Consider the following 72,089-nt stretch of genomic DNA (forward strand, 5'->3'; position numbering starts at 1 on the left):
CTAACTGCCACCATCTGACGGTTGTAATCATCATTTGCCTTCACTCGTTGCAAGTACTCTCGCACCTCGAGATTCCTATGCTCGACAAAGGCCTTATATGCCTACATAACTTAGGTTGTTTCTAAGTGAGCAATGCTGAAAATGAACTGAGAATGCTAGAGAGAAAAAGATAAAGGGGAAGTACTTACAGCATGCTGGCAGGCTAAGGGAGTCTGTGAACGCCCCGTACTCTCTAACTGGCTCGGGTTGGTAGACTGAAGCCGTGTGTACGAGATCGAAGGAGTTATCAAGCCATCGAAACACGGATATCGGCCATGTGACTTCCCCTGGATGGCCACCACCGCCGTGTCGTCGATCTGAGACTGGGCGACCTCAGGAACAGGAACATCCGGATGCAACTTCTGATAGTGCTGAGTGTAAGACTCCAGGTGCTCCTCGGTCTTGCCGTAGTACTGGCTCTCGCCCTCCTTGGGATGACTCCGCTCGCGGGCCAGCTTCCACGACTGAATGTCTGAGAGTGGCCTCTTCAACTTGTTCTCCTGCAACGTCAAACAGAAGTTAGCCATACATAAGAACATGACGGTAAAGAAGAACAAAAATGCATCATGCATATAGATATACCTTCATGGCCTTGAAGCCAAGTGGTTCCTGTTTCCTTGGCCGTGTGTCCCGTCTTTTCCACGGTTAGCCCGGGCCTTGATGCTCTTGGCAGCAAACTCTGCATCGTCGCCGAGCCACCTATGCACCAAACTCGCCCATCCGTCATGCCTTCCATAGCACCAACGAGGAACAACCTATGCAAATTTTGGAAGCATGACATGTGAGCACGAAACATATAGTTGACTGCTTGAAACAATGATAAGTTAGTAATAGTTACCATCATGAACTGCTCCCTGTTCAAGGTAAGGCGTTGCCTCTGCGCTTGAGTTTTGGTCATCTTTTGTTGTAGGTAGATGTGGTAGTACTGCGAGACGGCAACCCAGCGCACCTCGTACTGCAACTAACGAGCTTTGTTCTTCGCAGCCGCAAGCAAGACCACGCCGGCTCTGGCCTTGTGCTCGTCAAGAACTCTATAGAGTTGCTGCAATCATGCATAAACCAGAAGCAAACAAGGCATGAGTTGAGTGATTCAATGGTAAACTATGAACGAAACTGAAGACAAGTGATTCAGAAGAGAACTTACCCAAAATTTGGTGATCACGGCCTTAGCGGCCATCCCGTACTCCACGTTGCTGCAAGCCTCGTAGTGGGCCCAGCTCATGGCCAAAACCCGCAGCTGCGGGTCCCTGTCTGGCCGCGGGCAGAATACGCCAGGCCAAAACTCCTTCAACAGGACAGTGATAAGGCCGTTCGGTTTACGACCCTTTCCGCGAAGGATCCAGTTTCTGCAAAAGAATCAAATGATTGCCATGTGTACAATAAGAAAATGTTGTCATGTGTTGAAAATATGATTGAGAGGCACTTACTCTGTCCCCACAGGTTCAATGAGCCACTTGTGCTCCTCGATAGAAGGTGGTGTAGGTAGTCCGGCATTACCATGCAGCCACCCCTGCGGAGCACCCGGTGGCAAGTCACCCCACAACTCGGGATCAACCTCCCCTCCACCCTCCTCGCCCTCCTCCTCACCCTCCTCCTCGACCTCCTCCTCCTCGCCCTCCTCCTCCTCACCCTCCTCCTCCTCGCCATCAGGAACATACTCCTCCTCCTTAGACTCAGAAGGTGCCTCTGTATAGGAGGGCATCGAAGAAGACCCTCCTATTTCGGACACGTCCCGGAGTTTTTTGCCCCGGCTGCCTCTCCCCCACCTCCTCCTCCTCTAGGGGCTCTCCCCCCACCGCCTCCTCCTCTAGGGTCGCCTCCCCCGACCCCTCCACCTCCCTGTGAGGTGTCATCCTCGCGTAGTCGGGAGGGAACCTTGTGGGCTCGTCCACTCCGAGTAAGTCCTTTGAATTTACTGAGGAAACTGGCGCCGCTGGACTTTCCCATGATTAGCAAACCTGCATTGAGAAGAGGATAAACAATTAGTAAGGATATCAATTAAACAAGCATACAGGAAAAACATTAATACCAGAAGAGCACATTAAGCATACTATTGTAATGATCATTAAAAGAACTTACATTTTCTAGAACCCATATGAATCATCACTATTGTAATCTATTTGTGGACCGGTCTCATCATCACTATCACGCATATCTTCTTCGTTATCTGAAGGAGGTGGAGGCTCTTCCTCATCGTCAGCATCTTCATTTAACTTTTCAAGCATAATTATGTCTCTTTGTTTCACAACTGCCTCACCATCAATCCATGATGCGTCGTCGTTTGGGTCCAGGTCAACATAACCCAAGTCATCATCCTCGTTGTTTCGGACCAAGTCATCATGTTCCTCTTGATAGAACACTCCCTCGTATGTCATGGGGTTTATGTTGTAGTAATCATCATCGTTCGGGTCCGGTAGCTTACCATGCGGCGACACCTTGAACACAACTTCCCAACCCTTTAGGTACTCTTTCTGGCATGGGTAAGGCAGATACTTGTGTGGCCTGGGTAGCGGCGATAAAGAGATCAACTCCGGCATAGACGGTTGATGGTTTAAGTTCAACTAAACCAACAGAAGGCGTATAAGAAGTATCTGACATTACGGTTCTTATACCGCTTTGCCTAGTTCAACTATAATAAGAAAAGCGGTATAAGAACTAGGCAAAGTGAACATTACGAATTGACTAAAAGAATGGTGCAAAAGTATTACCTCATCCACTCATCCTCAACTTCCTTGATGTTGTGCAAGATATAGAACATGACATCCTCCCACTCATCTCGTGGCATGAGATAAGGTTTCGAGCATCCAACCCTACCACCTTGCCCGATGAATAGAGGCAACTTGGGTTTATACTTGGGTTCTTCTGTATTGTATCGAGACACCTTATTATGCAACGTGGGAACATGGTCCGGATAGTAGGCTGTCCTGAGGTCTGCCACCTCCTCTAGGATAACTGCCTCAGCTATGGAAGCTTCAATCTTAGCTTTGTTTCCACATTTCTGTCTCAGATGCTTGTTCTGTCTCTCAGGGCTGTACTGCCAACGATTCTGCACAGGGCCCCCCAACAATACCTCGTTTGGGAGGTGCAAAATGGGATGTGTCATCGGAGTAAAGAAGTCTGGCGGGAAGATCTTCTCTAGCTTGCATATCAACTCCGGTGCCTTCTTATGCATTTATTTTATCTTCTCAGGACATACTTATTTAGCACAAAGCGTGCGGAAGAAATGGCTTAACTCCGCAAGCACACGCCAGACACGCTCGGGAACATATTCCCGAACCATCACCGGCATAATCCGCTCAATCCATACATGATAGCCATGAATCTTGAGCCCGGTCACTTTGCCCGTTGAAAGATTGACCCCCTTACTTATATTCGACGCATAACCATCAGTGAACTTCACGACGTGTTTCAGCCACTTGATGCCTCCATCTTATGATCCTTTTTAAGTACGAAGTCAGCATCTGGCTTGAACCAAGATTTTCGACTGCCTGTGGGAGGCTGCATGTGTAGACGTGGTCTATCACAAATATTCTGTTGATCAAATCTAGCACTAAAATTATCCTTTGTCTTATCAGGAATGTTGGGGATCATGCGAAAAAGGGACTCTGCGACATTCTTTTCGGTGTGCATCACGTCTATGTTGTATGGAAGTTTGAGGTCCTTAAAATAGGGAAGCTACGTGAAGGGGGTAATGTGAGTCCAGTTGTGCGTCTCACCATATCCTTCAAATTTTTTCCCTTTACCTTTTCCTTTACCCTCGCCCTCGTCTTCGCCTGTGGCTTTGGCTTTGGCTTTGCCTTTGCCTTTCCCTTCACCGGCAGGCTTAAGAGCTTTCAGCTGAGCAAGCACATCCGCACCAGAAAATGTTGGAATCTCGTTTACTTCATGGACAACTTTGCCTTTTGTGAAGTTCTTCTTGTCTTCCCTATCAGGATGGTCTGGAGGGAGGAACTGTCGATGCAGATCAAATGCAACATACTTGCCACCCTTCTTCAGCCAAATGAAAATCAAGGCCTGCATGAACACTGGGCAAGGCATCTTTCCACTTGTACACCTGTTGGGTAACGTAGTAATTTCAAAAAAATTCCTACGCACACGCAAGATCATGGTGATGCATAGCAACGAGAGGGGAGAGTGTGATCTACGTACCCTTGTAGACCGACAGCGGAAGCGTTAGCACAACGCGGTTGATGTAGTCGTACGTCTTCACGGCCCGACCGATCAAGCACCGAAACTATGGCACCTCCGAGTTTTAGCACACGTTCAGCTCGATGACGATCCCCGGACTCCGATCCAGCAAAGTGTCGGGGAAGAGTTCCATCAGCACGACGGCGTGGTGACGATCTTGATGTACTACCGTCATAGGGCTTCGCCTAAGCACCGCTACAATATTATCGAGGATTATGGTGGAAGGGGGCACCGCACACGGCTAAGAATATGATCACGTGGATCAACTTGTGTGTCTAGGGGTGCCCCCTACCTCCGTATATAAAGGATCAAAGGGGGGGTGCGGCCGGCCATGAGGAGGGCGCGCCAGGAGGAGTCCTACTCCCTCCGGGAGTAGGATTCCCCCCTTTCCTAGTTGGAATAGGATTCGGGAAGGGGGAAAGAGGAGAGAGAGAAGGAAGGGGGGGTGCCGCCCCCCTCTCCTTGTCCTATTCGGACTAGGGGTGAGGGGCGCACGACCCAGCTCTGGCCACCTCTCCTCTCTTCCACTAAAGCCCACTAAGGCCCATATACCTCCCGGGGGGTTCCGGTAACCTCCGGTACTCCGGTAAAATCCCGATTTCACCTGGAACACTTCCGATATCCAAATATAGGCTTCCAATATATCAATCTTTATGTCTCAACCATTTCGAGACTCCTCGTCATGTCCATGATCACATCCGAGACTCCGAACAAACTTCGGTACATCAAAAAGCATAAACTCATAATATAACTGTCGTCGAAACCTTAAGCGTGTGGACCCTACGGGTTCAAGAACAATGTAGACATGACCGAGACACGTCTCCGGTCAATAACCAATAGCGGAACCTGGATGCTCATATTGGCTCCTACATATTCTACGAAGATCTTTATCGGTCAGACCGCATAACAACATACTTTGATCCATTTGTCATTGGTATGTTACTTGCCCGAGATTCGATCGTCGGTATCTCAATACCTAGTTCAATCTCATTACCGGCAAGTCTCTTTACTCATTTCGTAATACATCATCTCACAACTAACTCATTAGTTGCAATGCTTGCAAGGCTTATGTGATGTGCATTACCGAGAGGGCCCAGAGATACCTCTCCGACAATCGGAGTGACAAATCCTAATCTCGAAATACGCCAACCCAACATTTACCTTTGGAGACACCTGTAGAGCTCCTTTATAATCACCCAGTTACGTTGTGACGTTTGGTAGCACACAAAGTGTTCCTCTGGTAAACGGGAGTTGCATAATCTCATAGTCATAGGAACATGTATATGTCATGAAGAAAGCAATAGCAACATACTAAACGATCGGGTGCTAAGCTAATGGAATGGGTCATGTCAATCACATCATTCTCCTAATGATGTGATCCCATTAATCAAATGACAACACATGTCTATGGTTAGGAAACATAACCATTTTTGATTAATGAGCTAGTCAAGTAGAGACATACTAGTGATGTTTGGTTTGTCTATGTATTCACACAAGTATTATGTTTCCGGATAATACAATTCTAGCATGAATAATAAATATTTATCATGATATAAGGAAATAAAATAATAACATTATTATTGCCTCTAGGGAATATTTCCTTCAGTCTCCCACTTGCACTAGAGTCAATAATCTAGATTACACAGTAATGATTCTAACACCCATGGAGCTTTGGTGCTGATCATGTTTTGCTCGTGGAAGAGGCTTAGTCAACGGGTCTGCTATATTCAGATCTATATGTATCTTGAAACTCTCTATGTCTCCCACCTGGACTAGATCCCGGATGGAATTGAAGCGTCTCTTGATGTGCTTGGTTCTCTTGTGAAATCTGGATTCTTTTGCCAAGGCAATTGCACCAGTATTGTCACAAAAGATTTTCATTGGACCCGATGCACTAGGTATGACACCTAGATCGGATATGAACTCCTTCAGCCAGACTCCTTTGTTTGCTGCTTCTGAAGCAGCTATGTACTCCGCTTCACATGTAGATCCCGCCACAACGCTTTGTTTAGAATTGCACCAACTGACAGCTCCACCGTTTAATGTAAACACGTATCCGGTTTGCGATTTAGAATTGTCCGGATCAGTGTCAAAGCTTGCATCAACATAACCATTTATGATGAGCTCTTTGTCACCTCCATATATGAGAAACATATCCTTAGTCCTTTTCAGGTATTTCAGGATGTTCTTGACCGCTGTCCAGTGATCCACTCCTGGATTACTTTGGTACCTTCCTGCTAGACTTATAGCAAGACACACATCAGGTCTGGTACACAGCATTGCATACATGATAGATCCTATGGCTGAAGCATAGGGAACATCTTTTATTTTCTCTCTATCTTCTGCATTGGTCGGGGATTGAGTCTTACTCAATTTCACACCTTGTAACACAGGCAAGAATCTTTCTTTGCTTGATCCATTTTGAACTTTGTCAAGGTATGTGCTTTGTGAAAGTCCAATTAAGCGTCTTGATCTATCTCTATAGATCTTAATGCCCAATATGTAAGCAGCTTCACCGAGGTCTTTCATTGAAAAACTCTTATTCAAGTATCCTTTTATGCTATCCAGAAATTCTATATCATTTCCGATTAGCAATATGTCATCCACATATAATATCAGAAATGCTACAGAGCTCCCACTCACTTTCTTGTAAATACAGGCTTCTCCAAAAGTCTGTACAAAACCAAATGCTTTGATCACACTATCAAAACATTTATTCCAACTCCGAGAGGCTTGCACCAGTCCATAAATGGATCGCTGGAGCTTGCACACTTTGTTAGCTCCCTTTGGATCGACAAAACCTTCCGGCTGTATCATATACAACTCTTCTTGTAGAAATCCATTCAGGAATGCAGTTTTGACATCCATTTCCCAAATTTCATAATCATAAAATGCGGCAATTGCTAACATGATTCAGACAGACTTAAGCATCGCTACGGGTGAGAAGGTCTCATCGTAGTCAATCCCTTGAACTTGCCGAAAACCTTTTGCGACAAGTTGAGCTTTGTAGACAGTAACATTACCGTCAGCGTCAGTCTTCTTCTTGAAAATCCATTTATTCTCAATTGCTTGCTGATCATTGGGCAAGTCAACCAAAGTCCATACTTTGTTCTCATACATGGATCCCATCTCAGATTTCATGGCTTCAAGCCATTTTGTGGAATCTGGGCTCACCATCGCTTCTTCATAGTTCGTAGGTTCATCATGATCTAGTAGCATGACATCCAAAACAGGATTACCGTACCACTCTGGCGCGGATCTTACTCTGGTTGATCTACGAGGTTCAGTAGTATCTTGTTCTAAAGTTTCATGATCATTATCATTAGCTTCCTCAACTAATTGGTGTAGGTGTCAGAGAAACAGGTTTCTGTGATGTACTACTTTCCAATAAGGGAGCAGGTACTGTTACCTCGTCAAGTTCTACTTTCCTCCCACTCACTTCTTTCGAGAGAAACTCCTTCTCTAGAAAGTTTCCAAATTTAGCAACAAAAGTCTTGCCTTCGGATCTGTGATAGAAGGTGTATCCAATAGTTTCCTTTGGATATCCTATGAAGACACACTTCTCCGATTTGGGTTCAAGCTTATCAGGTTGAAGCTTTTTCACATAAGCATCGCAGCCCCAAACTTTCAGAAATGACAACTTTGGTTTCTTGCCAAACCATAGTTCATAAGGTGTTGTCTCAACGGATTTTGATGGTGCCCTATTTAACGTGAATGCGGCCGTCTCTAGAGCATATACCCAAAACGATAGCGGTAAATCAGTAAGAGACATCATAGATCACACCATATCTAGTAAAGTACGATTACGACGTTCGGACACACCATTACGCTGTGGTGTTCCGGGTGGTGTGAGTTGCGAAACTATTCCACATTGTTTCAAATGTACACCAAACTCGTAACTCAAATATTCTCCTCCACGATCAGATCGTAGGAATTTTATTTTCTTGTTACGATGATTTTCAACTTCACTCTGAAATTCTTTAAGCCTTTCAAACGTTTCAGACTTATGTTTCATTAAGTAGATATACCCATATCTGCTTAAGTCATCTGTGAAGGTGAGAAAATAATGATATCCGCCACGAGCCTCAACATTCATCGGACCACATACATCTGTATGTATGATTTCCAATAAATCTGTTGCTCTCTCCATAGTACCGGAGAACGGTGTTTTTGTCATCTTACCCATAAGGCACGGTTCGCAAGTACCAAGTGATTCATAATCAAGTGGTTCCAGAAGCCCATCAGTATGGAGTTTCTTCATGCGCTTTATACCGATATGACCTAAACGGCAGTGCCACAAATAAGTTGCACTATCATTATCAACTCTGCATCTTTTGGCTTCAACATTATGAATATGTGTGTCACTACTATCAAGATTTAATAAGAATAGACCACTCTTTAAGGGTGCATGATCATAAAAGATATTACTCATATAAATAGAACAACCATTATTCTCTGATTTAAATGAATAACCGTCTCGCATCAAACAAGATCCAGATATAATGTTCATGCTTAACGCTGGCACCAAATAACAATTATTTAGGTCTAATACTAATCCCGAAGGTAGATGTAGAGGTAGCGTGCCGACTGCGATCACATCGACTTTGGAACCATTTCCCATGCGCATCGTCACCTCGACCTTAGCCAATCTTCGCTTAATCAGTAGTCCCTGTTTCGAGTTGCAAATATTAGCAACAGAACCAGTATCAAATACCCAGGTGCTACTGCGGGCATTAGTAAGGTACACATCAATAACATGTATATCACATATACCTTTGTTCACCTTGCCATCCTTCTTATCCGCCAAATACTTGGGGCAGTTCCGCTTCCAGTGACCAGTCTGCTTGCAGTAGAAGCACTCAGTTTCAGGCTTAGGTCCAGGTTTGGGTTTCTTCTCTTGAGCAGCAACTTGCTTGCTGTTCTTTTTGAAGTTTCCCTTCTTCTTCCCTTTGCCCTTTTTCTTGAAACTAGTGGTCTTGTTGACCATCAACACTTGATGCTCCTTCTTGATTTCTACCTCCGCAGATTTCAGCATCGCGAAGAGCTCGGGAATAGTCTTATTCATCCCTTGCATATTATAGTTCATCACGAAGCTCTTGTAGCTTGGTGGCAGTGATTGGAGAATTCTGTCAATGAAGCAATCATCTAGAAGATTAACTCCCAATTGAATCAAGTGATTATTATACCTAGACATTTTGAGTATATGTTCACTGACAGAACTGTTCTCCTCCATCTTGCAGCTATAGAACTTATTGGAGACTTCATATCTCTCAATCCGGGCATTTGCTTGAAATATTAACTTCAACTCCTGGAACATCTCATATGCTCCATGACGTTCAAAACGTCGTTGAAGTCCCGATTCTAAGCCGTAAAGCATGGCACACTGAACTATCGAGTAGTCATCAGCTTTGCTCTGCCAGACGTTCATAACATCTGGTGTTGCTCCAGCAGCAGGCCTGGCACCCAGCGGTGCTTTCAGGACGTAATTCTTCTGTGCAGCAATGAGGATAATCCTCAAGTTATGGACCCAGTCCGTGTAATTGCTACCATCATCTTTCAACTTTGCTTTCTCAAGGAACGCATTAAAATTCAACGGAATAACAGCACGGGCCATCTATCTACAATTAAACATAAACAAGCAAGATACTATCAGGTACTAAGTTCATGATAAATTTAGGTTCAATTAATCATATTACTTAAGAACTCCCACTTAGATAGACATCCCTCTAATCCTCTAAGTGATTACGTGATCCAAATCAACTAAACCATGTCCGATCATCACGTGAGATGGAGTAGTTTCATTGGTGAACATCACTATGTTGATCATATCTACTATATGATTCACGCTCGACCTTTCGGTCTCCTGTTCCGAGGCCATATCTGTATATGCTTGGCTCGTCAAGTATAACCTGAGTATTCCGCATGTGCAACTGTTTTGCACCCGTTGTATTTGAACGTAGAGCCTATCACACCCGATCATCACGTGGTGTCTCAGCATGAAGAACTTTCACAACGGTGCATGCTCAGGGAGATCACTTCTTGATAATTAGTGAGAGATCATCTTATAATGCTACCATCAATCAAAGCAAGATAAGATGCATAAAAGATAAACATCACATGCAATCAATATAAGTGATATGATATGGCCATCATCATCTTGTGCTTGTGATCTCCATCTTCGAAGCACCGTCGTGATCACCACCGTCACCGGCACGACACCTTGATCTCCATCGTAGCATCGTTGTCGTCTCGCCAATCTTATGCTTCCACGACTATCGCTACCGCTTAGTGATAAAGTAAAGCATTACAGCGCGATTGCATTGCATACAATAAAGCGACAACCATATGGCTCCTGCCAGTTGCCGATAACTCGGTTACAAAACATGATCATCTCATACAATAAAATTTAGCATCATGTCTTGACCATATCACATCACAACATGCCCTGCAAAAACAAGTTAGACGTCCTCTACTTTGTTGTTGCAATTTTTACGTGGCTGCTACGGGCTTAAGCAAGAACCAATCTTACCTACGCATCAACCACAATGATAGTTTGTCAAGTTGGTGCTGTTTTAACCTTCGCAAGGACCGGGCGTAGCCACACTCGGTTCAACTAAAGTTGGAGAAACTGTCACCCACAAGCCACCTATGTGCAAAGCACGTCGGGAGAACCGGTCTCGCGTAAGCGTACGCGTAATGTCGTTCCGGGCCGCTTCGTCCAACAATACCGCCGAGCCAAACTATGACATGCTGGTAAGCAGTATGACTTATATCGCCCACAACTCACTTGTGTTTTACTCGTGCATATAACATCAACACATAAAACCTAGGCTCGGATGCCACTGTTGGGTAACGTAGTAATTTCAAAAAAATTCCTACGCACACGCAAGATCATGGTGACGCATAGCAACGAGAGGGGAGAGTGTGATCTACATACCCTTGTAGACCGACAGCGGAAGCGTTAGCACAACGCGGTTGATGTAGTCGTACGTCTTCACGGCCCGACCGATCAAGCACCGAAACTACGGCACCTCCGAGTTTTAGCACACATTCAGCTCGATGACGATCCCCGGACTCCGATCCAGCAAAGTGTCGGGGAAGAGTTCCGTCGACACGACGGCGTGGTGACGATCTTGATGTACTACCGTCACAGGGCTTCGCCTAAGCACCGCTACAATATTATCGAGGATTATGGTGGAAGGGGGCACCGCACACAGCTAAGAATATGATCATGTGGATCAACTTGTGTGTCTAGGGGTGCCCCCTACCCCCGTATATAAAGGATCAAAGGGGGGGGGGTGCGGCCGGCCATGAGGAGGGCACGCCAGGAGGAGTCCTATTCCCACCGGGAGTAGGATTCCCCCCTTTCCTAGTTAGAATAGGATTCGGGAAGGGGGAAAGAGGAGAGAGAGAAGGAAGGGGGGTGCCGCCCCCCTCTCCTTGTCCTATTCGGACTAGGGGGGAGGGGCGTGCGGCCCAGCCCTGGCCACCTCTCCTCTCTTCCACTAAAGCCCACTAAGGCCCATATACCTCCCGGGGGATTCCGGTAACCTCCCGGTACTCCGGTAAAATCCCGATTTCACCCGGAACACTTCCGATATCCAAATATAGGCTTCCAATATATCAATATTTATCTCTTGACCATTTCGAGACTCCTCGTCATGTCCGTGATCACATCCGGGACTCCGAACAGACTTCGGTACATCAAAAAGCATAAACTCATAATATAACTGTCATCGAAACCTTAAGCGTGCGGACCCTACGGGTTCGAGAACAATGTAGACATGACCGAGACACGTCTCCGGTCAATAACCAATAGCGGAACTTGGATGCTCATATTGGCTCCTACATATTCTACGAAGATCTTTATCGGTCAGACCGCATAACAACATACTTTGATCCGTTTGTCATTGGTATGTTACTTGCCCGAGATTCGATCGTCGGTATCTCAATACCTAGTTCAATCTCGTTACCGGCAAGTCTCTTTACTCATTTCGTAATACATCATCTCGCAACTAACTCATTAGTTGCAATGCTTGCAAGGCTTATGTGATGTGCATTACCGAGAGGGCCCAGAGATACCTCTCCGACAATCGGAGTGACAAATCCTAATCTCGAAATACGCCAACCCAACATTTACCTTTGGAGACACCTGTAGAGCTCCTTTATAATCACCCAGTTACGTTGTGACGTTTGGTAGCACACAAAGTGTTCCTCTGGTAAACGGGAGTTGCATAATCTCATAGTCATAGGAACATGTATATGTCATGAAGAAAGCAATAGCAACATACTAAACGATCGGGTGCTAAGCTAATGGAATGGGTCATGTCAATCACATCATTATCCTAATGATGTGATCCCATTAATCAAATGACAACACATGTCTATGGTTAGGAAACATAACCATCTTTGATTAATGAGCTAATCAAGTAGAGGCATACTAGTGACGTTTGGTTTGTCTATGTATTCACACAAGTATTATGTTTCCGGATAATACAATTCTAGCATGAATAATAAACATTTATCATGATATAAGGAAATAAAATAATAACATTATTATTGCCTCTAGGGCATATTTCCTTCAACACCATCCGCAGAACAGGGCATAACCGGGAAAGTCATGTATGCAATATTGTAGCCAAACTTTCATCAAGAAATTTTTCTGCAGATGTCGGTCGTATGTCAACCTCGGGAAGTACCAAGAATGGTGCAAATCATCCACCAACGGCTGCATAAACACACTCAAATTCTTCCCCGGATATTCAGGCCCCGGAATTATAAGCGACAGGAACATGGTCTTGCGTTGCATTATGGCGCCGGGAGGGAGATTGAGCGGAATAACAAATATGGGCCAACAGCTGTATGGATTAGACGACATAGCATATGGATTGAACCCATCACCTGTTATAGCAATTCTGACATTCCCAGCCTCGGCTACTTCCTCCGGGTACTCGATATCGAATGACTTCCATGCTTCACCTCCTGATGGATGTACAATTTTTTTTTTGGATTGTACCTTTTCCCTTCCTTGTGCCACTTCATCATTTTGGCAGACTCCTCGGTGATGAAAAGGCGCTGCAGTCTTTTTATAAAATCAAGATACCGAAGAACCTTCACAGGGATTTTTAGCTGCTGCCTCTGACCATGCTTATCGACCACCTCAATATACCGAGAGGAACCGCACTTCCTACAGCACTTGTCATCCGCATACTCATGCCTAAACAAAAGGCAATTCTTTAGACAAACATGTATTTTCTCATAGTCCATGGAGAGCGCCTTCATGATTTTCTTCGTAGCGTACATGGTTTTCGGCAGTTCATGGCCCTCGGGCAGGCTGTTAGCCCATACTCCCAGAAATGCTTCAAAGCAACCTCGGCTATAGCCGTACTCAGCCTTGACTGCCATCAGTTGCGAGATGGCATCCAGCACAGATAGCTTGGCACCCTCATAGAGAGGTTTCTTTGACGAGGCCAAGATTTCCAGGAAGGCCTTTGCGGTTTCCTCCGGTTCCTCCAGTTCATTCGCTGAATGTAACGGAGGTGTCGGCTGTGCAGCAAAGACATCATCTAGCATGTCTCTAACCCCATCGTCCTCATAACCAGCGACGCGTTGTTGTATCACATCCTCTCTACCATGGTCCCGCTGGGCAAAGTTTATCGGCATATTAAAGTTGGGCATAAATCCATGCATGCGAAGGTTCTTAGTCATCTCACTCTTATCTCTGCGGATACGTCCCTTACATCTGGCACACGGGCATTCTGGCACCATCCTCATTGGACTACGGAATATCTCTTTCAAAAACACATCAGTTTTCTCGACCCACTCTGTTGTTACTTGATTCCGACGGAAAAACCCACTATACATCCACTGATTATCTGCCATCTCTGCTTTATTGGAAGCCACACAACAAAATTAAGGATTCATTTAAATTACTCACATCAATATTTTATTTTTTACAAGGTTGACGAGAAACGACATTTAATCCACCTACATCTCTAATAGGTAAAGATGGGTCCTAATCTCACCCGAGAATGTGTAGATTGAGTACGTTGTCCATGCTCTACCCCATTCCGAGACAAAATTTCGGCAGCACCACCCCGCTGTTCTCCAAATACACGTCTCAGCAAAATGCCGAGAGAATGTGCATCCTGAGAACAACAGGGAGGCGCCGCCAAAATCCTGTCTCGGAACGGGGTAGAGCATGAACAACGTACCCAATCTACACATCCTCGGGCTATCCGTGGAAAGCGCTGGACAATCCAAAAGAGTTGCGGTGATAAATATGCAATTGAATGCATATTTATCGATGCAACCCTTTCGGACGGGAGACCTAGGTTACGTGACTTGATGTGAAAATTTAATCTAGTGACATGGAAAAAAAGTGGACGAGGTCATGGAATTGTTGCCCACCCTCCGATGTAGTCGATCAAAGGAGAGGGACGATCGTGGACCAACACCTCCAACATCGACAATCACTCCACGAAGATGGAACACCACAAATCCTGTTAATTACACCGAGTGAAAAAAAATTAGGTCATCACCTCACATTAAGCATTGATACTTTTAGCTATGAAAAAAAATCATGTTTCGTCAAGTGTCAAATTTTGTCCTTCAATTTTTTTAGAAAGATCATCATGATTAAATAACCACTCATCATATCATAATTTTGCAGCACATCTCACATAGCTACTTAACATTAAGCACTGACACTTAAAACTATGAAAAAAAATCATATTTTGTCAAGTGTCAAATTTTGTCTGGTTCAATTTTTTTGACAAGATCATCATGATAAAAATAATCACTCATCTTATACCAATTTTAGAGCACATCTCAAATGACAAGATCATCATGATAAAAATAATGCAACCTAACAATCTAACATCCTAAAATCCAACATTCACCTATATATCAACCTAACAACCTAATATCTAACATCTAGCCTAACAATCTAACATCCAACATTCGTCCATGCATTCATTCATCCATCCAACAGTAGAAAAAAATGCAAAAAATGAAAAAAATGTAGCTCACCGAGAGGGGCGTGGCAGGGGGCACGACGGTGGAGGGGATGGTGAGGCAGGAGCGGTCGGGGACGGGAGGGACGGGGCCGGACGGAGCCGCGGCCGGCTCCAGGAGCCCCGGCCGGTTGCAGGAGCACCGGCGGGTCGAGAGAGGCCGGGGCAGCGGCGGGGTCGGGGGAGGCCGGGGCGACGGCGGCGACGGCAAGTGTGGAGGCGGGGGCGGCGATGCGGGTGTGGAGGCGGGGAAGGGCGGCTGCAGGGGTGGGGTGTGCGGCGGCGGCAGGGGGCGTGGTGGAGTGGGAGGTGCGGCGGCAAGGGAGGGGTGTGCGGCGACGGTGGCAGGTCGGGGTGGGGGGTGCGGCGGCGGCGCAGGTCGGGGTCGGGGTGCGGCGGCGGCGCAGGTCGGGGTGTGGGGGAGAGAATGAGTGGATCGGGGTCGCCGAGCGAATGGATAAGGTGAACTATGCCGACGACTAAGCCGTCGGCATAGGTGAGGGCGCCACGTGGCACCTATGCCGACGGCTTAGCCGTAGGCATATTTTTTTTCTTTTTTATTATCCACGTCACTGATCCGCGTAGAAGCTTTCGTATGGCCGCAGCTATGCCGACGGCATATTTTTATTTTTACTTTTCTTATTTTATATAAATTTTTTAATATTTTCTTATACTTATATCTATCCTTTTTAATTTGATATAGATTTTTTATTTTTTATAGTTATATTTTTCCTTTTTTATTTTTTTATGTATTATAATTACGTATAGATTTTTTATTTCTTAACCGCTCGGCCCTCTCCTCTCCTGAAACCACACACAGGGGAGGGGAGGGGAGGCGCCGAACTCGAGCAGCTTCATTCGCCAAGGCCGTGGCCTGGCCGCGGGTATGGGAGCGCCATGGTCGCCGCCTCGCGTGCTTGATGTGGAGCTTAGTTCGTCAGGTGAGTGAAGGGGGAGGGGTCATCGACGGTGGGGGTGGGGGTGGGGGCGGGGGTAGCTTAGTTCGTCAGGTGGGTGAAGGGGGAGGGGGTCGTCGACAGAGGGATACCTGGGAGCAACATCCGGGCCAAACCCGCAGCTACATCCCCTCCGTGTAGACCAGACGCGTCCGTTTCCCCCCTCTAGGTACCGTGTCATCGCCGTCCGTGAGGGGGGGCCACACTCCGGAGACGCGTGCTGCCTCTTCAGACATGCCACCACACCACCCCGCATGTATGAGGGCCCGGTGCGACGCTCCGGTGGCATTGCTACCCCCCAGGGCCCCCGTCCCGCCTAACCCTGTAGCGTTTGACCACGGGATCTAGCCCTTTGACTTTGCACGGACGGGCTTTGACCAGCGGACCTCCCCACCCGGTTGTGTTAGGTCAGCCCATAGGAACACTTTGGAGCAACAACCGGGCCAGACCCACAGCAAGATCCCCTCCGTGTAGACCCGACGCGTCCGTTTCAATTCCCCCCTCCAGGTTCCGGCGGAGTTGCCGTCCGTGAGGGGGGCACACCCCGGACACGCGTGTCGGGCGTTTGCAACCGCCATAACACTTCCAGACTTGTGAGAGGCCGCCTACACAAGATTTGGCGGCCTGCTAGCCCCGGAGGCCGCCGGCCACAGCCGTAGACGCGCGAAGGGCAATCCGCGTAGAGGGAATTTTTCGGATACTTCTCCATCACCAAAAATTATGAAAAAATACCATCGTTCCTATAGCACATGTGCCCACGTCGTGCAAAAAAACTCATGATTTTATCGCGCTCCGAGTATTTAATAATATTCACGCCGCATCGTTACCGCAGAACGTCTACGACCGTGTCATCGCCGTCCGTGAGGGGGGCCACGCCCCGGAGACGTGTGCCGCCTCTTCGAACATGCCACCACACCACCCCGCATGTATGAGGGCCCGGTGGGACGCTCCGGTGGCATTGCTACCCCCCAAGGGCCCCCGTCCCGCCTAACCCTGTAGCGTTTGACCACGGGATCTAGCCCTTTGACTTTGCACGGACGGGCTTTGACCAGCGGACCTCCCCACCCGGTTGTGTTAGGTCAGCCCATAGGAACACTTTGGAGCAACATCCGGGCCAGACCCACAGCAAGATCCCCTCCGTGTAGACCCGACGCGTCCGTTTCCCCCCTCCAGGTGCCGGCGGCAGCGCCGTCCGTGAGGGGGGGCACACCCCGGACACGCGTGCCGGGCGTTTGCAACCGCCACAACACTTCCAGACTTGTGAGAGGCCGCCTACGCAAGATTAGGTGGCATCCTAGCACCCAGAGGCCGCCGGCCACAGCCGTAGACGCGCGAAGGGCAATCCGCGTAGAGGGAATTTTTCGGATACTTCTCCATCACCAAAAATTATGAAAAAATACCATCGTTCCTATAGCACATGTGCCCATGTCGTTCAAAAAAACTCATGATTTTATCGCGCTCCGAGTATTTAAAAATATCACGCCGCAACGTTATCGCAGAACGTCTACTACCGTGTCATCGCCGTCCGTGAGGGGCACGCCCCGGAGACGCGTGCCGCCTCTTCGGACATGCCACCACACCACCCCGCATGTATAAGGGCCCGTGCGACGCTCCGGTGGCATTGCTACCACCCAGGGCCCCCGTCCCGCCTAACCCTGTAGTGTTTGACCACGGGATCTAGCCCTTTGACTTTGCACGGACGGGCTTTGACCAGAGGACCTCCCCGCCTGGTTGTGTTAGGTCAGCCCATAGGAACACTTTGGAGCAACAACCGGGCCAGACACATAGCAAGATCCCCTCCGTGTAGACCTGACGCGTCCGTTTCCCCCCTCCAGGTGCCGGCGGCGGCGCCGTTCGTGAGGGGGGCACACCCCGGACACGCATGCCGGGCGTTTGCAACCGCCACAACACTTCCAGACTTGTGAGAGGCCGCCTACGCAAGATTTGGCGGCATGCTAGCCCCCGGAGGCCGCCGGCCACAACCGTAGACGCGCGAAGGGCAATCCGCGTAGAGGGAATTTTTCAGATACATCTCCATCACCAAAACTTATGACAAAATACCATCGTTCCTATAGCACATGTGCCTACATCGTGCAAACAAACTCATGATTTCATCGCATTCCGAGTATTTAATAATATTCACGCCGCATCGTTACCGCAGAACGTCTACTACCGTGTAATCGCCGTCCGTGAGGGGGGGGGGCACGCCCCAGAGACGCGTGCCGCCTCTTCGGACATGCCACCACACCACCCCGCATGTATGAGGGCCCGGTGCGACGCTCCGGTGGCATTGCTACCCCCCCAGGGCCCCCGTCCCGCCTAACCCTGTAGCGTTTGACCACGGATCTAGCCCTTTGACTTTGCACGGACGGGCTTTGACCAGCAGACCTCCCCGCCCGGTTGTGTTAGGTCAGCCCATAGGAACACTTTGGAGCAACAACCGGGCCAGACCCACAGCAAGATCCCCTCCGTGTAGACCCGACGCGTCCGTTTCAATTCCCCCCTCCAGGTTCCGGCGGAGTTGCCGTCCGTGAGGGGGGGCACACCCCGGACACGCGTGCCGGGCGTTTGCAACCGCCACAACACTTCCAGACTTGTGAGAGGCCGCCTACGCAAGATTTGGCGGCTTGCTAGCCCCCGGAGGCCGCCGGCCATAGCCGTAGACGCGAGAAGGGCAATCCGCGTAGAGGGAATTTTTCAGATACTTCTCCATCACCAAAAATTATGAAAAAATACCATCGTTCCTATAGCACATGTGCCCACGTCGTTCAAAAAAACTCATGGTTTTATCGTGCTCCGAGTATTTAATAATATTCACGCCGCATCGTTACCGCAGAACGTCTACTACCGTGTCATCACCGTCCGTGAGGGGGGGCACGCCCCGGAGAAGCGTGCCGCCTCTTAGGACATGCCACCACACCACCCCGCATGTATGAGGGCCCGGTGCGATGCTCCGGTGGCATTGCTACCACCTAGGGCCCCCGTCCCGCCTAACCCTGTAGTGTTTGACCACGGGATCTAGCCCTTTGACTTTGCACAGACGGGCTTTGACCAGCGGACCTCCCCACCCGGTTGTGTTAGGTCAGCCCATAGGAACACTTTGGAGCAATAACCGGGCCAGACCCACAGCAAGATTCCCTCCGTGTAGACCTGACGCGTCCATTTCCCCCCTCCAGGTGCCGGCGGCGGCGCCGTTCATGAGGGGGGGCACACCCCGGACACGCGTGCCGGGTGTTTGCAACCGCCACAACACTTCCAGACTTGTGAGAGGCCGCCTATGCAATATTTGGCGGCATGCTAGCCCCCGGAGGCCGCCGGCCACTGCCGTAGACGCGCGAAGGGCAATCCGCGTAGAGGGAATTTTCCAGATACTTCTCCGTCACCAAAACTTATGACAAAATACCATCGTTCCTATAGCACATGCGCCCACGTTGTTCAAAAAAACTCATGATTTTATCGCGCTCCGAGTATTTAACAATATTCACGCTGCATCGTTATCGCAGAACGTCTACTACCGTGTCATCGCCGTCCGTGAGGGGGGGGCACGCCCCGGAGACGCGTGCCGCCTCTTAGGACATGCCACCACACCACCCCGCATGTATGAGGGCCCGGTGCGACGCTCGGGTGGCATTGCTATCACCCAGGGCCCTCGTCCTGCCTAACCCTATAGTGTTTGACCACGGGATCTAACCCTTTGAATTTGCACAGACGGGCTTTGACCAGCGGACCTCCCCGCCCGGTTGTGTTAGGTCAGCCCATAGGAACACTTTGGAGCAATAACCGGGGCAGACCCACAGCAAGATCCCCTCCGTGTAGACCTGACGCGTCCGTTTCCCTCCTCCAGGTGCCGGCGGCGGTGCCGTTCGTGAGGGGGGGGGGCACACACCGGACACGCGTGCCGGGCATTTGCAACCGCCACAACACTTCCAGACTTGTGAGAGGCCGCCTACGCAAGATTTGGCGGCATGCTAGCCCCCGGAGGCCGCCGGCCACAGCCGTAGACGCGTGAAGGGCAATCCGCGTAGAGGGAATTTTTCGGATACTTCTCCATCACCAAAACTTATGACAAAATACCATCGTTCCTATAGCACATGTGCCCACGTCATGCAAAAAAACTCATGTTTTTATCGTGCTCCGAGTATTTAATAATATTCACGCCGCATCGTTACCGTAGAATGTCTACTACCGTGTAATCCCCGTCCGTGAGGGGGGGCCACGCCCCGGAGACGCGTGCCGCCTCTTCGGACATGCCATCACACCACCCCGCATGTATGAGGGCCCGGTGCGACGCTCCGGTGGCATTGCTACCCCCAAGGGCCCTCGTCCCGCCTAACCCTGTAGCGTTTGACCACGGGATCTAGCCCTTTGACTTTGCACGGACGGGCTTGGAGCAGTGAACCTCCCCACCCGGTTGTGTTAGGTCAGCCCATAGGAACACTTTGGAGCAACATCCGGGCCAGACCCACAGCAAGATCCCCTCCGTGTAGACCCGACGCGTCCGTTTCCCCACTCCAGGTGCCGGCGGTGGCGCCGTCCGTGAGGGGGGCCAAACCCCGGAGACGCGTGCCGCCTCTTCGGACATGCCACCACACCACCCCGCATGTATGAGGGGCCAGTGCGATGCTCCGGTGGCATTGCTACCCCCTCAGGGCCTCCGTCCTACCTAACCCTGGAGCGGTTGACCACGAGATCTAGCCCTTTGACTTTTCATGGACGGGCTTTGAACAGTGGACTTCTCCACCCGGTTGTGTCAGGTCAGCTCAAAAGGACACCTGAGAGCAACATCCGGGCCAAACCGACAGCTACATCCCCTCCGTGTAGACCCGATGCGTCCGTTTTCCCCCTCCAGGTGCCGGCGGCGACGCCGTCCGTTAGGGGGGCCACGCCCCGGAGATGCGTGCCGCCTCTTCGAACATGCCACAACACCACCCGGTTGTGGTAGGTCATCCCATAGAAACACTTCAGAGCAACGTCCCCTCCGTATAGACCCGATGCGGCTGTTTCCGCCCTCCAGATGCTGGAGGCGGCGCCGTCCGTGATTGGGGCACACCACGGACGTGAGGGGGTCACACTCCAGAGACGGGTGCCGGGCGTTTGCAACCGCCACTCAACTTCTGTCGCATGGCTGTTTTTGATTTTAATAAAATTTAAGGACCTATATTCAAAAGAACATGACATCATATTATTAATGTGCTCGAAAAAAATACAAACTATATATATATTCATAATCTATGGAAAAAATTGCAAACTACATATATATTCATATAATACATAAAAAAGCATGAAAACATATTTTTTTAAAAATCATAAAAACACATGCAAAAAACGTATGTAAAAAATGCATTAAAACATATGCAAAAAAAAGTATGTAAAAAAATAACTATGCCGACGGCGGCAGGGTTCTGGTGGGCGCCGTGCAGCGGATCGGTGACGTGGCAACTATGCCGACGGCTGCCGTCAGCATACCTACGCCGCGGATCGGTGACGTGGCATGCGGAGATATGCCGACGGCCGCCCGTCCCGACCGTCGGCATAGGTTTGACGGCGTTAGCCGCTCGTCACGGGCGGGGTCGCCGGGCCCGCCGTTATACCGACGGCTGGTTTATACCGACGGCTTCTGTCGGCATGTCTGCACCTAGGTCGATGGCCGTTCTGTGCCGACGGCAGCCGTCAGTATAGATCCATGTAACCCGACGGCCAGTGTAAGCCGATGGCCAAGACTAGGCTGTCTGCATATCTCAAACTAGGCTGACGGCAGCCGTAGGCATAGGTTTGGCCGTCGGCGTATGCCCGTTTTCCGGTAGTGCTTGGTCGATGAAATCGCTCTGTCAGTGAGCGAAGGAATTGTTGAGAAATAAAAATATGTGATCAATTCTATGGGAGGGATGCCTCCCAGGAGGTGTCTATTGGGGAAGAGATGTCTCCCCAACACATCCCTTCAGCATGTATATAAGTGGGTCTCCCACGTTGCAATAGATCTAAGAGAATCATTTGTGTCTCTTCTTTGTCTTCTTTACTTTGGTATTACAATACGTTATCAGCACTTCGCTCTCCATTGAGAGAAAAAGGCCATCTGAGACAGCCAAACATCGGCAGCCTTTGCCTACAGGATCCAGCGCATCATCGTCACTATGGATGGATACAAATAGTGAAGGAAATATGCCCCAGAGGCAATAATAAAGTTATTATTTATTTCCTTATATCATGATAAAAGTTTATTATTCATGCTAGAATTGTATTAACCGGAAACATAATACATGTGTGAATACATAGACAAACAGAGTGTCACTAGTATGCCTCTACTTGACTAGCTCGTTAATCAAAGATGGTTATGTTTCCTAACCATGGACAAATAGTTGTCATTTGATTAACGGGATCACATCATTGGTTGAATGATCTGATTGACATGACCCATTCCATTAGCTTAGCACCCGATCGTTGAGTATGTTGCTATTGCTTTCTTCATGACTTATACATGTTCCTATGACTATGAGATTATGTAACTCCCGTGTGCCGGAGGAACACTTTGTGTGCTACCAAATGTCACAACGTAACTGGGTGATTATAAAGGTGCTCTACAGGTGTCTCCAAAGGTACATGTTGGGTTGACGTATTTCGAGATTAGGATTTGTCACTTCGATCGTCGGAGAGGTATCTCTGGGCCCTCTCGGTAATGCACATCACTTAAGCCTTGCAAGCATTGCAACTAATGAGTTAGTTGCGGAATGATGTATTACAGAACAAGTAAATAGACTTGCCGGTAACGAGATTGAACTAGGTATTGGATACCGACGATCGAATCTCGGGCAAGTAACATACCAATGACAAAGGGAACAACGTATGTTGTTATGCGGTCTGACCGATAAAAGATCTTCGTAGAATATGTAGGAACCAATATGGCCATCCAGGTCCCGCTATTGGTTATTGACCGGAGACATGTCTCGGTCATGTCTACATTATTCTCGAACCCGTAGGGTCCGCACGCTTAAGGTTTCGATGACAGTTATATTATGAGTTTATACGTTTTGATGTACCGAAGGTTGTTCGGAGTCCCGGATGTGATCACGGACATGACGAGGAGTCTCGAAATGGTCGAGACATAAATATTGATATATTGGAAGCCTATGTTTGGATATCGGAAGTGTTCCGGGTGAAATCGGGATTTTACCGGAGTACCGGGAGGTTACCGGAACCCCCCGGGAGATATATGGGCCTTAGTGGAAGAGAGGAGAGGTAGCCAGAGATGGGCCGCGCGCCCCTCCCCTCCCTTGGTCCGAATAGGACAAGGAGAGTGGGCCGGCCCCCCCTTCCCTCTCCTCCGTGAATCCTATTCCAACTAGGAAAGGGGAGGGGGAAGTCCTACTCCCAGAGGGAGTAGGACTCCTCCTGGCGCGCCTCCTCTTGGCCGCCCCCCCCCTTTTGAGCCTTTATATACGGAGGCAGGGGCACCCCCTAGAGACACAAGTTGATCCACGTGATCATATTCTTAGCCGTGTGCGGTGCCCCCTTCCACCATAGTCCTCGATAATATTGTAGCGGTGCTTAGGCGAAGCCCTGCGACATTAGTACATCAAGATCGTCACCACGCCGTCGTGCTGATGGAACTCTTCCCCGACACTTTGCTGGATCGGAGTCCGGGGATCGTCATCGAGCTAAACGTCTGCTAGAACTCGGAGGTGCCGTAGTTTCGGTGCTTGATCGGTCGGGCCGTGGAGACGTACGACTACATCAACCAAGTTAACGCTTCCGTTGTCGATCTACAAGGGTACGTAGATCACACTCTCCCCTCTCGTTGCTATGCATCACCATGATCTTGCGTATGCGTAGGAATTTTTTTTGAAATTACTATGTTCCCCAACAGTGGCATCCGAGCCTAGGTTTTATGTGTTGATGTTATATGCATGAGTAGAACACAAGTGAGTTATGGGCGATATAAGTCATACTGCTTACCAGCATGTCATACTTTGGTTCGGCGGTATTGTTGGACGAAGCGGCCCGGACCGACATTACGCGTACGCTTACGCGAGACCGGTTCTCCCGACGTGCTTTGCACATAGGTGGCTTGCGGGTGACAGTTTCTCCAACTTTAGTTGAACCGAGTGTGGCTACGCCCGGTCCTTGCGAACGTTAAAACAGCACCAACTTGACAAACTATCGTTGTGGTTTCGATGCGTAGGTAAGATTGGTTCTTGCTTATGCCCGTAGCAGCCACGTAAAACTTGCAACAACAAAGTAGAGGACGTCTAACTTGTTTTTGCAGGGCATGTTGTGATGTGATATGGTCAAGACATGATGCTAAATTTTATTGTATGAGATGATCATGTTTTGTAACCGAGTTATCGGCAACTGGCAGGAGCCATATGGTTGTCGCTTTATTGTACGCAATGCAATCGCGCTGTAATGCTTTACTTTATCACTAAGCGGTAGCGATAGTCGTGGAAGCATAAGATTGGTGAGACGACAACGATGCTACGATGGAGATCAAGGTGTCGCGCCGGTGACGATGGTGATCATGACGGTGCTTCGGAGATGGAGATCACAGGCACAAGATGATGATGGCCATATCATATCACTTATATTGATTGCATGTGATGTTTATCTTTTATGCATCTTATCTTGCTTTGATTTACGGTAGCATTATAAGATGATCTCTCACTAAATTATCAAGAAGTGTTCTCCCTGAGTATGCACCGTTGCGAAAGTTCTTCGTGCTGAGACACCACGTGATGATCGGGTGTGATAGGTTCTACGTTCAAATACAACGAGTGCAAAACAGTTGCACACGCGGAATACTCAGGTTATACTTGACGAGCCAAGCATATACAGATATGGCCTCGGAACATAGAGACCGAAAGGTCGAGCGTGAATCATATAGTAGATATGATCAACATAGTGATGTTCACCAATGAAACTACTCCATCTCACGTGATGATCGGACATGGTTTAGTTGATTTGGATCACGTAATCACTTAGAGGATTAGAGGGATGTCTATCTAAGTGGGATTTCTTAAGTAATATGATTAATTGAACCTAAATTTATCATGAACTTAGTACCTAACAGTATCTCGCTTATGTATGTTTGATTGTAGATAGATGGCCCGTGCTGTTGTTCCGTTGAATTTTAATGCGTTCCTTGAGAAAGCAAAGTTGAAAGATGATGGTAGCAATTACACGGACTGGGTCCGTAACTTGAGGATTATCCTCATTGCTGCACAGAAGAATTACGTCCTGGAAGCACCGCTAGGTGCCAGGCCTGCTGCTGGAGCAACACCAGATGTTATGAACGTCTGGCAGAGCAAAGCTGATGACTACTCGATAGTTCAGTGTGCCATGCTTTACGGCTTAGAATCGGGACTTCAACGACGTTTTGAACGTCATGGAGCATATGAGATGTTCCAGGAGTTGAAGTTAATATTTCAAGCAAATGCCCGGATTGAGAGATATGAAGTCTCCAATAAGTTCTATAGCTGCAAGATGGAGGAGAACAGTTCTGTCAGTGAGCATATACTCAAAATGTCTGGGTATAATAATCACTTGATTCAAATGGGAGTTAATCTTCCAGATGATTGCGTCATTGACAGAATTCTCCAATCACTGCCACCAAGCTACAAGAGCTTCGTGATGAACTATAATATGCAAGGGATGAATAAGACTATTCCCGAGCTCTTCGCAATGCTGAAAGCTGCGGAGGTAGAAATCAAGAAGGAGCATTAAGTGTTGATGGTCAACAAGACCACTTGTTTCAAGAAAAAGGGCAAAGGGAAGAAGAAGGGGAACTTCAAGAAGAACAGCAAGCAAGTTGTTGCTCAAGAGAAGAAACCCAAGTCTGGACCTAAGCCTGAAATTGAGTGCTTCTACTGCAAGCAGACTAGTCACTGGAAGCGGAACTGCCCCAAGTATTTGGCAGATAAGAAGGATGGCAAGGTGAACAAAGGTATATGTGATATACATGTTATTGATGTGTACCTTACTAATGCTCGCAGTAGCACCTGGGTATTTGATACTGGTTCTGTTGCTAATATTTGCAACTCAAAACAGGGACTACGGATTAAGCGAAGATTGGCTAAGGACGAGGTGACGATGCGCGTGGGAAACGGTTCCAAAGTCGATGTGATCGCGGTCGGCACGCTACCTCTACATCTACCTTCGGGATTAATATTAGACCTAAATAATTGTTATTTGGTGCCAGCGTTAAGCATGAACATTATATCTGGATCTTGTTTGATGCGAGACGGTTATTCATTTAAATCAGAGAATAATGGTTGTTCTATTTATATGAGTAATATCTTTTATGGTCATGCACCCTTGAAGAGTGGTCTATTCTTATTGAATCTCGATAGTAGTGACACACATATTCATAATATTGAAGCCAAAAGATGCAGAGATGATAATGATGGTGCAACTTATTTGTGGCACTGCCGTTTAGGTCATATCGGTATAAAGCGCATGAAGAAACTCCATACTGATGGACTTTTGGAACCACTTGATTATGAATCACTTGGTACTTGCGAACCGTGCCTTATGGGCAAGATGACTAAAACACCGTTCTCCGATACTATGGAGAGAGCAATAGATTTGTTGGAAATCATACATACAGATGTATGTGGTCCGATGAATATTGAGGCTCGTGGCGGATATCGTTATTTTCTCACCTTCGCAGATGACTTAAGCAGATATGGGTATATCTACTTAATGAAACATAAGTCTGAAACATTTGAAAAGTTCAAAGAATTTCAGAGTGAAGTTGAAAATCATCGTAACAAGAAAAAAAAAGTTTCTACGATCTGATCGTGGAGGAGAATGTTTGAGTTACGAGTTTGGTGTACATATGAAACAATGCGGAATAGTTTCGCAACTCACACCACCCGGAACACCACAGCGTAATGGTGTGTCCGAACGTCGTAATCGTACTTTACTAGATATGGTGCGATCTATGATGTCTCTTACTGATTTACCGCTATCGTTTTGGGGTTATGCTTTAGAGACGGCCGCATTCACGTTAAATAGGGCACCATCAAAATCTGTTGAGACGACGCCTTATGAACTATGGTTTGGCAAGAAACCAAAGTTGTTGTTTCTGAAAGTTTGGGGCTGTGATGCTTATATGAAAAAGCTTCAAGCTGATAAGTTCGAACCCAAATCGGAGAAATGTGTCTTCATAGGATATCCAAAGGAGACTATTAGATACACCTTATATCACAGATCCGAAGGCAAGACCTTTGTTGCTAAGTTCGGAAACTTTCTGGAGAAGGAGTTTCTCTCGAAAGATGTGAGTGGGAGGAAAGTAGAACTTGATGAGGTAACTGTACCTGCTCCCTTATTGGAAAGTAGTACATCACAGAAACCTGTTTCTGCGACACCTACACCAATTAGTGAGGAAGCTAATGATAATGATCATGAAACTTCAGGACAAGATACTACTGAACCTCGTAGATCAACCAGATTGAGATCCGCGCCAGTGTGGTATGGTAATCCTGTTCTGAAAGTCATGCTGCTAGATCATGATGAACCTACGAACTATGAAGAAGCGATGGTGAGCCCAGATTCCGCAAAATGGCTTGAAGCCATGAAATCTGAGATGGGATCCATGTATGAGAACAAAGTGTGGACTTTGGTTGACTTGCCCGATGATCGGCAAGCAATTGAGAATAAATGGATCTTCAAGAAGAAGACTGACGCTGACGGTAATATTACTGTCTACAAATCTCGACTTGTCGCAAAAGGGTTTCGGCAAGTTCAAGGGGTTGACTATGATGAGACCTTCTCACCCGTAGCGATGCTTAAGTCTGTTCGAATCATGTTAGCAATTGCCGCATTTTATGATTATGAAATTTGGCAGATGGATGTCAAAACTGCATTCCTGAATGGATTTCTGGAAGAAGAGTTGTATATGATGCAACTGGAAGGTTTTGTCGATCCAAAGGGAGCTAATAAAGTGTGCAAGCTCCAGCGATCCATTTATGGACTGGTGCAAGCCTCTCGGAGTTGGAATAAACGCTTTGATAGTGTGATCAAAGCATTTGGTTTTATATAGACTTTCGGAGAAGCCAGTATTTACAAGAAAGTGAGTGGGAGCTCTGTAGCATTTCTAATATTGTATGTGGATGACATATTACTGATTGGAAATGATATAGAATTTCTGGATAGCATAAAGGGATACTTGAATAAGAGTTTTTCAATGAAAGACCTCAGTGAAGCTGCTTACATATTAGGCATAAAGATCTATAGAGATAGATCAAGACGCTTAATTGGACTTTCACAAAGCACATACCTTGACAAGATTTTGAAGAAGTTCAAAATGGATCAAGCAAAGAAAGGGTTCTTTCCTGTGTTACAAGGTGTGAAGTTGAGTCAGACTCAATGCCCGACCACTGCAGAACATAGAGAGAAAATGAAAGATGTTCCCTATGCTTCAGCCATAGGCTCTATCATGTACGCAATGCTGTGTACCAGACCTGATGTGTGCCTTGCTATAAGTCTAGCAGGGAGGTACCAAAGTAATCCAGGAGTGGATCACTGGACAGCGGTCAAGAACATCCTGAAGTACCTGAAAAGGACTAAGGATATGTTTCTCGTATATGGAGGTGACAAAGAGCTCATCGTAAACGGTTACGTTGATGCAAGCTTTGACACTGATCCGGACGATTCTAAATCGCAAACCGGATACGTGTTTACATTAAACGGTGGAGCTGTCAGTTGGCGCAGTTCTAAACAAAGCGTCGTGGCGGGATCTACATGTGAAGCAGAGTAAATAGCTGCTTCGGAAGCAGCAAATGAAGGAGTCTGGATGAAGGAGTTCATATCCGATCTAGGTGTCATACCTAGTGCATCGGGTCCAATGAAAATCTTTTGTGACAATAATGGTGCAATTGCCTTGGCGAAGGAATCCAGATTTCACAAAAGAACCAAGCACATCAAAAGACGCTTCAATTCCATCCGGGATCTGGTCCAGGTGGGAGACATAGAGATTTGCAAGATACATACGGATCTGAATGTAGTAAACCCGTTCACTAAGCCTCTTCCATGAGCAAAACATGATCAGCACCAAGGCTCCATGGGTGTTACAATCATTACTGTGTAATCTAGATTATTGACTCTAGTGCAAGTGGGAGACTGAAGGAAATATGCCCTAGAGGCAATAATAAAGTTATTATTTATTTCCTTATATCATGATAAAAGTTTATTATTCATGCTAGAATTGTATTAACCGGAAACATAATACATGTGTGAATACATAGACAAACAGAGTGTCAAGAGTATGCATCTACTTGACTAGCTCGTTAATCAAAGATGGTTATGTTTCCTAACCATGGACAAAGAGTTTCCATTTGATTAACGGGATCACATCATTTGTTGAATGATCTGATTGACATGACCCATTCCATTAGCTTAGCACCCGATCGTTCAGTATGTTGCTATTGCTTTCTTCATGACTTATACATGTTCCTATGACTATGAGATTATGTAACTCCCGTGTGCCGGAGGAACACTTTGTGTGCTACCAAACTTCACAACGTAACTGGGTGATTATAAAGGTGCTCTACAGGTGTCTCCAAAGGTACATGTTGGGTTGACGTATTTCGATATTAGGATTTGTCACTTCGATCGTCGGAGAGGTATCTCTGGGCCCTCTCAGTAATGCACATCACTTAAGCCTTGCAAGCATTGCAACTAATGAGTTAGTTGCAGAATGATGTAATACAGAACGAGTAAAGAGACTTGCCGGTAACGAGATTGAACTAGGTATTGGATACCGACGATCGAATCTCGGGCAAGTAACATACCAATGACAAAGGGAACAACGTATGTTTGTTATGCGGTCTGACCGATAAAAGATCTTCGTAGAATATGTAGGAACCAATATGGCCATCCAGGTCCAGCTATTGGTTATTGACCGGAGACGTGTCTCGGTCATGTCTACATTATTCTCGAACCCTTAGGGTCCGCACGCTTAAGGTTTCGATGACAGTTATATTATGAGTTTACACGTTTTGATGTACCGAAGGTTGTTCGGAGTTCCGGATGTGATCACGGACATGACGAGGAGTCTCGAAATGGTCGAGACATAAAGATTGATATATTGGAAACCTATGTTTGGATATCGGAAGTGTTCCGGGTGAAATCGGGATTTTACCGAAGTACCGGGAGGTTACCGAAGCCCCCCGGGAGATATATGGGCCTTAGTGGGCCTTAGTGGAAGAGAGGAGAGGTAGCCAGAGATGGGCCGCGCGCCCCTCCCCTCCCTTGGTCCGAATAGGACAAGGAAAGGGGGCCGGCCCCCTTCCTCCTCTCTCTCCTCCGCGAATCCTATTCCAACTAGGAAAGGGGGGGTTATAGTCATGTTATTGTTCTCCCTTGATTCTTGGTATAATGGAGCCTAATTTGTCTGCTTCTATCATGTCTACACTCCAGGGAATAATAACAATTACAAGTATTTTCCTTGTGGCTTTGTGACACAAACATATTAAGCAATTTTATTAAAACAAAATTTTGCAATTGCTTTACAATTCAGATTCAGTATCCTTGGTAGGTCTGCAAGTCCTCATTGTATTTTAACATAAATCTAGATTCCTTATATACACGGCCAATACAGAATCGGTCGTGATGTCTCGCTCTTTGGTCTCCATGGGCAACAAACCGTCTTCCTCAGTTAACCCTAGCCAGTCTCCGTCCGAGACGGCATCAAGATGCCTCGGGGAGAGCTTCACGGGGACCCATGATTCGGCTTGGGTGCCAGAAAGTTCATCAGCTCGAGCACATTCTGCGTCGGTGGCTACAACTGAAATATCAGGCTCTATCCGGACGGAATCACGAAAGACTATGCCGGCAAGGCGTCAATGTTTTTACACTATCTCTGCTAACGGGATTCAGAGGATGTGAGGACAAAGTTCACATTAAGCGTATGGAGAAAGACGGCCAAGTAGTAATAAAAGGAGCCAACGATCTAGACCACATCTTTTCTCATACTAGTGACGGTTTTGGCTACAGAAAATTCGTCGAGAATTCATATCTGAAATCAGTAACGGACCTCTACTATGGCTCCTTTATCATAAGGAGCGTTTTAAAAAAAAAAGGAGGATGACCCTCGGCCTCTGCATCTGGATGATGCATACAATCATTTTATTAATTATTCTTATAAGACCATACAAAGTCATACAACAGTAAGACTAAAGCTACCGTCTAAGCAACAACTGTCGCTACACCTATCCAATTGATGAAGGGGCGTAGATAGTTTGGACCTAATACCAAACAGACATCGCAGCCAAACCTAAACATTTAAGACATGAGGTCCCAACCAGGACGCCTGCCGGGTATGGGGCACCTCCCAGTCCGGCGCACTCCTCAACCAGGACGCCTGCCGGGTATGAGGCCGCCGCAGCCATCTGCCACCAATCCATCTTCAGAGCTGTACTGTTGCATGTACCGTGCCAGGTCTCTCTGCCATCGACACCACCACGACGCCCGACAGCGTCGTTCTCCTGCGCGAGTCCATCCTCCCACAGCGAACTCCAAATCTGCACTGCGCCACACCGTCAAGATCCGTCGCCATCAGTGTGTAGGATGAATCACCGCTCCACCAAAGAATCCGTCCTCTGGTCCCTCGATCACGTGTGTAGCTCCAAGAATGACGCCCCCAAGGAAGGAACGACACCAGAGCGCCGCCGTCATCCGATCATCCGATCTAGGGTTTTCCCCAGAGGTAGCAGAGAGTGGCCTTGAACTTCTCCACGGTGATGCCTTCAAGAAGGGAACTACGCAGATAGCGCCGCCACCGCCGGCCTCAGCAGACGCCGAAGGCAAGTTTTCACCCAGATCCGTTCGAAGGGATCCAACTTTCGTGCACGGGCCATCGTCACCACCAGCACCACCAGGCAGAATCCTAGAGCACTGGCAGATCAGCGAGCCGCCAGCACCACCGCATCCAGATTGCCGGCCACGCCGAGCCGTCGCCATGCCCCGCGCCGTCCGGGTCAGAGACGGAGCCGCTGACCGGGCACAGGGACCACCGCCGCCTGCACACGCCAGAGCGCCGCCGAGAGCGCAGCGCCCGCCACCGCTTGCCGAGGGCCGCCGCTGCGCACAACCAGCCAGCCGACCACCTCCGGTGGAGGAGGAGGCCACCACAGCCACACTCAAGGCCGGAGACGCCGACTTCCTCGTGCTGCGGGACTAGCCCAGGAACCCGCCAACTGACGTTGGAGATGGTGATATGCAGCCGGTACAACAACCTGGGTGGCTGCCCGTCTGAACGACCTAGATCGGGCGCGTCCACCGCCGCCGTCACCCGCTGCCCTTGATCGTCCGCCATCGCAGTTGCAGATTCTGGCCGCCGCGTCCCCGCGACACTGCCGTTGAACGGACGGTGCGGAACGCTACCGCCTCGATCCGATCTATGGCCGAGGAGATCCACCGTCGCTGCCACGCCACACGGGCTTTGCCCGGCGACGCCTCCGGCAGCGGAGGCGGGAGGGAGGAGCTTGGTGTGGAGGACACCTTGAGTCGGCCGGCGGGGGCTGCCCCGGTGCGACCCGGCGTGGCCGCACGAGAGCAGGGGTCGGGCCTTTTTTCTTCTCGCGAGATCCGGTAGCAGGTCTATCATAAGGAGCGTACTCACCATCATAAAAGAATCTCGCATGGAGCTTAAGAGGAACCTTGTCCTGGCTCCACCGTCGAATCTGCAAGAGCATCTCCAGCACATGCATGTGGATGGAGATGGTGCAGATGTGACATTCAGTATTCGCGGCCAATTGTTCAATGCCCACACATGGTTGTTGGCTGCACGGTCTCCGGTTTTCAAGGCAGAACTCTTCTGTCCGATGAAAGAAAACTCAGCACGGTGCATCGAGATTGACGACATCGAGCCACAAGTTTTTGAGGCGCTTCTTCAGTTTATATACACAGATTGCATGATGGGTGGTTATCTAGAAGGCAAAACTGAAAATCTACATCACCTACTAGTTGCGGCGTATCTATATGGAGTGGAGAGGTTGAGGGTTATGTGTGAATGTAAATTGTGTGATAGCATTGACTTGAAAACAGTCGCGACAACGCTAACTTTAGCGGAGCAACATAACTGCAGGGTTCTCCAAAAAGCTTGTATTGAGTTTCTAGCCTCAGGGAAGACACTTGAAGCTGTGAAGAAAACAGATTCAGATGTATTCAAACATCTCGAGGCAAGCTGTCCTCATCTCATGCAGGAGATTTTATTCGCAAGGATGCCTCCCATGTGAAGTTGATAAGTTTATCATGAGTTTATATGAAGTCAATTTTGTGTAACATAATGCTAGGGATATTTCATGAATTAGTGTACGCCATAGACTGTAGAGAAATTGTATAGTAGAAGATTCTTTGATCTATTCAAACTTCACCTAGTATTCATATTTGTGCTGCTTATTTTTTGAGTCCTTTTACCATCGAGTCTCTTTACCATATATCAATTCAATGTAGGTCATTTATTTCTATGGTTCGAAAGAAAAACAGAGCAAAAATCTCAAACTTGATTTTTGGTTCGTAACAAATTCTTCTCTCTTGTGATTAAAGTGATAATCTACTTCGCTCTTGAAAGTATGATTTTAATGGAGTTTCTTCGAGTAATCTGGTGGGATGGGCAGAGGTATATATAAACTGCACTAAAAATCTGACAGTTGCACACTTTCTCGCACAACTCAGAGGCTCTGAATGATCAGCTCGAAACCGCTGAACAAAACTCAAGGTGGCAACTTTCGGAAAGTTCGAAAGGCCTGACTAAATATTGTTAGGAGGCTCTGACGGACCAACCAAGGACACACCTGCGCACACTTCTAGAAGTCGGACAAAATTTCCAACCAAAAATCGTTTGGAATATTCGGGCAGTACAAGACAGAGCAAGTGGTCTAGTGGCTAGGAGTGGAATATATGGAGTTTCTGAAAAGAGTAGGATTTGTAATGCCTCTCTCTGTGGAGTAGTTCGTCTGATCCGAGGAAGATTGTTCAAAGGCTCCGGATAGTGGAAGGGCAGGGAGATAAGCAAAAAAGCAGTACACTTGACTTTGCGGTTTACTTTTAAGCACACGAAGAAACAAAGCAACCTCGACCCCCTTTTTTATAGTATGGCATAGCACATGTGGACTCAATGTAGATCTCATGTCACTAAAATGAAAACTATAATTTATTGGCTTTTCCAACGCTTATCCTGGGAAATTGAGGGGTCGTCATTCATTTCTCTTGTTGCATCATTTGGGATCTAATCTAAAATAGACCTGATAATCATTAATCTCTTCAGATATGTTGACACCAAAACCCATCTAGGGGACTATGATACACTTTCAGATGACTGTACAGGTGCGTGGGACATACATGTCGCGATGGCCTGCGCCGTGCACTCGGTCGACAACAAGTGTGACTAGTGTCTGCGATAAGCAGTAAGCATGGAGGACTCTCACACATGGCAACAATCTATATAAAGTAATAAAAATATTATTGAGCTCCCACTTATTTTATTGTAAATACATGCATCTTCGCCCTTCTTGATGAAATCAATCTTTTTTGACCATATCATAATTACAAAGATTCCAACTCCTTCAGACTCTCTGAAGTTTGCACAACTTTATAGATAAAACCAAACATGGCAATGAGAGCTAAACACATCATTCCAGAGTAGAAGTTCCAACATAATATCAAGTTCGTACAGCCAACCGAGATGAGAGAAGCATGCATGCCTCAACTATAAGGAGTCACCAAACTAAGCTCTAATCAGGCATGGACACAAGGAGCGAGTAGAGATATGTATCCTGGAAATCAAGTTGTCCATGTCATCAATGTCATATGCCTTAGCGAGTGGCCGCCACTATTGTAAGAGATAGATCAACTTAAACAAACAATCAAATGGCTTAGCAGGGGATACTAAGCCAAAGCAGTAAAAGCAGCCCAACAAATATACTTAGAATAAGCCGAGAGTGAAACGAGGAGACCACGAAGTTGAGAAAAACTCTAAGGCTCCCAAATAACATTGAACCAATCCTAAACACAACTCCTGGCAAATAAAATATGAACGTGGCTAAACATCAGCATCATTTTTCGTCAATACCTTGGCACCTTCCTATCGACGAGTGCCACATTACGAGCTATTTAAACATTGTGTGGTGCATAATTGAGTATTTAAACGGAATTTCATGGGAACACAATTGAAGTTGAACCACCAAAATAGTGTGAGGAAACGTTCTTGTGCCAACCGGCCGGCCTAAAATTGTGCCGGTGGCACGCACAGCTGTGGGCCCATCCACCGCTTCGCGTCCTCATCCTCTCCAGGGGGGGTCATTTTGCTCCACTCATTTGTTTCTTAATTTCTCCCCCAAGCGAGATCTCTTTCTTCCCATAGCTCGAGCTTGAGCTCGTCCTCCTCCCTTTCCCCTGTTCTTTCACCCTTCGCCCCTGCAGCACGCCGCACCATGTGCCACCAACACCCAAATACCCCTTACCACTGGAGCTACGACAAGCCAGCGAAAAAGCTGGAACCATCCACCGGAAGAGTTGTGACCAGCCAGCGGAGAAGCTGTAATCGCGGTGCCGACGAGCTACACCAACTACGACGGTGGGATGCAGTGGTGCTAGAACGGTGTTGCGGGATTTCTGCGACTCGCCAAGACCAGAAAACTCCAAATCGTGACCACACGTTGGTGGGGTGTTGCGACCGTAACTACCGGAAGCTGGAACCGTGGAGTCTAGTTGGTTGAACCTTGGCGGCTAAATGTTGGAAGCCCACGATGCTTGCAGAGGGTGTTGCAACCATGATGGCTAGTTACTGGAACCATGGCATCCACATGATGGAACCATGGTGTCCAGATGCTGGATCCGCGGCTGCCCGTGGTGACCATGCTGACAAGTGTGGCAACCACGGTGAGCAGATGCTGAAACCGTGGCCCCCAGATGTTGGAACCGCCCAAGCTCCTACGATGGTGCTGGCGTCTCACGGCGATCCTACAACCGTTGGCCAACATGCTGCAACCGTCATGGTGGCAGTGCTACAACCGGTTACTGGCGAGCGCCGATGAGCTGAAATCGGTGCCTCTCATGACTGCGGCGACCAGCCTCGGTGGCCACCTCCGACCGTTGCAACGGCGACCACCGGAGATGCTGTCAGGTCTCAATGCCACACGGATGCTGGGCAAGCAGGGCCAACGTCAGGGGAAGAGAGGTCGCCGTCGTGCCTCGCCGGAGCTCCATGCGTGTGCGGCTGAGAGGTGGAGACGCGCATGTCAGGAGGGGAGAAGGGGATTTTTTTCCTGGGGAAAAAAATAAAGAAATCGTACTGTTCTAAAGGGCTACATGGTGCGTACGCGATTGAATTTCTCTACATGTACTGCATGCTTGTGTTGTGATGCACTCCCGACTCCCAAGTATCAGATAGCATGGCACACACGTGTTCCGTTTTGTTGGAATTTGGAATAACATTGAGCCAATCCCAAACACAACTCCTGGCAAATAAAATACGAACGTTGGCTAAACATCAACATCATTTTCATCAATACCTTGGCACCTTCCTATCGACGGGTGCCACATTACGTGCTATTTACATGTTGCATGGTGCGTAATTGAGTATTTAAATGGAATTTAATTTTTTTTTCGAACCGGGCATGACCCCTTTCCATTGCAAATGAACGGAAATACAAAGTACCGAGAACAGCAGGAGGAAATGAAAGAGGTACAGCGAGTTCGAGCACTGCCAGGAAACCCACTGCGTTCGCTCGTCATCGTAACGAACGCCATGGGGCGAAAACCTGACAGCACCATAGTTCATCCAACACTAAGAAGTCTATTACAACCAGGCACCAACGCACAGAAGGCAAAAGTACGAAAAGCTAGAGCTTTGGCCCAGGCAAAAGCAAGATCTCGAAGAGCCATGCTTGCGATCATTCTCCCTCGATTGGCCTCCTCACCGCTTCACACATCTTCATCAGCCGCATTGTGCTCGCCCTGACCATCTCCGCCCCGCTCCCCAGCTCCTTGAGACCCTCTTCCTTTTGCAAACCTGCCCAATACAACAAAAAGGAAACCATGGAGAAAACAATCTCGAAAGGAGTTTTAATCTGTTTTTTCTCAAACATAGCTCGGTTTCGAGCAAGCCAGATCGCCCAACAAACCGCAGCGAGACCCACAGTATAGTACCTTCCTCCAGCAGGGAGGAAAGTGTTGCACCAAGAGAAATATTGCCAGTAATTGTTCGGGCACAGGTCAGTTCCCAGAACCATTCCAACACATCTCCAAATTACTCTAGCAACCGGGCAGGTAAAAAATAGATGGTTGGAGGACTCAACCTCATTGCAAAACGAGCACCTGGGGTTCCCAAGCCATCTCCTATTTTTCATAACTTGCCTGGTAAGAACAGCATCCTGGGACAACTGCCACATAAAGATTTTGATTTTTAGAGGAATTTTGGCCTTCCAAATCCATCTGTAGTGACAGCCACTAAGAGGGTTTTCCAACCATTTATACATTGATTTGGTAGAGAATCTACCATTCCCATTGAGCCCCCAATACACCCGATCCCCCTCAGGACTAAGTTGCAGTTTGTTAATGCTGTTTCTCATTTCCTCCCATTGTTTCTGGAGGTCCGGAGTGAGCCTTCACCTGAAGAAAGTGTTGATTTCCACATTTTTGAACTCAGCAACAGTGCAATCTTGGTTAGTGCAAATATCCAAAAGCAAAGGATATCTCTCCTGAAAAGGGCTTGATCCATTGATGGGGTCTTTCCATACCCTAGTGAGGTTCCCAGATCCCATATTAATTCTCCTGCCAGCCATATAATTTTTTTTGATTTAGGGAGACCTTTCCAGCACGGCGAATCAGTGAATCTGGGTTCAACCGTAGCCACAGTTTTGTTTTTCAAATATCGCGCACGCACAATGTCTTGCCAAAGCCCATTTTTGGTCTCTAGTTTCCACCACCACTTGATCATCAAACTAATGTTTTGTTTCCGAAGATCTTTAACTCCCAGGCCTCCTTTCTCTCTTGATCTACAGATTCTGCCCCACCTGACAAGGTGATATCGTTTCTTCTTGTTACACCCTTGCCAAAAGAATTTTCTTCTGTGCTTGTCAAGTTTTTCAACGAAAGTCTTGCTCATTAACCACATAGACATATGATACAGTGAAATTTGTGTCACAACTGAATCCAATAGGGTAAGTCTTCCCCCCATGGAGGCAGCATTGCCGATCCAAGCCTCAAACCTCTTGAGGTATTTAGCCACAATGAAATCCCAGTCTGAGTCTCTAAGGGCAGTGTAGCTAACGGGCATACCAAGGTATTTAAAAGGAAAACTGCCCACATCACAGTTAAACAACTCAGCGTAGTATTTAACAGTGTTGTCATCCCCACCCACGGTAAAGATCTCGCTCTTTTGGTAATTGACTTTAAGCCCAGACATAAGCTCAAAAGTGTAAAGCAGTAACTTCAGGTTCACTGCCTTATCCACATCATGATCCAAACAGATAATAGTATCATTCGCGTATTGGAGCACCGCAACTCCATTTGTAATGAGATCAGGCGCCAGACCCACCAGCATTTTACTTTTTTGAGCATTAGTGATCATTTTGGCAAGGCAGTCAGCAGCCAAATTAAACAGGAAAGGGGAGTGGGGGTTCCCTTGTCGAACCCCTTTGGCACTCTGGAAATATGGGCCAACCTCATTATTTAGCTTTATACTCACTGTCCCATTAAGCAAGATTTGTTTAATCCACCCACACCAGGTTTCATTGAAACCTCGTAGTTTGTGACATTCTAGGAGAAAATCCCAGTTTACCTTATCATAGGCTTTTTCAAAATCAAGCTTCAGGATGACCCCCACCCTTTTTTTCACATGAGTATAGTTTAAAATCTCATGTAGGGAGAGCACGCCATCCATAATGCTCCTCCCTTTAACAAAAGCATTTTGGGTTGAGCTAATTAACTTGTCAGCATACCTCTCAACACGACGATCTAGCACTTTGGTAATCAACTTATACGGGCATCTCAGGAGACATATAGGCCTAAATTGCTGAATTTTATCAGCATCAGCAGTTTTGGGTAAAAGGGTTATCACTCCATAGTTGAGGCGTTGGACATCAAGTGTCCCTTTATGGAAATGCTCAAAAAGCCTCATGATATCTTCTTTAACTATGTCCCAACACACCTGATAAAATTCTACAGGGATGTTATCCGGACCAGGAGCTCTATTATGTGCCATGGAAAACAAAGCTTCCTTAACTTATGTCTCAGTGAACTCACGACGTAAATCTGCATTATCGTCAGCACTAAGTTTTTCCTCATCAGCCCAAGTGTCAGGTCTTAGGTGGAACAAATTACCCGGCTCAGGCCCAAATAGTTTTTTGTAAAAATCTGTAGCGTGAGCAATTAGCTTATCCGTACCTTCAATTTCAATTCCCCCAGCCTTCAGGGAGTGAATTGTGTTTTTTCTTTTCCGCCCGTTGGCGATTTTATGATAGTAGTTAGTGTTCAGGTCCCCTTTTAAAAGCCAACGCTCATGAGATTGTTGAAGCCAAAAGATCTCCTCATTCACTAGCAGCTCATGTAGCTCAATGCCGACATCCACCTTAATGCCATACAACTCAGGGGACAGGGGGCCATTTTCTTCTAGTTCTTCTAGCATGGCCAGTTCCATCCTAAGTTCTTCCTTCCTTTTCTTATCGTGGCCATATTTATCCGAACCCCAACCTTTGAAGTAAGTCTTGAATCTTTTCAGTTTAATGTTCAAGATGTCAATAGGATCAGATGAGAAAACTTTTCTTGCCCAAATCTTAGCAACAGTGGGAAGGAACTTTTCATTTTTGACCCAGGCAAAATTGAAACGAAACTCATGAGGTTTAGGAGCTTCACGCCCTCCCTCCCCACTGGATAGCAGCAGGGGGCTGTGATCTGAAAGTTCCCGGACCAATTTTCTAACAGATACTAAAGGAAATAGACTTTCCCAGTCCTCAGACATCAAAATCCAGTCAAGTTTTTCTAGAGTGGGATGGGCTTGGTTGTTAGTCCAGGTATACCTCCCCCCGCTAGTGTGAATCTCTCTAAGGGCCAGGGCATTGATAATAGAGTTAAAGAGATCAGTGGATCTACTATTACTCATTTTCTTATTCTTCTCATCACAGCTGCGTAGGATATTAAAGTCACCACCTACAATGTAGGGGACCTTCATATTACTACACATGGAAGCAAGCTCAACTAGGAACTCCTCTTTGTACTCCTCATGAGCAGACCCGTAAACTACCAACAGGCCCCAGGCAACTTTCCTCTTCTTGTCACGTATAACCATTTGCAGAATATATTTGCCTTTGCTACAGGAGACGATATCAAAAGTATCATGTCTCACACCGCCCAGGATGCCCCCAGATTTCCCCATAGATGGAATCCATTCCCAATGGAACAGACCAAAGGGATCAATCCTCCTAATGCATTTAGGAGTAATTTTTTTTCTTCATAGTTTCCTGCAACCCAATGAAATCCAGGGAATGGTCACTAATCAAGTCTGAGAGGCAGGTGGCCATTCCTTTCTTGCCCGCCCCTCTACAATTCCAAATGAGACCTATCATTTGGAACGCTTTTTGTGGAATTGAGATCGAGTAGCCCTGCCAGGAGGCTTTGCAGGGCTACAGACAAGTTCTTCATTAGAGCTATGTTTTTTCTGGCTCCTAGTCACAGGTCTAGGTAGCTTAACAGCAGATTTTTTCCTAAGTCTTCTAGTTTTCTTACCAGATGAGACCTGCTCATGTAATATATCTTCCTGGTCAAGCCAGGTAAGATTAATAGGGACAGTTTTCCCCAACCCATTAGTAACTAGAATATCATCCCCATTATCAGCATTATTTTCCTTATTCTCATCCATCCTATTATTCTCATCCAGGTTCTCTCTTACCCTCTCCAGCTCTCTAAGAACATTAATGCAAGAGAAATCATCATCAGGTATATCCACTCCCATGCAAGCAACTCTACTAAGTAATTCAGTGTTGGAAAGAGTATCAAAAGAGTTACTGCAAGAAATGTGATTATTACCTCCCTGGTCTCGTTTCTGAGCAAGACGAATGGCTTTTGTCTCAATATTCTCCTGCATCCTCTGTACATTGTGCTTGCTAAATTTAATAACCGCTTCAAGAGCAAGGGGAGGGGTGAGGATAAGCTCATCACTGCATTCAGAAGGTGGGAGTTGTACCACATAGTCACTATTGTCCTTCAGGCCTGAGTCAACGTCACCATCCACTTCCACAATCTGGGCAGAATTAGAAACCACATCGGCGTATGATAAAGATCGACGAGCTATAGATGGTGCATTTACCTTCACTTCCTGGTTAACAGATTTTTCCACCAGATCGCAGTTCCCAGCATGGTTTAGAGTTACCATCCAATTGGAGGCCTCCTGATCTGTCTTTTTCACCGCAAGTTCATGCTCTTTAGCCATAGTCTCAATTAGGAGAGAAGAATCAATATCACTATCAGAAGACATGGACGTTTCTTGCTCTTGTGGTGACAGACGACAGGTCTTGCCCCCACGAGCAGATGACTCTCTTTTCTCCCCATTTTTAGGGCTAGATTGATCTCCCTCCAATCCCTGATCATCTCATTTACGTTTAGGAGTCTGATCAGTTTTGGTGGGAGCCTCTCTAGCATCCACACGAACAGTCTCCTCACGAACAGGATTTATCACCAGAATCTCCTCAACTTCAAATGTGAATTTATGGAAACGGCCCCCCAAGACCCCTTCAGCTGTGGCCGGGAGCTGCTTCACAGATCTGCACCCAATTTTTGCCCTAATTGAAGATGGGCGATTCATAGTGGACATATCCACTTCAAGGGTTATGCCCACAAGCCCGCCCACATAAGCCACAGTTTTATCACAGCGTTTGTTAGGGGGGATCTTCCCAATTCTCACCCAAGCAACTTCCAGGAGCCCTTCTGAATCAATATCTTCGGACCAAGGGGAAAACTTGACCGAAACACCACATTGCTTCAACTTAATATGTTCTACAAACAGAGCACGATCAACTTCTCTAGGATTAGGCATACGCATCACAAACATCTGAGGAGCGAAAAATTTTGCAGAGCAACGCCATCCCTGCCCCACATACACACTAAGCTCATGCTCTATATCCTTGGTCAGTGCAGACCCCTCGGTGATGGTGACTACAATATTGTAAATCCTCTCTCTAGGCTGCCTATCGATACTAAAATCAGGGATGTAGAAGAAACCTTGCCCTTTGCTTTTAAAAGCACACATAGCAGGAGAAAATTCCCAAGGTAAGGACTCAGTGCAAATAACAGATAGATGTCCTTTCTTCTTGCACCACTCGCAAATCGCTTGCAGGCATCTAGCAGTGGGATGCCCAGTCAGATTACAGATCTGACATGGGTGTGGGAAGGGAGCGATGTTACCAGTATGCTCAGGAGGCCCACGCGCCCGAGGTGATGCAGGGATCTTCTCCACCGCGCGCGGCTCGCTTGTGTCTCCATCATCATCTCCTCACCTCCCCTGCCGAGGTGGAGCAGCGTGTTTGTCGCCAGCAGCCTCATCCCACTTCCTGGATCCAGCATCACCAGATCCAGAAGCCTTCTGAGTCGAGGATCCTCCCGAATCCGTCTTGCACTTCCAGACGTTGTGATCAAAGCCGCGGCCGCGACCCCAGCCCCGATCGAAACGACCAGCCCCCCGACCATGTCTCCCCGCGCCGAAGCCCTCTTCTCTCATGGTGTTCTCCTCACAGATCGGAGTAGAGGCGGGAGAAAATGGTGGAGAACTAACAACTTGAGCAAAGGAACGAGGATCGCCCCGGATTTTGCCCTCCCACCAAGAGAAAGAACGACGAACCCTAGATCGAGGGGGCGACGGCGCGCCCCAGAAGTGGGAGAGGCTCTCGTCAAGATCCAGAATTTGGGAGGAGGGGGCGGGGCTCTGTTTTATATGTGTGGAGCACAGGGAAACCCTAGGGTCAAGAGATCCATGGCGGTCCGATCCCCCCCGCCCCACGTGTCGAACATCGGGGCCATGGTGGCCCGGGCCACGCCCCAAAATCCCCGGCCCTCCTGTCAGACGGATGGGATGGCCCCCACCGCGAACGCCCGCACCCTTTTGACTTGTGGGCGCCTCCGCCGACGAGCTCGCACCGGCAACCGCCGCGATTGGCGCCGGAATCCTGTCACGCACACGAGCAAAATGGCAAGGAAACGCGATGATATCACTGATGTCGAAGGACTCACCCTCCCGGAGGAACCGCGCATCCACTGTCGCCCCACGATCGTCAAGGAGGACGATGCGTAGCGCCTCACGGCGGAGCCAGAGCACGCCGTCGTGCAGCGAGATCTGCCTCGCCGCCACGAGATCCGAAGCGAACCAGACCCGCCACCGTGCATCGCCTGCGCCGTGCAGATCTCCTGCGGAACCCGCACCTCGCGAGCCCCCTGCGCAGGTCGCAGCGCCGTGTGTTCCACCAGCGCCGCCTCGATCGCCGGCCGCGCCACCGCGCGAGACGTGTGCGCCGCCCGCGTCGCCGCGCGAGATGCCGCCCATCCGCTCAATTCAATTATTTGTACATCTTTAAATGGAATTTCATCGCGGGCAACGCCTTGCAAAAGAAAAATACGAATGCGGCTAAACATCCGCATAATTTTTGTAATCTTCATTAGTATATTTAGATTAAGTACGTGCATTTCTCCAATATCTTTGTGTGCGTCTGCGTATTTCTTCAATACCTTTGCGTGTGTCTTCCTGTCATTGGGTGCCACTGTCTGAATGTTGCGTTGTGGAATGTTTTGGTGGACGCAACAACTAGCATCTTCTTCATTGTGAATCCGAAGCTATGGAACATTATACTTGGACATACCATCAAGTTTTTCTGCCATTGCAATGCACGAGTATATGTGATAGTACTCCAGAAAATGCAAGAAAGTTGAACCGCCAAAATAATGTATGTCAATTGACCAGTACGCGATTGGATTTTTCTACATGTACTGCATGTTTGTGTTTTTTTAGGGGTAAAAATAAAAACACAAACATGCTGCATGTTTGTGTTGTGATGCGCTCCCGAGTGAGTATGAGATAGCATGGCACACACGTGTTTCGTTTTGTTGGAATTTGGAATCCTTTCTACTGTATAGGAAGGTTTTGCCCTGCTAACCGATCGAGTCAGGTTCGTATGCGTTTCTGACTCGGGCTCCTGATGTGATTCGTATATGAGTCTGACTATATCTAATCTAGATGTGAGATAATATTCCACATCTAAGTATGACATCATCCCATATCAACAGATAAACAAGCCCACCCCTTGTCCGTTGTTTGTTTGTTTGTCTCCATTTTTTTAGAAAAGTTCGATTTTTGTTGTCTGTGTGTTTCTCGTCAGCTCGCCCCTGTTCACGGGTCTGGGCCTCGATTCAGCTTGTGCTTCTTTGCTGACTTGTTTTTTTCTAACATGTGAGCCTCCGCAAAAAAGTCAATATTTGTAGGCCTAATATAATGCGCTTCTGCTGCAGGTGTGTAGGCTGCCGATGTGGATGAGTGTAACACATCGCGTAGAAAAGAAACCCGTTAATGTAAAACATCTGTCTGCCTGTCACTCTCACCTTTATGCTTTGTTCCTTTTCTATTAGCACATGAGAAATCAACTTGCATGCATCAATCAAGTGTTTGTTTGGCAAAGTTGAAAATGGAAAATATTACACACACGAAAATATTTGTGGACGAGGTGAATATGATTTTTGAAAATACACGATGAACATTGTATAAACACATCATGAAAGAATTATAAATGTGCGATGCATCTTTTTAAACCTGGTGAACATTTTAAGATTCACATGATGGAGACAAAAAATCAAAAAAAAAGAGAAGAAACACATACACACAGAAATATTTATGTATGATTATTTTTTAAGATACTTCATGAACATTTTACAAACACGTCATGAACATTTTATAAAAATGATGCTTTTTTAAATGTGGTGAACATTATAAAAGACACACGGTGGAGAAAAGAATCAAAAAAGAAAGAAAAAACACATGCACACAAAAAAAATATGGATGAGGTGATTTTTTTTTAAATACACGATGAAAAATTTGTAAATACATAATGCTTTTTTTTAAACACGACGGACATTTTAAAAGCCAGGCGATCGACAAAAAAAATTGGAAAAACTAAAATTATCAAATTGCATGTCGAGGGTGGACATGCAACTTGGTCGGTTGAGTTTTGGGTCAAGTGTGAAAATGCACATGGGTCAGGGCAAGTTGTGTGTCTCCGGTGGACAGGCAACTAGGTTGGTTGAGTTTTGGGTCAAGGGTTGACATGCAACTGGGTCGGTTGAGTTTCGGGTCAAGGGTGGACATGAAATTGGGACAATTACGAGCCCAATTGCGACTTGAATGTGGACTAGCAACTGGAAAACTATGAGTCCAATCACGAGTTGAGGGTGGACTTGCAACAGGGACAACTACAAAACTACGAGCCCAATTACGAATCAAGAGTCGACTTCCAACTGGGATTAAATAAACTACGGGCCTAGTTGCGAGTCCAAGGTGGACCTACAACTCAGATTAAAAATAAAACACATGTCGAGCGGCGAGTCAAGGTGGGCTTGCAACTGGATAAAATAACTACGAGCCTAGTTGTGAGTTGAGGATGGACTTGCAACTGGGACAACTACACAAAATTACAATACGAGTTGCAAGTCAAGGGTGTACTAGCAACTAAGAAAACTATAGAAAACTATGATACGAGTTGCGAGTCAAGGGTGGAGTTGTGATTGTGACAACAAAACCAGGGGCCCAGTTGTAAGTCGAGTATGAAATTGCAACTGGGACAACTACGAGCCTACAAGGCCCGTTGCGAGTCAAGGGTGAACTTGCAACCAGGATGAAACAAATTTTGGTCCTAGTTGCGAGTCAAGGGTTGACTTGCAACTGGGATAACTACATAAAACGGTGATGCCATTTGTGAGTCAAGGGTGGACATGCAACTAGGATAATAACAAACTATGAGCCCAGCTACAAGTTAAGCGCGGACTTCTAACTGGGATGAAAAAGAGAACACATGCCTAGTTACAAGTAGAGGGTAGACTTGCAACTACGACAACTATGAGCCCACTTGCGAGTCGAGAGTGGACTTGCAACTAGGACAACTATGAAACAATGAGCCTAGTTGCGAGTGAAGGTTCACCTTACAAATGGGTTGAAACAAACTATGGGCCCAGTTGCAAGTTAAAAGTAGACTTGCAAGTGTGATGAAAAACAAAAACATGAGCTCAAGTTGCAAGTCGGGCATGTGCTTGCAACTCAGAAAACTATGATCTCAACGGTGAGTCAAGGATGTACTTGCAACTAGAAAAACTACAAAACTAAAGGCCCAGTTACGAGTCAAGGATCGACTTGCTACTGGGATGAAAAAATGTATGCCCAGTTGCAAGTCAAGGGAGGACCTTCAACTAGGATGTAAAACGACAAAACACATGTCGAGTTGTGAGCCAAGGGTGAGCTTGCAACTGGATGAAACAAACTACGTGCCTAATTACAAGTCGAGGGTGGACTTGTAACTGGGACAACCACACAAAACTACAATACAATTTGCGAGTCGAGGGTGGACTTGGAACTGAGGCAAGCACACAAAATTACGATACTGGTTACAAGTCGAGGGTCGAATTGCAACTAGTATACAACAAAACTATGGGCCTATTTGCAAGTCGAGGGTGGACTTGCAGTTGGGACAACTATGAGCCCAGTTGCGTGTCAAGGATGGACTTACAACTGGGATGAAATAAACTATGAGTCTAGTAGTGAGTTAAGTATGGACTTGCAACTCGGACAACTACAAAAAATTGTGTTATCATTTACGAGGCAAGGGTGGACTTGCAACTACGACAATAGCAAACTACAAGTCTAGTTGTGAGTCGAGCGTGGACTTGCGACTGAGATGAAAAACAAAACACATTCCTAGATGCGAGTCGAGGGCAGACTTGTAATTGGGACAACTATGAACCCATTTGCATGTCGTGGGTGAACGTGCAACCGCCTAGTTGCGAGTCAAGGGTTGACTTGCAATTCAGATGAAACAAATCATGGACCCTGTTGCGAGTCAAGGGATAACTTGCAATTGGGATGAAAAAAATAAAATAAAAGCTCCAGTTGCGAGTTGACAATGGACTTGCAATTGGGACAACTACAAACTCAGTTGCGATTTGAGTGTGGACTTGTCAACTGGGAGAACTATGAAACTATGAGTCCAGTTGTGAGTCAAGAGTCGACTTGCAACTGGGATGAAACAAACTACGGGCCTAGTTCTGATGCAAAGGTGGACCTGCAACCAGGATGAAAAACAAAGCATAGGCTGAGTTGCGAGTTAAGTGTGGGCTTGCAACTAGAATGAAACAAACTACATGCCAAGTTGCGAGTCCAGGGTGAACTTGCAACTGAGACAACTACACAAAACTAATATACGGGTTGTGAGTCCAGGGTGGACTTGCAACTGGAACAACTACACAAAACTACGACACGAGTTGCGACTCGAGGGTGGACTTGCAATTAGGACAACTACAAACTATGAGCCCAATTGCGAGCCATGGATGTACTTGTAACTGGGGTGAAAAACAAACCACGGGCTCCAGTTGCGAGTCAAGGGTTGGTATGCAACTCGGACAAGAATGAGCTTAATTGTGAGTCGATAGTGGACTTCCAAATAGGACAACTACAAAACTATGAGCCTAGTCGCAAGTCAAGGGCCGAACTGCAACTAGGGTGAAAAAATTATGGGCTCAGTTGCCAGTCAAGTGTGGACTTGCAACTGGGCTGGAAAACAAAACACATGCTCCAGTTGCGAGTCGAGGGTGGGCTTTCAATTTAGACAACTACGAGCCCAGTTGCGAGTCAATGGTGAACTTGCAATTGGAACAACTATGAAACTATGATCCCAGTTGCGAGTCAAGGATTATAAGGACAATAAAGCGTTCAGACGCTTCTCCCACCGATCTAAACTCTACACATTTCTATCCTTCATCTAGACAAAAAAGAACCCTATATCTGCTCCCATTATATAAATGGCCCTCCTCTTGGGCGGACTCTACAAATTCTTCATCATGCCACACGCAGAACAAAAACAAACAAAAAAGAAACAACCCCCAACAACCGCATATATGGGCCCATGCGAAAAATAAAGACGAGACCATGCCAACACAAAAACAAACAGGAGAAGAGGACGTGTCACAAAAAAAGAATGAGTTGACACAAGCATGCATGAATGAGTTTGTGCGGACATTAAAGCAAACAAATCAGACGGTTATAGACTAAGATGAGACAACACTAAATCCCATCTCGATGAAATGTAGTCGTCCACAAAATCCCATCTAGTTCGGATCAAAGTAGCCAAAAAATAGGAAATAAAAAGAAATTTAGTCGTCCACAGAAAAGATGCACCCCACAAAATAAACCCAATACACAAAAACATGAAAACGGCCCACTAAAAAAGGTAATCGAGTCTCACTGGTTCATGAGGGACGAATAGAAAAGATGACAGCAACAAACATGACTTAGAAGCACACGTATCTAACGATATATGAGTTAGATGAGACATTTTTAACTCACATCTAGATGAGAATTAGCAAAACCTATCCGAAACGAGACTCCAAAACGCTCTACGAAAATAGCACAACAAAAGATGTACGGGCGAACAAGCTCACAAGCGGACACCAAACGTATGGCGTGGCACGGGCCGCTCGGATAAAGCAACCCGTGACCATGTTTTACGCAACATTTAAAGCGAACAGATGATAGAATGGAAAAAGTTCATGAATTTAAAATAAATAAATAAAAAGGAAAAAGGGAAGAGAAAAAAGAAAAATAAATGGGGAATAGAAAATATAAACAAAAAACATACTGAAACACACGCAACTTATAAAAACAAATAGGAAAATAGGAATAAACAAAATCGAAATGGACCCTAGATTACAATGCGAAAATGGGCCAACAAAAGACACACTCGGGAATGGGCTGACAAGTGGACATTGGACGCACGACGCGACATAGAACGCATGCAACAAAACAACCCACTATCAAGATGAGAATTAGCAAATCAGTTAAATAAAGTAACTTGTCTAAAAAAAGTTAAATAAAGTAACTGAATTTAAAACAAATTAATAAAAAAGGAAAAGAAAAAATAGAAATGGAAACAAGAAAATAAAAAAAATTAATGAATCTAAAAAGGTTCATGTTTTTAAAACAAACAAACAAAAAAAAACGTTTTTGTTAGAGGAAAAGGGAAATGAGAGTGAGAAGAAAGAATGGGAAACGGACTGATGGATGGCTCACGTGATTTTTTGTACTACAGAAACGAACGGATGCGCCTCTTCCTGTTACGCACATGTGCAACCCACATGAAAAATTGGACCAAAAGTGTGGCCCGACGGAGGACAAGCGAACAAACAAAAGGCCCACAAGCGCTCCCCTCCCTTACGCGAGACAAAGCGAACCGGATGCGCAACGACGGCCTAATCAAGCAATTTGCACGAATATCTCATCTCCTAATCGTGTGGTGCACAAGTTAGATGTGAGATAACTATTTCACATCTAGATGTGAAATAGCAAACCCGTATATAATATCATCACATCACATGATTCTCTGCCCGGCCTGCCCTCTGTCTGTCTCAAAGAAAGATAGTTTTTGCCCAAAATTAAACATCAAAATCGTTGGTCAGGTGTGACGCCGGCCGGCAAGATGGATGTGTGGCGTCGTCTCACCAACAGGGAAGCTCCCAGACAAGCGGACACGCCGTCGAGATGCGTCGCAGAGAGCGCGTCCGTGTCGCACGACTTCGTGCTGGTAAACTACTCGCAGATCAGGGACCTTCCCGTGAACAAGGTCGTGGCGTGACCTCCGGTCACTTCACCGTCGGCGGCCACGATTGGTTTATCAGCTTCTACCCTGGTGGGTGGTCGACCTCGACCTCGAGGTATAGTCAACATGAAAAGGAGTGCCCGTGCTACGCAGCGGCGTCTGTATGTCTCCGTCGTCAAGCAACCACAGTCGTGCTTGTGAAGGCAAGGATCACCATAGCACTCGTGGACCGCCACGGGACGATGGCAAACAGGAGGACGTCGGACACAGACCACTTCTGCGCTGCGGACATTAGCCCGACGTTTCCAGGATTTGTGCGCAGATCCAAGCTTACATCGCGGCGGTACCTCGTCGACGACTGCCTCACAATCAGGTGCGTCGTCACCCTCATCAATCCTCGCACGGAGCGCACGAAGGCCGGCCCGGCAGCCGCCGCTCCGCTGCCGGAGATGCTCGGCCACCTCGAGCGCATGCTCAGAGACGGCAAGGGCGCAGACGTGACAATCGACGTCGCCGGCCGAGCGTTCCGCGCGCACCGGTGCATGCTCGCCGCGCGCTCGCCGGTTTTCGACGCCGAGCTCTTTGGCCCGATGAAGGGCAAGGGCACGGAGCACATTGAGGTACCCGACATGGAGCCGGCGGTCTTGGAGATGCTCCTGCGCTTCATCTACACGGACTCGCTGCCGGGCGACGGCGAGGACTGCGGCGTCGCGATGACGCAGCACCTGCTGGTTGCCGCGGATCGGTACGGGGTGGACAAGCTGAAGCAGGCGTGCGACGTGAAGCTGCGCAGAAGCTTGGACGTGCGGACCGTGGCGACCACGTTGGCGCTGGCGGAGCAGCACCAGTGCCCGCTGCTGAGGGACGCGTGCTTGAAATTTATGTCGTCGTCCCCGAATGTGCTGGCAGACGTCCTGAAAACCGACGGGTTCAGACATCTCACGGCCAGCATCACCTTGGCAAATCTCACTGGCATCCTAGAGAAGGTGTCACTCGAGCGTTGAGAGGAGTCACGAGAAGGACATACGTTGGATGTACGAAGAAAACGTGTCTAAAGAGTTCGTCTGTCTGTTTATACATGGTTCGAGGTCTTTGGCCGCTGAACCGAAATGTTCCTTTCGGTCTCATGTGTGTTTTATACTCCCTTCATTTATTTACTTCTAATGTTAGTTTCGTCTTAAATCAAACTTGTAAACTAAGCAACTTGTCAAATCTATTATAAAATATGTTAGTGCTTTTCACACTGGATCTAATGACACTGCTTTGGTATGGTGAATGTTCACATTTTTTTACTATAAACTTGGCCAAACTTTAAAACATTTTTCTACAGAAAAGACATGCGCCCAATTCTATAAATAAGTCATCAGTTAGAGTTGAGACGTACTGACAAACCAAAATGGAAGTAGTAACATTCCCACCGCAAAGCAACATGCATAAACTTCAGTATAATAAATGACACACATGCCAACAACCTACTACCAAAGGCAGAAAATGACATCTTCCCCCCGGCTGGCCCCACCGCTCTCGCCGTCACCGTCTCGCGCCTCACCGATCTCTGGCATCGGCGTTTGGGCCATCCCGGAGATGCTACTTTTTGCAACAATAAAGTTCTAGATCATTGTAATAAACCTATGTTCAGCTAGTTGGTTGTGTCATGCTTGTCAAACCGGCAAACACATTCGTCTACCATTTTCTTCTTCCACTAGTCAAACTACTGCTCCCTTTGATTTCCTGCATTGTGATCTTTGGACTGCACCATTAATTATCTAGTGTTTCAAGGAATAAGTACTATCTCTTGATTATTGATGATCTTTCATGCTCGTTTCTGCTCCGGTGCTCCCCCCTTGGGCTGAACGCGAGGGGGAGAAACACAAGGACGGCTGAGATCTGTCAAAAACGATTCGTGAAGAGGGGCACGATCATCTTTTTATGCCCGCGGAGAGCGTGCGTATAGCCCTATACAAGCCTGCACCGGCCAGATTACTTTTGTACACTGAGGGTATACATGTATTGTACGTGGCCGTATCGTTTTCCCTTGTCACGTGCGGCGGTCGTGGGCGTGGGCGGCGGTGGTCGTGGGCTAGCCACGCGGCGCACGAAAACTTCCAAAAACGTCACATCCTATAAAGAGGGAGGGGAACCACCACCGGCCGCATCGCCCCCACCATTTCCCCCCAAATCGGCTCACTCCCTCTCTCCTTGCCGCATCGTCTCCCCCTCGTCTCCATCGCCCCGCCACCGCACCTACTCGGTCAACCCCACCACCTCCCTCTCTCCGGTGGGTTCTCTTAGGCTTCGATGGCGCAAGGTGGTGGCGCTGCCGCCGCTGCGCACGGAGTTGCGGTCGAGGCTGCGAACACCGCGGCAGATGCCATCCAAGAAGTGGCCGCCGTCGGCGGTGCGGGATATGCTGCACCCGCAGTCGCTGGATCGGTCGCTGCGGCAGCGGATCTGGTGGAGCAGGGGGTGGTGGGCTCGGACTCCATCGTGCCGGACCTGGTGGTGACGGCGTCTGGCGGCTCACTAGATGCAGGTGCGGAGGCGAGCGACAAGCAGGTGGTGGATGTGGTAATCCTTCTTGTTCCCCTCCTCTCTTAGTTGTAGTTGTTAAGCAAAATATTTAGTGGATAGGGTTTTTTATTATAGATTTGTGATTGAATGCGGCACCCCCTTCTGCTTGTTAGGGTTTTTTTGATTGAATGGGGAACCCCATTTGAGAGTTAGGGTTTTTTGTAGTTGATTCATGGTTGAATGCTAGAGAGATCATAACGAGAGTTAGGTTTTTTATATTAGAATCTGGATTGCCTCATGTGCTCAGATTTTGTTCTATGTTGTATATGTTGTTAGATTTGTTTTGCATATTCCCTCTGTGGGCCACGGCAGGGGCTGAGCCGCCACCCAGTGTATCTATTAAAGTTGATATTGTACAAATGAGGTTAAAATCCTACTTTGTTCATTTGAAGTCTATCAATTAATTGTTGAAATGAACACAGTATGTTTAACTAGTGCACAATTTCAAAATAGTTAGGAGCTTCACTTCATTATCCATAAACTCAAATTGTAGGTATGTATATTTTTGATCTGTAGGATTCCTGTACTTATTAAGTGAAACATAAGTAGGTTTGCTAGACATGCAACTATGCCAGATGACCAACTCATATTAAATTGTTGTTGCATAACTCCATGCACGAATGTCATATGAATCATCCAGTAGGTGTAGTAGTTAGGGTTTTTTAATTAGATGTTTAGTTAGGATTTTCTTGTATTGGATTCATTTATAGCCAGTTATATGTATGATCTATGATTGAATCATCCAGTAGATGTAGTAGTTATGGTTTTTTAATTAGTTGATTAGTTAAGGTTTATTTGTATTATTCATTTATAGACAGTTATATAGATTCTGTGATTGAATGATGTAGTAGATGTACTAGTTAGTGTTTCTTAATTAGATGTTTAGTTAGGTTTCTTTTGTATTGGATTCATTTATAGGCAGAGATAAATGTAACTAAATGGTGTGACTGAATGATGCAGTAGAAGTAAGAGTTATGATATTTTAATTAGATGTATAAGTTAGTGTTATTTGTAGTGGATTCATTTATATCCAATGATATATGTAAGTAAATTTTGTGATTTAATGTTCCAGTGGATCTAGGAGTTAGTGTTTTTTAATTAGATGCTGGAGTTAGGGTATTTTAATTAGATGTAGGAGTTAGGCTTCACCATTTCACTTATTTTGACATATGAGTGCTCATTAAGAACTGCTATGAACTAATTATTTATTAATATTTACAAATGAAATGAAAACCTGACATGTTTGTAAAGTTATATATAAAGGTCCTATTTGCATTGTCTGTCAAAAACTGCTATCTCATTGGTTAATAAGAGAGGAATGATATTCATTTATACCTTCATATGCATGTTCAAAAGAAAAATCTGAATTTGTATGTCCATATGAATGAACTTGTATGTTCATAACCCTATTGTTTAGTATCTATATAGCTTCATATATAGTCTATGAATTAGTTGTTGAAATGTACATAGCATCTGTAACTATGCACCTTTTCAATATAGTTAGGAGCTTTCCATCATTATGCAAAATCAACTTGTTTGTAATGACATTATTTGAAGTGCAATTCAATTCCTTATAAATGACTTGCTTGGTTGACAATATAGCAGAAGGAGGATCTTGTTGGCAACAAGAGGAAGTTTGACTCATCTGGGTACTACCCTTATGACAGTGATGAGGATGAGCCGTACGAGGTAAGACCTAGTTGAAATGTTATTTGTGCATTGAGTTAGTGTTAGATGTTTATAGTATTTGAATGCATAATGTATTAATGTCAGTCATTAATGTGTGTAGTATCAATCTGGAGATGATGTGGTCGAGGGGAACGTCGAGTCCTTTGAAGAGATGGTGGTGCAGAAGATCAGGGCCCAAGGACCTGCTATGTACTACAACTGGACGACGGACAAGTACCGGTGCCCCTACTACAGCAGGCAGAAGCCCAGGTCTGGGTTGCTGGAGCATCTGATGGAACATTGTCGGGCTACATCCATCAGCAGTGATGAGTACAAGATAAGGGCTCAACATTCTGCCCTCCACAAGGTCCTCAAAAACCCTAACATGTAGTTGCCCTAGACCCTGGTTGTCATATGATGGAGGAAGCCTCAGTTATTTTGGTGAACTTTATGTGGTTGTCTGATGGTGGAAACTTTTAGTGGTAATGTAGTATGAACTTTATCTAAGTGTAGTACTGTGATGTGTGGTCTAAACTTATCTAATATGCTAGTGGTGTGAACTTGGAGGTGTCTGCATGAGCAAGTGCGATGTGTGGATGCTGCTATCTATGGTAGTAATATATATTGCTATCTATATTTGTGTCCCTTAAATTTGCCATTATGGTGTAGTGACCAGACCTCAAACAGTCTGATCTCTGTGCTCCGGTGTCATCCCTGGATCAGTAATGCTGACACCACACAGTACTCGGAGGATTTATAGCAGAGTAGCAATCACACACTTATTACATCGAGTGTCTTAAAAGAGAACTTATTACAATAAATATGGCTTAAGGCCATCTACTAACTATAACAGCGTAAGGCTTGGAAGATAAGTGAGTCCATCAACTCCAACGGCATCACTGAGTATAGAACCACGACCTAAAAACTCCTTAATTGTCGTCTGAAAAGTATGCAACATTAACATTGCAGCCCAAAACGGGTCAACACATGGAATATGCTGGCAAGGTAACACATAGAGAGTAATGGAATGAACAGCTATACTATATGCATATTTGGCTGGTGGAAAGCTCTATGGTTACAGTTTTGCGTAAAGCCAATTTTTCCCTACTTCAAAGGAATAAAATTTAATTACTATCATGGTGGTTGTTAAACATTGAGAATGGTTGACAACATTCTCAATCCCAATTAAGCGTCATCATTAAACATAACCCAACAAAATTAATTTAGAGTAACATGTTGAGATTCACATGAAAATCCAGGTACTAGATACTCAAGATGTCCATAACCGGGGACACGGCTAACCATGATTAGTTTGTTACACTCTGCAGAGGTTTGCGCACTTTTCCCCACAAGACTCGATCGCCTCCGTTTGTTTTCTCGCACTACATGGTGTTTGAGAAGACGGATGACCGAGACATAGTCTTTCAGAAGCGCTAGCACCTTACGATCGGGTAGACCGTACCACTTACATCCCCTACATCTGCTAGTCTACCACTGTAAGAGTTCGCACAATTTAGTCAACTATGCTAGAGCCCATAATAGCTTGTGGCTGCACACGGAAGTTTCTAGTATGAATAGTCTTATGATCCCTTTGAGCCTGGGTGGCGGTCCAAAAGAAAACAGGCAAGCCCTGGAATACCCAGGTGCCTCAATCCACCCAGATGTGTGTTTAAGTTGCCACCTTAGATAAACCATTAATTAACAATCTCACATCTGTCATGGATATCACTCACCCATTCCACGTCTACTAGCATAGCATGGCATAATAAGCAAACGTAGAAGTAACTCCCAAAGGTTTGATAATAAACAGGTAATAGGTACTACCTCATCTACTTCCCATCCCACAATTTAATTAGATCCTAATCATGCAATGTGTGGGGATTGATCTAATACAATAAAACTGGGTAGTAGAAAAGGTATGATCAAAGTGTTACTTGCCTTGCTGATGATCCGGGAAACCTAACGATTCGAAGTAACAGGCGGCGCACTCCGGCTACTCTATCGCAAACAAACAAACAAACAAGCATACAATAAGTACTCATCTAATGCACAGGTAAAACTCAAATAAGAGATCTAACTAGAAGGTTCAACTTAAGAACTCCGGTTGGCAAAAAGAATCAAATCGAACGAAGCAACGGAAGTCAAACGGCGAAAGAAAACAACTTCGTTCTAGTAATCTGGATCTAGGGCAAGTTTTACAGTATCAAAATCTTGTTTAAGTTGGTTAAACGGATAGAGGGTTTCGAGACGAAACTCTAGGCGCTTGAATCGCCTGATTCCGATAAACGAGCGAAAAGTTATACTAAAACGAAAATCGGATCAGGAATCGCAATCAGGAATCGCAACCAGGGGTGGGCCGGCTTATAAAGCCCCTACGGGCCGGGAGTCCTAGTCGGACACGGCCCGTAGGTCGGTTTCCCCCCCTTTTTTAAATAGTTACGCTCGGAAGAAATACTAAACGGACTCCAAAAATCCCAAAATAAATTTTCCCGGGCTTCTAAAATCAAGCCCGACAAACTGAACATTTATTTGGGCCCTAAATGCATGTTTTGAAAAACACACATTTTTCCTAAATTCAAATAAAACACCGAAAAACTCCGAAATAAAATCTTATTTGATTTTATTATTAAATCCTCAATAATTCTCTATTTTTGGAAAGTCATTTTATTCCCGGTCTCATATTTTTTGTAATAGAAATAATTGATGATAAAATAAATAAAATCAAATGATCCTATTCTCAAAATTTGAGTAAACTCAAATATGAAAATAACGAAATCCCCAACTTTCTCCGTGGGTCCTTGAGTTGCGTAGAATTTTCTAGGATCAACCAAAATGCAAAATAAAATATGATATGCAAACCTACCCCCCTTAAGATGACTCTCGCCCTCGAGATTCGGGTTGGCTAGAAAATAGGTGAGGGTGGTCTTTGAGGAAATCTTCCTCTCGTTCCCAGGTGGCTTCATCCTCTGAGTGGTGGCTCCACTGAACTTTGCAAAACTTGATAACTTTGCTGCGGGTAACTCGGCTGGCAAACTCGAGGATCTTAACTGGTTTCTCCTCGTAGGTCAAATCGTTATCCAACTGAATAGTTTCCAAAGGCACTGTGTCTCTCAATGGTATGTCAGCCATCTCCGCGTGACACTTCTTCAACTGAGAAACGTGGAACACATCATGCACTCCTGACAATCCTTCAGGCAATTCCAACTTGTAGGCCACTTCTCCCATACGCTCCAAAACTCGATATGGTCCTACAAATCGTGGTGCTAACTTCCCTTTAACTCCAAAACGCTTTATTCCCCGAAGTGGAGATACTCGAAGATAAGCTCTATCTCTGACTTTGTAAACTGTCTCCTTGCGTTTAGAATCTGCATAACTTTTCTGTCTGGACTGGGCTACCTTGAGCCTATCGCGAATCAATTTCACCTTCTGTTCAGACTCTTTAATCAAGTCAGGTCCAAACAACTGGCGGTCTCCAACTTCGTCCCACGACAGCGGTGTCCTGCACCTCCTTCCGTACAAAGCTTCGAAAGGGGCCATCTTCAAACTGGTTTGGTAACTGTTGTTGTAAGAGAACTCGACATATGGCAGATTGTCGTCCCAACTAGATCCATAATCTAGCGCACAAGCTCTCAGCATATCCTCCAAAATCTGATTGACTCTCTCGGTCTGTCCATCTGTCTGTGGATGAAAAGTTGTACTGAATTCTAGCCTGGTACCCAAAGTTTCGTGCAACTGCTTCCAGAACTTTGAGGTAAACTGGGTTCCTCTATCTGATACGATACTCCTCGGAACTCCATGCAGACATACTATTATGGTCATGTATATCTTTGCCAACTTAGCACTGGTGTAAGTGGTCTTTACTGGGATGAAATGAGCTACTTTCGTCAATCGATCAACTACAACCCAAATTGAGTCATAGCCTGGACGAGTCCTAGGCAAACCCGTGATAAAATCCATGCCTAGCTTATCCCACTTCCATTCGGGTATCGGCAATGGTTGTAACAATCCTGCTGGCTTCTGATGCTCTGCCTTTACTCTCTGGCATACATCACAAACTACTACATACTCCGCTATATCCTTCTTCATTCCGGTCCACCAGAAAATATCCTTCAAACCCAAATACATCTTGGTATTTCCTGGGTGAATCAAATACGGTGAATCGTGTGCCTCTTTCAAAATCAACTTCCCGATCTCCGGGTTATTGGGCACATAAACACGGTCTTCAAACCATAGGGTATCGTGCTCATCCTCATGAAATCCTTTAGCCTTTCCATTGCTCAGTTTCTCCTTTATAGCGGCAATCTCTTTGTCAGTCTTCTGAGCTTCCCTGATTTTATCCATCAAAGTTGACTGAATCTCCAATGCTGCTACATAGCCTCTCGGAACTATTTCCAAACATAGTTCACGAAGATTTTCTGCTAACTCCTTGGGTATTTCTCCCGTCATTAACGTATTGACATGGCTCTTATGGCTTAATGCGTCAGCTACTACATTAGCCTTTCCGGGATGATAATGTAATTTCATATCATAATCCTTGATAAGCTCCAACCATCTCCTTTGTCTGAGATTCAATTCCTTCTGTGTGAAAATGTACTTCAAACTCTTATGATCCGTGTACACCTCACAATGGTTTCCAATGAGAAAATGTCTCCATGTTTTCAAAGCATGCACTACGGCTGCTAACTCCAAACCATGCGTAGCATAATTCAACTCATGAGGCTTCAGTTGTCTTGAGGCATATGAAACAACTCTTCCTTCCTGCATAAGCACTTCTCCAAGTCCTCGATGTGAAGCGTCGCAGTACACCTCATAATCTTTGGTCTGGTCTGGCAAAATCAACACTGGTGAGGTAACCAAGCGTTTCTTCAACTCCTGAAAACTAGCCTCACACTCCTCTGTCCATATGAACTTGGTATCTTTCTTTAACAACTCTGTCATAGGCTTCGCAATCTTTGATAAATTCTCAATAAATCTCCGGTAGTATCCTGCGAGTCCAAGAAAACTCTGGATCTCTCCAACTGTTGTTGGGGCTTCCCACTTGGTCACGGTTTCAACTTTAGCGGGATCTACTGCTATACCTTCTCCAGGTATAACATGTCTGAGGAATCCTACTTCCTTCAACCAAAACTCACATTTGCTGAACTTGGCATATAATTGATGTTCTCTGAGCTTTCCAAGTACCAAACGCAAATGCTCCTTATGTTCCTCTTCATTCTTCGAATAAACCAGGATATCATCAATGAACACTATGACGAACTTATCCAAAAACTCCATAAACACTTTGTTCATCATGTTCATAAAATAGGCAGGCACGTTAGTCAGACCAAATGACATAACGGTATACTCATACAGCCCATACCTGGTGGTAAAAGCTGTCTTCAGAATATCCTGTTCTCGAATCTTCAACTGGTGGTATCCTGATCGCAGATCGATCTTGGAAAATACCTTAGCTCCTTGCAATCGATCAAACAGATCGTTGATCATTGGTAGTGGGTACTTGTTCTTGATCGTTACTTCATTCAATCCTCGATAATCAACAACCATCCTTAATGATCCATCCTTCTTCTCCACTAGAAGTACTGGCGATCCCCAAGGTGAAGAACTTGGGCGAATATATCCCTTATCCAGTAACTCCTTAATCCACTTCTTAATTTCCACCAAATCCTTTGCTAGCATCCTATAGGGTCTCTTTGATATTGGCCCAGTGCCGGGCAATAGCTCAATCAAGAACTCAATATCTCTATCCGGTGGCATGCCTGGCAACTCTTCTGGAAATACATCAGGGAAATCCCTTACCACTGGTACTTCCTCCTGCACAACTCCTGTTAGGCAATTTATTTTGGTCCTCTTTGGCACATGCCGGGATACATACTTGATCCTTCTCCCTTCTGGTGTGGTAAGCAAAATTGACTTACTAGCACACTCAATATTCCCTTCATACTTTGTTAACCAATCGATGCCTAATATCACATCCAATCCTTGAGATTCCAATACTATTAGGTCTGAGGGAAAAACATAGTTACCAATCCTTAATGGTAAACGATCACACCATAGACTAGCCACATACTCTGCTCCGGGCAAGGTTACTAACATGGATGACATAAGGGCTTGGGTTGGTAGGTTATACTTATCCACAAATCCCCTTGAGATGTATGAATGCGATGCACCAGTATCAAAAAGAACGAGTGCAGTAAATGACTTAACCAAAAACTTACCTATTACTGCATCGGGCTGAGCTTCAACCTCTTCCACGCTAATGTGGTTCACCTGTCCCCTGTTGAAAGGGTTCGGCTTCTTCCCAGAACTTCCATTGCCATTTTGGCCTTCAGAACATTCATTGGCATAATGTCCGGTCTTCGAACACTTATAGCAAGTGACTTGGCTCAAGTCCTTGGCTGGGGTTGAGGGGTTGGTGCGGTTCTGGCCGTTGCTTCCTCCATTGCCATTACCATTCTTGGTGCCATTGTGATTGTGCGAGCTACCTCCTCCATGGGTATGCTGAAAATGTCCTCCCGGTCTAGGGGTAAAACGTGGCTTCTGCTGAGCTCCTGAATTGTACTTTCCTTGTCCATACTTCCTCTTGCGATTCTCAATTTGCTGCTGCTTCCCTTCAATCATAGGAGCACGATCTACCAACTCCTGGTAGTTATTGAAGGTGGCTACCATCAACTGCATGCTCAACTCATCATTCAGTCCTTCCAGAAACTTCTCTTGCTTAGCTGCATCCGTAGCGACGTCATCTGGGGCATAACGTGCTAACTTACTAAATTCCTCCACATACTGGCCAACTGTCCTTCCTCCTTGGCGCAAGTTGCGAAACTCACGCTTCTTCATGGCCATAGCTCTTGCTGAAACATGGGTAGTACGGAAAGCCTGCTGAAACTGGTCCCATATGACAGTGTCTACTGGGAAAGTGGCTGTGAAATTATCCCACCATGATGCTGCGGGTCCTTCTAACTGATGTGCGGCAAACTTCACCTTCTCCGCATTTGTGCATCCTGCTGTGGTCAACTCCCTAGCTATCTTGCGGAGCCAATCATCTGCTACTATCGTCTCGGTGCTACTGGAAAACACCAGCGGATTCAGCCTAAGAAAACGGGCTAAGTGGTCAACAGGTGGTGGTGGTGGTGGGTTGTTGTTGTTGTTCCCCTGATTCTGATTCTGGACTAGCAACTGCATCAATGTGTTCTACTGCTGGATCAACTGGGTGAGCTCCGGTGGAAAGGAAAATCCGGGGTCACGTCTCGGAGGCATCTGAGGTTTTAGAAAAGATGAGATATAAGAATAGAGAGGGTCTAAAGAGAAAACACTACCCATATGCACATGAGGCAAAAGCAAACAATTCACTTCAATCAATCAAACAAAGGCATACAATCGATCTAACTATCGCAAAAGTGCTCGGGCTACTATATTTACATGGTGGACTACTACTACTGATGAGGTGGTCTACTAGAAATATTCTACGATCGTTGACTCCATAATATCTGCTCCTGCTTCATCAACATAGTCATCATCTCTATTATCTGCTTCCGAGTCGGTGCCGTCGATGATAATGTAGTCTTCCGGGCTAATCTCCTTGGGTTCTTCGTCTTCATCTACTGGTGTCGGGCCTCCCATAAATATTCCAATCTTCTTGATCAGGTCGTCATTCTTCTCCACCAATACTTCAATTTCCTCTTCATAATCTTCACGTGTAGCCTTGAGTTCTTCCTCCAGTTCCTTGATTCTAGTCTTAGCCTTCTTCAGATCTATCATGTCGGCGCACATCTGGTTCTCCTGTCGTCGAATGTGCTGGTTTAGCTCCTGAATAAAAGCTGCAATTGATTTATCCTTCCTGGTGCTGATCATCTCCCAGTGTTCATCTCGGCGCCCACAAATCTGGTAGATAGTATCCTTGAGATCCTTGCGGCAGACTTCTCCAATGCGTCCCATGGCGATGTGAGCTGCCATGCTCTTTCCTAGACTCCAAGTTGGTGCATCAAAAGAAAACTCTATGGGCTCAGTGACTGGCATGAACGTTCTTTCTGGAACTTGAACTTGAATCATCCAGCGCTCTTCTTCAGGTAAAGTGGCGTTGTAGGTTCCCGTGAGCTTGGTACTCCTATGTTCAGGTATCTAGTGACTTCCTTCAAGTGTCGTCCAAAGGGTGTATCTTCATCCGGTTGTGTGAACTTGTTCCTTGCATCCGCCATCCTAAAGAGTAGAAAAGATGAGAGGTCAGAAGAGAAGAGAGTGAATAGTGATCTAGGTCTTGTGCTTAGTGGTCGTGTCCTACAGTCAGCGTGTGCTCTGATACCATCTCTGTAGCGACCAGACCTCAAATAGTCTGATCTCTGTGCTCCGGTGTCATCCCTGGATCAGTAATGCTGACACCACACAGTACTCGGAGGATTTATAGCAGAGTAGCAATAACACACTTATTACATCGAGTGTCTCAAAAGAGAACTTATTACAATAAATATGGCTTAAGGCCATCTACTAACTATAACAGCGGAAGGCTTGGAAGATAAGTGAGTCCATCAACTCCAACGACATCACTGAGTATAGAACCATGACCTAAAAACTCCTTAATCGTCGTCTGAAAAGTCTGCAACATTAACGTTGCAGCCCGAAACGGGTCAGCACATGGAATATGCTGGCAAGGTAACACATAGAGAGTAATGGAATGAACAGCTATACTATATGCATATTTGGCTGGTGGAAAGCTCTATGGTTACAGTTTTGCGTAAAGCCAATTTTTCCCTACTTCAAAGGAATAAAATTTAATTACTATCATGGTGGTTGTTAAACACTGAGAATGGTTGACAGCATTCTCAATCCCAATTAAGCATCATCATTAAACATAACCCAACAAAATTAATTTAGAGTAACATGTTGAGTTTCACATGAAAATCCAGGTACTAGATACTCAAGATGTCCATAACCGGGGACACGGCTAACCATGATTAGTTTGTTACACTCTGCAGAGGTTTGCGCACTTTTCCCCACAAGACTCGATCGCCTCCGTTTGTTTTCTCGCACTACATGGTGTTTGAGAAGACGGATGACCGAGACATAGTCTTTCAGAAGCGCTAGCACCTTACGATCGGGTAGACCATACCACCTACATCCCCTACATCTGCTAGTCTACCACTGTAAGAGTTCGCACGACTTAGTCAACTATGCTAGAGCCCATAATAGCTTGTGGTTGCACACAGAAGTTTCTAGTATGAATAGTCTTATGATCCCTTTGAGCCTGGGTGGCGGTCCAAAAGAAAACAGGCAAGCCCTGGAATACCCAGGTGCCTCAATCCACCAGATGTGTGTTTAAGTTGCCACCTTAGATAAACCATTAATTAAAAATCTCACATCTGTCATGGATATCACTCACCCATTCCACGTCTACTAGCATAGCATGGCATAATAAGCAAACATAGAAGTAACTTCCAAAGGCTTGATAATAAACAGGTAATAGGTACTACCTCATCTACTTCCCATCCCACAATTTAATTAGATCCTAATCATGCAATGTGTGGGGATTGATCTAATACAATAAAACTGGGTAGTGGAAAAGGTATGATCAAAGTGTTACTTGCCTTGCTGATGATCCGGGAAACCTAACGATTCGAAGTAACAGGCGGCACACTCCGGGTACTCTATCGCAAACAAACAAGCATACAATAAGTACTCATCTAATGCACAGGTAAAACTCAAATAAGAGATCTAACCAGAAGGTTCAACTTAAGAACTCCAGTTGGCAAAAAGAATCAAATCGAACGAAGCAACGAAAGTCAAACGGCGAAAGAAAACAACTTCATTCTAGTAATCTGGATCTAGGTCAATTTTTACAGTAGCAAAATCTTGTTTAAGTTGGTTAAACGGATAGAGGGTTTCGAGACGAAACTCTAGGCACTTGAATCGCCTGATTCCGATAAACGAGCGAAAAGTTATACTAAAACGAAAATCGGATCAGGAATCGCGATCAGAAAAATCACGAATTTAATCTGAAAAAAAGACGAACGGATTAACGAACGAACGTTCATTATCCAGATCTAAACGATGAACGTGTTCGTTTAGACGAACAAACGAGCGAACGCTCCCTATTTAACCTAAACCGAAAAAACCGATCTAAAGAAAACGAAAACTAAAAAAACCGAAAATGAACCGATGGAAAACCGGTCGGTTTTCTAAAAAAAAAGGCGGCACGGACTATGAGGCAGCGGCGAACCTCGGCGGGCGTGCGGCGGGGCGGCGGCTCCGGCGGGCGGCGAGCGGCGCGGCGGGGCGGCGGGTGCGGGGCTGGGGCGGGGCGCTAGGGCGGGGCGCTGGGCTAGGGTTTCCCCCCCGGGGGTGGGCCAGCTTATAAAGCCCCTACGGGCCGGGAGTCCTAGTCGGACACGGCACGTAGGTCGGTTCCCCTTTTTTTAATAGTTACGCTCAGAAGAAAAATAAAAAGAAATACTAAACGGACTCCAGAAATCCCGAAATAAATTTTCCCGGGCTTCTAAAATCAAGCCCGACAAAGTGAATATTTATTTGGGCCCTAAATGCAATTTTTGAAAAACTTACATTTTTCCTAAATTAAAACACCGAAAAACTCCGAAATAAAATCTTATTTGATTTTATTATTAAATCCTCAATAATTCTCTATTTTGGGAAAGTCATTTTATTCCCTCTCTCATATTTTTTGTAATAGAAATAATTGATGATAAAATAAATAAAATCAAATGATCCTATTCTCAAAATTTGAGTATAGTCAAATATGAAAATAACGAAATCCCCAACTCTCTCCGTGGGTCCTTGAGTTGCGTAGAATTTTTCTAGGATCAACCAAAATGCAAAATAAAATATGATACGCAATGATGATCTAATGTATAACATTCCAAATTGAAAATTTGGGATGTTACATATGGTTCCTTAGATGTATAGTTCCTTAGATGTATGATTTGCTTGAACTTACCTGCTGCAATGATCAGACATGCCGCATTAGTGTTGCTTCACTGATCAGGCATGCTGCAAACACTTCCCATGCCGTGGCCATGTGGAGCATGCTGTGGCAATGGTGCAATAAAATCCCATGCTGTGGCCATGTGCAACATGCTCTGCCCATAAGCAAATCGGACCAAATGTAAAACTTTCCGTTAAGTTAATTAATGTTGTTTAGTGAAGTAAGTGGAAATTATTCATCCACACATATGACATCTTTCCTTCATTTGAGTAAGCAAAAATAGCAAATACTCCACCATATGATCAAATAATAATAAAAAAGTAGTTAAAGATGGTGTGTGTGTGTGTGCAAAAAATAACATATGAATAAAGATGTAATGATTATTTGTAATATGAAGGAGTTTTTTCATGAAATGCAAGTTCATTATTTGTAATATGAAAGATCTCCCTTTGTACAATTTATAGTGGCTCCGTGAAGCCGCATGTTTCGAACCGGCATTAGGCAGGGCATAAAAAATTCAGAAAAAATTCAAAAAGTGTGAACCAAATTTTCTTGCACATGGTGACCCACATGTGCCAAACATGCCTATGGAAGAAAATTTGGAAAAAAGAATATTTTACAATGCCCCCCTAAGGTATAGACCGATGTTTTGACCAGTCAGTCTAGAGGGCATTATAAATTAATAAAAAATTTAAAAATATAAACCTTGGAAACCTAGCTTTGTTTGTGCAAGAGATCATGTGTGCAAAAGTTGAGGTGATTTGGAGGTGGTCGAAAAAATGACCGCATTCTGGAGGAGCCATTTGGTCTAACTTAAGCCAGTTTTTGAACAAATGTGATTTTTCCCATCACCTCCAAATCACACAAACTTTCTTCAACATGGTGACCCACATGTTCCAATAATGCCTATATGAAAGAAAATTTGGAAAAAGAAATATCTTACAATGCCCCCTTGAGGTATAGACCGATGTAATATCTTACAATGCCCCCTTGAGGTATAGACTGATGTTTTGACCAGTCAGTCTAGAGGGCATTATAAATTAATAAAAAAAATCAAAAATATAAAACCTTGGAAACATAGCTTTGTTTGTGCAAGATATCATGTGTGCTAAAATCGAGGTGATTTGGAGGTGGTCGAAAAAATGACCGCATTCCGGAGGGGCCATTTGGTCTAACTTCAGCCAGTTTTTGAACAAATGTGATTTTTCCCACCACCTCCAAATCACACAAACTTTCTTGAACATGGTGACCCACATGTGCCAATCATGCCTATGAAAGAAAATTTGGAAAAAGAATATTTTACAATGCCCCCCTGAGGTATAGACCGATGTTTTGACCAGTCAGTCTAGAGGGCATTATAAATTAAGAAAAAATTCAAAAAAATATAAAACCTTGGAAACCTAGCTTTGTTTGTGCAAGAGATCATGTGTGCCAAAATTGAGGTGATTTGGAGGTGGTTGAAAAAATGACCGCATTCCGGAGGGGCCATTAGGTCACTTAAGCCAGTTTTTGAACAAATGTGATTTCCCACCACCTTCAAATCACACAAACTTTCTTGAACATGGTGACCCACATGTGCCAATCATGCCTATGAAATAAAATTTGGAAAAATAATATTTTAAAATGCCCCCCTGAGGTATAGACCGATGTTTTGACCAGTCAGTCTAGAGGGCATTATAAATTAATAAAAAATTCAAAAAATATAAAACCTTGGAAACCTAGCTTTGTTTTTGCAAGAGATCATGTGTGCCAAAATTGAGGTGAGTTGGAGGTGGTCGAAAAAATGACCGCATTCCGGAGGGGCCATTAGGTCACTTAAGCCAGTTTTTGAACAAATGTGATTTTCCCACCACCTCCAAAACACACAAACTTTCTTGAACATGGTGACCCACATGTGCCAATCATGCCTATGAAAGAAAATTTGGAAAAAAGAATATTTTCAAATGCCCCCCTGAGGTATAGACCAATGTTTTGACCAGTCAGTCTAGAGGGCATTATAAATTAATAAAAAATTCAAAAAATATAAAACCTTGGAAACCTAGCTTTGTTTGTGCAAGAGATCATGTGTGCAAAAGTTGAGGTGATTTGGAGGTGGTCGAAAAAATGACCGCATTCCGGAGGGGCTATTTGGTCACTTAAGCCAGTTTTTGAACAAATGTGATTTTTCCCACCACCTCAAAATCACACAAACTTTCTTGAACATGGTAACCCACATGTGCCAATCATGCCTATGAAAGAAAATTTGGAAAAAGAATATTTTACAATGCCCCCTGAGGTATAGACCGATGTTTTGACCAGTCAATCTAAAGGGCACTATAAATTAATAAAAAAATAAAAAAAACATATAAAACCTTGGAAACCTAGCTTTGTTTGTGCAAGAGATCGTGTCAGCAAAAGTTGAGGTGATTTGGAGGTGGTCAAAAAAATGACCGCATTCCGGAGGGGCCATTTGGTCTAACTTAAGCTAGTTTTTGAACAAATGTGATTTTTTCCCACCATATCCAAATCACACAAACTTTCTAGAACATGGTGAACCACATTTGCTTATCATGCCTATGAAAGAAAATTTGGAAAACGAATATTTTACAATGCCCCCCCTGAGGTATAGACCAATATTTTGACAAGTCAGTCTAGAGGGCATTATAAATTAATAAAAATTTCAAAAAATATAAAACCTTGCAAACCTAGCTCTATTTGTCCAAGAGATCATGTGTGCAAAAGTTTAGGTGATTTGGAGGTGGTCGAAAAAAACTCTAGAACACTGCCCCGGCATGACGCAACGTGTGTTTTGTGTCCGAATTCGTGCACACCATGCTGGGGGGCCACATTGGCCATGCTCACATGCTCCCAAAAGTCGGGGTCATTTGATGCATGCCCCCACATGCACCATGTACAAGCCGGACCATTCGGGTCTGTCGGAGGGCGAGTTTGAAAGACGTTTTCCTTGCCGGACCCACCAAATGATCCCAAACTGTTTGCACACCCTACCATGACCATGTCATGCATGTGGGAGGAGAATTCATACACCACGGCCTCATTTTTGTTGAAATCCAATTAATATCCATGTGTATTACATGTAAGTGAGCATGTGTAAAATTTATTAGATGACTTGGAGCTCAAAACATTAAATTGTCATATATGCCAAAAAATGTGTATTGAATGCAAGTGAGCATTTGTATAATTTAGTGTGTGATTTGAAGATCAATACACATTGCAATATGCCTAAAAAAGTGCCCACCTACCAGAGCAGGAGAATTCATACTCCACGGCCTGCATACGACTAGGAACCGTGCCGTGCATGGGCCAGGATGCAGGCCCGTGGTGCAGAATATCTCTGCTGCTAGTAGGCCCCACGGGGCAGAGGGGACTAGAGTTAGGCAATGTACTACCTGCAATTGATAGGAACTTGGGAGAGGAGTCGCAACCGGGTATATAAACCGGTGCGGCGCTCTATCGCTTGGCGAGGTGGGACTAAACTCCCACCACCCAACGGCTGTGCGCTGCGATGTGCCCTGCGCGGCTCCGCCTTGGGCCCAATTCGGGCGGGCTGGCCAAGGGCAGCCTTACCCGCGCGCTGATCTGTTTGATATTCTCTTTGTTTTTCACTTCTTAACTCCAAAATTTCTTTTCTTTTTTATATTTCTAATATTTAAAATCAAATCTCTTTTTTCTATATTATTTCTAACAGTGTTTACTAAAATTAAAAAAATATACCAAATTCTGTTGTGTTTTATTTCATTTGTTCGTTCTCTTTCTTATGTTGATAATATTTACGAAATATAAACTAAAATGGTGTGTTTTATTCCAATTCTTCATTCTAATATTTATTATCTTTATTATTTTTGAAATATTTTTAGTTTGGAAGATAAAATGTTCTGTTTTATTTCACTTCTTCATTCTAATATTTGTTCTCTTCTTTCTATTTTGAAAACATAAGATAATATGTTATCTTTTATTTCACTTCTTCATTCTAATAGATCTTATCTTTTTTATATTTGAATTATTTTTTAAATGTCAGATAATATGTTGTCTTTTATTGCACTTATTCATTCAAATTTTTCTTCTGTTTTCTATATTCTCCTCTTTTCTTTGTTCTGGCAGTTATATATTTAAATATTGTATGACATAATGTTGTCTTTTATTTCACTTTTCATGGTTGTCTTTCCTAATTATAAATTTTCTTTTCTGTTTCATACTTGAAATATTATTAAATCAAATATAGTTGGGACAATCGCATGTATGCCTCCACTTGCACCATGTACTACAAGCATGTTTTTCTTCTCGGTCTCACCAATTGATACCAAACTTTTATGAACACCCTACGATGAGCACAGCAAGCATGCATGGCAACTACTGTTCAATTCCGACACTCTATGAATTTTGTAGGTGTTTTGCGGTGATAAAACCCTTGAACAGTGCCCCGACGTGACGCAACGTGCGTATTGTGTCCGAATTTGTGCACACCTTGCCTGGGGCGCCATATTGGCCATACCCACGTGCTCCCAAAAAGTTGGGGTCATCTCATGCATGCCTCCACATGAACCATGTACAAGCCGGACCATTCGGTCTACCGGAGGGCAAGTTTGAAAGTGGTTTTCCTTGCCGGTCCCAACAAATGATCCCAAACTTTTTGCACACCCTACCATGACCATGGCATGCATGTGGGAGGAGAATTCATACACCACGGCCTCATTTTTGTTGAAATCCCATTAATATCCATGTGTATTACATGTAAGTGAGCATGTGTGAAATTTATTAGATGACTTGGAGCTCAAAACATTAAATTGCCATATATGCAAAAAAATGTGTATTGAATGCAAGTGAGCATTTGTATAATTTAGTGTGTGATTTGAAGATCAATACACATTGCAATATGCCTAAAAAAGTGCCCACCTACCAGAGCAGGAGAATTCATACTCCACGGCCTGCATACGATTAGGAACCCTGCCGTGCATGGGCCAGGATGCAGGCCAGTGGTGCAGAATATCTCTGCTGCTAGTAGGCCCCACGGGGCAGAGGGGACGAGAGTTAGGCAATGTACTGCCTGCAATTGAAAGGAACTTGGGAGGGGAGTCGCAGCCGGGTATATAAACCGGTGCGGCGCTCTATCGCTTGGCGAGGTGGGACTAAACTCCCACCACCCAATGGTTGTGCGCTGTGATGTGCCCTGCGCGGCTCCGCCTTGGGCCCAATTCGGGCGGGCTGGCGAAGGGCAGCCTTACCCGCACGCTGATCTGTTTGATATTCTCTTTGTTTTTCACTTCTTAACTCCAAAATTTCTTTTCTTGTTTATATTTCTAATATTTAAAATCAAATCTCTTTTTTTCTATATTATTTCTAACAGTGTTTACTAAAATTAAAAAATTATACCAAATTCTGTTGTGTTTTATTTCATTTGTTCGTTCTCTTTTTTATATTGATAATATTTACGAAACATAAACTAAAATGGTGTGTTTTATTTCAATTCTTCATTCTAATATTTCTTATCTTTATTATTTCTGAAATATTTTTAGTTTGGAAGATAAAATGTTCTGTTTTATTTCACTTCTTCATTCTAATATTTGTTCTCTTCTTTATATTTTGAAAACGTAATATAATACGTTATCTTTTATTTCACTTCTTCATTCTAATAGATCTTATCTTTTTTATATTTGAATTATTTTTTAAATGTAAGATAACATGTTGTCTTTTATTGCACTTATTCATTCAAATTTTTCTTCTGTTTTCTATATTCTCCTCTTTTCTTTGTTCTGGCAGTTATAAATTTAAACATTGTATGACATAATGTTGTCTTTTATTTCACTTTTCATGGTTGTCTTTCCTAATTATAAATTTTCTTTTCTGTTTCATACTTGAAATATTATTAAATCAAATATATTGTGACAATCACATGTATGCCTCCACTTGCACCATGTACTACAAGCAGGTTTTTCTTCTCAGTCTCACCAATTGATACCAAACTTTTATGAACACCCTACGATGAGCATAGCAAGCATGCATGGCAACTACCGTTCATTTCCGACACTCTATGCATTTTGTAGGTGTTTTGCGGTGATAAAACCCTTGAACAGTGCCCTGACGTAACGCAACGTGCGTATTGTGTCCGAATTTGTGAACACCTTGCCTGGGGGGGCATATTGGCCATGCCCACGTGCTCCCAAAAAGTTAGGGTCATCTCATGCATGCCTCCACATGAACCATGTACAAGCCGGACCATTCGGGTCTGCCGGAGGGCATGTTTCAAAGTGGTTTTCCTTGCCAGTCCCACCAAATGATCCCAAACTTTTTGCACACCCTACCATGACCATGGCATGCATGTGGGAGGAGAATTCATACACCACGGCCTCATTTTTGTTGAAATCCCATTAATATCCATGTGTATCACATATAAGTGAGCATGTGTAAAATTTATTAGATGATTTGAAGGTGAAAACATTAACTTGTCATATATGCAAAAAAATGTGTATTGAATTCAAGTGAGCATGTGTATAATTTAGTGTGTGATTTGAAGATCGAAACACATGGAAAAATGTCCAAAAAATGTGCACACCTACCAGAGCAAGAGAATTCATACACCCGGCATGCATACAACTAGGAACCCAACCGTTCATGGGCCAGGATGCAGGCCCGTGGTGCAGAATTTCTACTGCTAGTAGGCCCCACAGGGCAGAGGGGACGAGAGTTAGGCAATGTATTGCCTGCATATGATAGGAGCTTGGGAGGGGAGTTGCAGCCAGGTATATAAACCGGTGTAGCGCTCTCTCGCTTAGCAAGGTGGGACTAAACTCCCACCACCCCATGGTTGTGCGCTGCGCTATGCCCTGCGCGGCTCTGCCTTGGGCCCAATTCGGGCGAGCTGGCCCAGGGCAGCCTTACCCGCGCGCTGATCTGTTTTATA

General features: G+C 45.5%; 2 protein-coding genes and 2 pseudogenes across 2 annotated transcripts in view; 2 read left to right on the forward strand and 2 right to left on the reverse strand.

The window, feature by feature from the left end:
- The window catches only part of LOC147986776 (uncharacterized), a 1,073-nt gene extending 495 nt beyond the window's left edge, over positions 1–578 (reverse strand). The window contains exons 1-2 of the mRNA XM_087542150.1: positions 189–578; positions 2–101 (exon numbers count right to left, since the gene is read on the reverse strand). Coding sequence (XP_087398276.1) covers positions 2–101; positions 189–578 — 490 coding nt within the window. The remainder of the gene's footprint in view (position 1; positions 102–188) is intronic.
- A 30,245-nt stretch (positions 579–30,823) lies between these two features.
- On the forward strand, positions 30,824–33,429 carry LOC147986777 (BTB/POZ and MATH domain-containing protein 2-like; annotated as a pseudogene).
- Positions 33,430–37,086: 3,657 nt separating this feature from the next.
- Positions 37,087–43,864, reverse strand: LOC147986778 (uncharacterized). The gene is made up of 3 exons (XM_087542151.1): positions 43,415–43,864; positions 41,219–41,432; positions 37,087–37,205 (listed from the first exon to the last, which is right to left on the reverse strand). The coding sequence occupies exons 1-3, from the start codon at positions 43,862–43,864 to the stop codon at positions 37,087–37,089; spliced, it is 783 nt and encodes a 260-aa protein (XP_087398277.1).
- Positions 43,865–50,267: 6,403 nt separating this feature from the next.
- Positions 50,268–51,029, forward strand: LOC125527460 (BTB/POZ and MATH domain-containing protein 1 pseudogene; annotated as a pseudogene).
- The last annotated feature ends 21,060 nt before the right edge of the window (positions 51,030–72,089 follow it).

The sequence above is a fragment of the Triticum urartu genome, chromosome 2A, assembly GCF_056163025.1.
Source record: "Triticum urartu cultivar PI428250 chromosome 2A, HENAU_Tu73, whole genome shotgun sequence".
Classification (NCBI taxonomy): Eukaryota; Viridiplantae; Streptophyta; class Magnoliopsida; order Poales; family Poaceae; genus Triticum; species Triticum urartu.

Excerpts from the sequence above, each read along its gene's own strand:
- LOC147986778 (XM_087542151.1), bottom strand. The coding sequence starts at position 43,864 with ATGCACGTACTTAATCTAAATATACTAATGAAGATTACAAAAATTATG. Across the intron at positions 41,433-43,414 it reads TGCGCGGTTCCTCCGGGAGG|ATTGTGGAAGTGGATGGTGA; the intron begins GTGAGTCCTTCG and ends AATTCTGCCCAG. Across the intron at positions 37,206-41,218 it reads TCAGAAACGAGACCAGGGAG|GTTTGCAAAAGGAAGAGGGT; the intron begins GTAATAATCACA and ends TGTATTGGGCAG.